The sequence below is a fragment of the Erithacus rubecula genome (genome assembly GCF_903797595.1).
Source record: "Erithacus rubecula genome assembly, chromosome: 3".
NCBI lineage: Eukaryota > Metazoa > Chordata > Aves > Passeriformes > Muscicapidae > Erithacus > Erithacus rubecula.
This window is the reverse complement of record NC_136689.1, coordinates 24543641-24615729: the sequence shown is the minus strand read 5'-3', so window position 1 is coordinate 24615729 and position 72089 is coordinate 24543641. Positions and strand designations below refer to the sequence as shown.

Below are 72089 nucleotides of genomic sequence, written 5' to 3'. Positions count from 1 at the left end.
ATCATCTTAGTAGAATTGAAATTTCACTTTTTCAAATGCTGCTTCAAATAAAATTGTTTTTACAGGGGAACATACTTTCTCCACTAGAACTGGACCAGGTTCAGCATAGACTGCTATAATTATGCAAGCATCACCACTAAGCCCATTACAAGTATTTCAATCTTCCTTAATTCTTATATCACAATAAGAAAACTTCATTCCAAAATAGGTTCCATCTGTAAAACTGTTTAAAGCATGAAATCTAAAATGTCCTGAACAAATGTAGGGCATTTTGCATTGGTGAAAACTGTAGTTACAAGTGACTAGAGTTTAAAATGATGTGCTACTTTGCCTTTGCTGAATGAGTTAGAAATATCTGGAGATAGTGTGTTGTAGCCACGTTTACCCAAATACATGATGTCAGCCATTATGGGTTCTTCAAGAACAGTTTTAGAAGCCAAGGAAAAAGTGTTTCATCCATGGAGAGGAAATACTGACTTGCACAAGACTAATAGGAAATGTCACTGCATCTTTTGGCCATAAATTCAGATTCCATTGGACCATGTTCCTCTGCATGTTATTGTACAGTTAACATTGAGAAGACTTAGGGAAGTGTATAGTAGTATTATTTTCTTTATATGTGTCATAGAAGACATATCAGGAGATTTAAAAAGTGGTGTTTGACTTCTTCTTTTGCTAGTTTTTATCTTCCCTGAATACCCTGAACAAGCAGAAGTACTGTCTTCTATTATGCAAGCATTTGAACAAGTTGGTTAAGTCATCACTGCCGTTTCAGAAGAGTAATATAAAAGTGCTTGCTTAGTCTGTGTTGTAGAGCAGAAATTACATGGCATCTTGACAGCAAAATAGACTAATAACCATAACAAATTTAATTTATCTCCGCTATGCTTTGAGCTGGACTAAAGTTTCTCTGCAAGACAAGAAAATAACTCATAAATGTATCGTTCTGGAGGAATTAGAGACAAAATCAATACCCTTTGTTCATGATGCACATCAGTGAGTTGTCATAATGCTTATTAGAAATTCTCCATCGGTAGGGAGGATGGAATGCTCAAGCTGCTCCAATAGCTTTTATTGCTTGACAAAACAAGCAAGAGTTGGTACTGGCTGATGCCAGCTAGATTCTTAGTTGAGTAGCTGACAGTCCACGCTATAGATTTTGCTGCTCATTTACCACTGACAAAAGTTATGGTGCTTTATTAATGGATTTCTTCAGTAAATGTCCAGAGTTTAAATGGCCTCTATCACAGCTCCATCTTCTTTGGTCATGACTTTCCATTTGCTCATTTCAGCAGAGAAAGAAGCTCAGAAAACTACACACCATCAGAGATTTGGAGGCATTGTGGAGATGGGGAGCTAATGTGTTTTGGGAGCTCAGGCTTCTACTATAAGTGAGCTCTTGTCGACACAGCGGGGGCAGCTCTGCTGCTTTCTGAGTGGACTGGGTGGAGGGGAGTAATTGTAGCATATGAGGATCCATAATAGACCAGAATTCACTGATTCCACTGCTTGTTGAATGACAAAGTACCAAATTGCTCAGAAGCAGTCCGTAATGGCGAGACAGGTCTGAGGCCAAGCCGCAAATTCGAATCAGAAAGCAACCTCGGGATCAGCAAAGAAAACAGGCAGGCACAGCCATATCTATAGTGCAAAACAGGCAGGGACTGATAGCAGGGGCCTGAGCTCAAATGCAGCCCCTGAGCCAAGGGCAGAGGTCCCAGATAACATATCTTACAGCTCTTTCTCACACCATACTTTTGGAAGCAGTCTGATTCAAAGTCACACAACTCCACTGTATCGAGGCTGACATCCAAGAGTAGTAGACAAACTCCTGTGTGGGAAATGAATGGGAAAGAGATTGTAGGAGATTGTGGTGTGCATGTGCACCTGGCATTACACAGTGGAGTAGCTTTAAAGACACAGGGTTGTTGGTTTGGGATTTTTTTTTTTTTTTTTTTTTTAACATTGGACTTGCACTCCAAATCTGATGTTTCGAAAAGATTTACAAAAGGCTGAAATCTCTTATTCAAGCAATGAGTGATCCGGCTGTGGTTTCTCACATGCAGATAAAGCTGGCTCATATCCTAGTAAGACTTTTCAGGATGTTTAGCAATCACCTGCCATATGTAGCTTTGCCTCAGCTGTTGGCCCGCTGTTTGCAAGACAAAGACCATCTGTTTATCAGACAATCAAGCTAATGCCACACCAGAAAAACAGAATGGGTTGCCTTCACCAAAAGCAAGCTATAGTGGGGCAGCCTGAAGGAGCTTTTTGAAGTAGATGTGGTACTTGCTGCAGATGCTTGGACAGAAGCAGGGGTGTATGAGTGCCCTTGAGCAGACAAGCTGCGAGTTATGTATCCATAGAAGTGCTCAACATTGAACATTCCTGGAGAGAAAGGTCATTATGTAGAAAACTGAGTTTTAACACGTGTAGGCTTCAAGCATTTTAATTAGAAAGAGAACTAGTTTACTACCTATTTTTTTCCCCTGAGCTTTATGCTTTGATCCTGCAGCGCTGTAGAGAAGTAATATCTTGGCAATAGGGGACAGCTTGTTGCATTCCATTCTTGAAAAGAGGCTATTACTGCTCAAGTAAGGGCTAGAAGACACATAAGAAGGTGTCACACGATTTAAATTATTCTGGAAACGAATTAGATATTTGAAAGATACTACAAATTTTTTGTCTTTTCTGACTTTTACTAACCCAACCTAATTGAAAAATTGTTTATAGGTTGGAAAAAATACTATTAAAAAAAACCAACAAACCAAACAAAAAACCAAAAAACCAAAAAAAAATTATCTGCAACTTTACATCAGTTCTGTAACACATTTTAATTATTCTGAATATATTCAAGCTGCTGGAAGAAGTTAGGAAAGTGCTAGATAGTTATGTTAACGTCAATAGGGATCTTCAGTTTCATTGTGTGAAAAATAAAGTTCACGCTTTAGAATTTTTAGAAGTTTTGTAAGAGACAAATATCCAGCGTTGGGATGTTTTTGGCGATTAGCCAAAAAACACACCGTCTACTTGAAACATCGTCCTCTGCTAACAATACGTACTGTTACATTGTTGGGGGTACATGCATATTCATGAGTTTATACAAACATGAGTTATTCAAACACTCCTTTGAGTTTTTTGATGTTCCAGGAACTCTATTGTTTGGTTTTAACCTCTGACTTGTCTGCACGACATTCTGTAGACTAGGTCGATATATTTTATATCTTCCTGTGTTTCCATCCTGGTGTTTCACACTCCCCGATAGCGAGGAGCCGATAAAATCCTTCCCGGATGCTTATACTCTGGTTTCTGTCACTGTTATCACCTGGTGAGGCCAGTTCAAAACTGTAAGAAAAATAATTGCTTTACAACATTCGCTGAGTTGCTTACATAGAGGATTTTAGCCTCTATTTTAACATTTTGCTAAAGCCTACGATATATTTATCACACTACTATTCTTATAAACTATGCAGTGCATAGACTGACAGATTATACCACACAGGAGCAGTTAAAAGTAAGTATAAATTGTACCATATCAAAATACTTGTGACGCAGAAAGCTAATCTATGAGTGCGAAAGCCAATATTATATTGTCATCTGTAACAATTGTCATTGTGATTTAAACTCTCAGTAAAATGGAGCAGTTATATTGACTGTGAAGTGAGGTTTATGAGAATGCATGTCTGTGCCTTGTGTTTTACTCCCTTGTTCATGCTTCTCTCACTGTATTAGGCTATTCCACCCTCTCACCTCTCATGTATCAGATAATAATAATATGATTAGCATATCGGCAGAGGGAATTTTCAAGGAAAAACAGCATGTCCTTGTTTTGAACAGTGATAGATTAGAAATTTTCTCAGACTGTGGAGGCATTCTTAGCTTATTTAGTGTCATACATAGCTAATGATATTTTATAGAAGTCAGATGCAAACCTACGTAGCTAGGTAATTGGTTTCCAGAACTGCTTCAGTAGTGGGTGTTTATCTTCATTCTGTCACAAACTGTTATCCTGTGCCCATCACTCCACATCACTCTTAGAAGGAGCTCAATAGTGTCAAACCAGATACAGCTACAATTAATATATAATTTTGCATGAGTAATTAATTCTGCCTTTACAATGCTTATCTTGCTTTGGTTCGAATTTTTCCAGCTACATTTTTCATGGGATGATACCAAATTTGTCCCCTCACTGTGGATTTGTGGGGGGCTACAGTAGGGTGTATCTGCTGTAGTTTTCCACTTCATTCCTGGGTCTGTGTCTGCTGTGCACACTGCTCACACTTTGCTTCATACCCATCTTCTCTTTTGGATCAAAGCATTTGGTTTCCTATGGGAGAAAACTTGGGTGTGCCTGGAGGCTCCACCTCAGTGACTGATCTAGATGGCAGTAGTGACTGCATTAAATTTGGCTCCTTGCTCTCTCCTCAGCCCTCCATTGCTGTCCCATCTCAACCCCCCCACCCCGTGCCCTCATGGTGCACAGCACCTGCCCTCAGCATCATGTTACAATAACACTGCCCTCACTTTTTTTTTTTTTTGTCACCTGTAATGGAAAAAGACAGGGGTTAAAAAATGTTTTAGGATGGCAAGGGCAACAGGGGAAGCCTGAAATGGGATCTGTGTGCATGAGCACAGCCACCTCTGTTTATTGGAGCCTGTATGTGAGTGGCTGGGAGGCTGCCTGGGCACCACTCGCTTAGAAGAATGGGTATTTGAGACAAATTCCCTTCTGTGACAACCAAACATTTCTACTGATGAGAATGGTCTGCTTTAAATGGATTTGGAGATTGATGTGGCCACAATGTAGTCAGTTGAGGAAAGGGATTTTTGCAGTTTCATGCTGTCACAGTGAGCTGGGATACACACAGGGCAATGAGGGCTGTGCAGGTGAAATAGATCTTGCCCTGACCTTCTCTCTGGCTGCCTTTTTATAATGCTGTTTGGATCAGCAAAAATGAAGTTTTACACTCCATCTTTCATTTAGTTGTGGTTAGCAGTGAACAAAGGGTTCTTTTAAAAAAGGTAATTGCATTTTCCTGTCTATCACTTCTCCCAGCTGAGTGAACAGAATTGTGACAGAGACATACCTTGAGTGACAAACATTGATCTCTGGAGGCAGGATGGGCATTTCTCTGTTTCTAATGAATGACATTCTTCTTCTTACGAGTTTTGAAAAGTAAGCCTTTGGCAAGCTGATTTTTTAAAATTATGTTTGAATTTGTGGATAATATCTCCACTACTGAAAAATTATGGCTGTGCTTATCATCTGTAAGGCTGTTTAACCAGAAAAGCACGCTACATAAGGTGGAGATGTATACCATTACTAATTTTATAAGATAATAGAGCCCTGAGTTTTTCTAGCTCTGTGCATTAGCCTGAAATGAACTTTCTCGCTCAGTGGTTTAATTTGTATCATCATTTTCAGTCACTAAACCATAAAAAATACACACTGCAATTCCCCATTCAGTTTTGAGCCCTTCCTGAATTAGTAAAACACTTCATCTTTAGTTTCTCAGCTATTATCTGCCTTCATTTAAAGTATTTGCTTATTTTATATATACATATAGCTATATATATAGCTATTAAGATTTAAGTCAGTTTAGATTCTTTTTCATATATTTTCAGTCTTTTTCCCCAGGACTGTTCTGCCTTTCTCTGAGATCTGCAGAGGCACTCTTAGCCCTGGCAAATTGCTGTCCCTGTTAAGGCTTGATCAACATGTAGTCATATCAACATGAGAAGAAGGTGAGGTGGTTGGGTTGCAATTTCTTTTCCAGTGGAGCTACATTGTGGAGTTCCTCACTGCACCCTTTATGGACAGGCTGAGTGCTACAGCTTATTCTGCTCTTCTGTGTGGGAATAAACTCTTAGAGGGTGAGCACCAGAGATGGCTCAAGCTACTCGTACTTTCCTGACTTCTGTAGAGTGAAATTGTGTAGTTTTCATGTGTAAACACGCTGTCCTGAGTCAGAAGCTTAAAAGCTGATCCTGTGTCACTGTGTTTCTCCACTGCTTTCCTCTACCCCTCTGTCAGGGCACACATACAAAGTGCGTAGATCATGGCACGGCGCGTATCGGGTGACACTGACAGCTGGGGACACTCCTGCAATGCTGCAGAGCACCAATGTTTTCAAGTGCAAGAGGGAGCCCAAAGACTTCAAAGGTCTCTTAAGGTTTGCTCATAAATTCTGTTTTACTCCAGGTGGTGTTTCCATGTGTTTAAAAGTCTGAAAAAAATTCAAAGTGAATAGATGATCAACCCTAAAAAGCAGACATTGCTCAGACCACATACCAATGCTTTTTGGAGTCCTTTTTCATCCCCCCAACATATATAATATAGTTTCTCTTTTAATTTTATATAGAATTTGTTATGTATTTATGATTTTTTTTTTTTTTTAAATTAGAAAATCTCTGTGAGAAGAATTAACTGGAACAAAAGCAAGTAAACCTGGCATGATACATTCTGGAAACCATATACTTCCCATTTGTCTTTTTACTGAAAAATGCCTTTTTAATTGAAAACAATACCTGTCCTTCCTTGTATTTCACTATTGTATGTGAAATGTGTATATGTGTTGTGTTTCTTCATATTGGAAGCTATGTTTCAGTATTTTGGCTTATTGTTCTATGTATCTTTAAAAAATAACACTATTTCAGCTATTTTTTGGATGATTTCTCTGATGGCAGTAAATGGAAGTCCCAGCTGAGTTTCTGACAAAGTAAAATCAGATGGTTTTATCTTGCAGTGTACTGTCTACTTTAACTATTTCATATGCTCCCTCTAGAATTGTTTACAACTTACTGAACAAATTGTACCTTGATCTTGGGGCAGTTGTTGCAACATACAAATAACATATATTCTTTTTCCTAGGTATTCAATATTTAGTATTTCCTATATTTCCTATATTCCTATATTATCCTAGACTTTTTTTTTTTTTCCAAAGTCCCATCCTTAAACTGTAGCTATCTGAAGTTCAAACTGTTGATAAATAAAATTTAAATTAAGTGAGATAGAAGGTTTTGGATAATAATGAGGTGTTTACTTTTGTTATTCAATCAGGGCATGACAACCATATGCATTTATTGATGTAATACTGCTGACTAGAAGAGTCAATGCATACAGAAAGACCACTGGAAGCAGCAGTTGCACTGACAACAGATTAAAATCAAGGAATAATTTTGAGTATGTTTCTATTAATTGACTAAGTAATCATTTTGCTTAGAAGGATTTTAATTATGGACTTAGTGTCCTTATTATGCACTTACACAGACTAAATGTTCATGATCCGGCAGCAAAATATGGTTAGAGAAAAAGAAAATGGGAGAATGGCATAAATGGCATTCAAAAAGACTGGTAAATTACCTAAAGATATAATGCTTTTGTGATTCTCACAGTAAAATTTTGAATGTTATATATGACTAATTAGATTTTCACTGCAGAATTTCTGGGAGATTCTTTGAGGTTTTTTGTACAAAATAATATCAGCTAATATATACACAGAGGTTATCTTGATTTTAGTCAAGTATGCTGCACCCAAAAGATCAAGCTAAGGTTGTGTGTCCAAAATCAGCTCTATAGAACATCTTCTGCACTGAACAAGAAAGTGTTTGACTAGGCCTAGGTTACACAGTCAATTGTCAGGCTGTCAAGCCTTGCATCTTGGTGCTTGTCTTTTACTGAAAGTAAAAGTATTTCTTTTTTCCTGAAGTATTTCTGTAGATCATGCTTCTTGAAAGAGTCATTTTAATAATTTGTTCCAGAAAAAAGGCAAAAATCAATTTAAAAAACCACACACTGAGTGAAATATATTTCTATTTATTCCATGGTTCTAATTGAACTCTGGGACAGAAGAAAGACATATTAAGAAATTATACTAATGTATAAATATAAATCAGTGTGAGAGAGAGCGATTCTTGTGGCTGATCTAAGGCAGAAGATCCATTTTGCAATTAGGGATGGGGGACAGAGATCCTATTTAAAAAGCCCAGATTGTGACTGGGATGCCACAGGGGGAGACATTTCTGTCAGATAAGAAAATGAATCTTGTAGGCAGTTCCAAACCATGCATAGCCTGGATGATACAGCAGAGAATAACCCTTCCCAGATCTCTCAGAGAGCAGGGCAGCATAACCTGAGCAGACTGTTATTCTGAGTTGAAGCAGGAGCTTAATTTGGATGAATTTAGCTTCTCTGACTTCTCTTGTGGAAGAGCTTATCTGTCTATTTGTTTTGACTAAGTAAAGAGCTTGGCCAGTGTGAATAACAGCAACTCCTTCAGCCCTCTGCCCACAAAACATAGTCTATTCAGTGTTGAAAAATTAATTAATGGAATTAAAAAAATCATTATGAATACCTGTTGAGATTTTTGCTTATGCCTATTATCAGGCTTGATCAGTGATATGACTAGTTTAGCCTATTTTTAAACAGGGAATTAGAGCAGTGGTGTCCTGCTCATGGCTCACAAATAATACACTGTGCTCCCATGATTTGATTGCATTCGTGGAAGATTAAAAGAATTTAAACAGTGACTGACAGGACAAGTTAACTGTGTAGTTTCCCAGCCTTTGCTGGTCCATGGATGGTATTGCCATCAACCCTTGTATTATTTGCACTAACTTATATAAAATTCACCAATTGTCAATCTCAAATTAAGTTGGAACATATCATATTAGTACATGGATTCTAAATTATTTATCTTTTCACGCAAATAGGAGACTGTGTTCAACATTTAGAATTGTAAATATAAGCAGACTAGCAGGTAGATTTTGGGGGAGGAAAGGCATAAAATAATTAATGTGTAATATACATGGAGAAGAGGAAATTGTAAAAATGTGATAAAAATCAGCAAGGTATATGTATTGAAGAATGTTTTAAAATAGGGCTGGAAGAGACCTCAAGAGGTCAGTCTACTCTGCTCCAATGCTCTGCTACAGCATCAACTGTTAATAAATTTCAGTATGATGCTTTTGTCTTTTAATCACCTTTTGTTTGTGAGCCTTCTATGCAGGTTGCTGCCTGATTGTTCTTTGTAATGGGCAAAAGCAATCATCTGCAAAAAGCTTGTACTTGTCCTACTAACTGCATTCTAATTATTTCAGATTATATCTTCAATTTGTTAGGTCCTTTCTGATTTTAACTTACCTTCTAATATACATGCAGATCTTCCACCTTCAGCTAAACATCCTGTTTTAACTATGATCTCATTTTATCATACGTGGTATGTGATTTTTTTTGTAAAGCGATTGTAGATTTGGTACAAGATCAAATTGTATATTCCATCGCTAAAATAAAAATTGGCTATTTGTATTCTTCACCACCTGTAAATAAAGACATATGGTGTTGCAGAATCTGGTTCAAAAATACAATTTATTAGAAAATATTGTTCCATCTAAATATATTGCAATAATAATTGGTAAGTACAAATTGATATTATTATTATTGCTGGATTGCAGCATTGACACAAAAAGAGCCCTTTGGAAGGGGCTGGTTTGTTTGTCTTTAAGGAGAGTAAGTAGCAAGTGGCCTCTTTCCCTGTTTTGCAGCTGTGTTTATGAAGACTGTTGTTACTGTTTTACAGTCCATCTTCACATATGGCGTGCTTTTTAAACACAGGGCAGTGCCACCACTGCACTTACTTTTCCCTGTGGTAGAAGACTCTGCATGAAGCAGTCCTTTGAAAGGATTGTTGCCCATCCTCTCGACTGCAGTACATCTTTCAGTATCTACTTAAATAACTTCCAGAGCTGTCTGTACAGACTCCTCTGCCCCTCGTTTGTGAAGAGGAACATCCCTGAGTTCACTCACCTGTTCCCTCCTAGACTGTGACCTCACAAAGCACGAATGTTCAAAACAGTGAAGTGCACTACAGTGAGTGGCTGTAAATGGGCACTACCGAGGCTCACAGCATTAACTGCTGCAGCCTTGGGAAAGTAAAATAGCTCTGTTTCATTTCTGCCTCTCTTGGGATTCCTTTTAATGCATTTGGCCTTTTGGAATAAGTAATAAAATACCCCTGAGTACTTCAGATTGTATACTGTGCTCTAGGATGTTTTCACATACCGAATATTCACATTCTGGAAATAAGTGCAGGCAGACAGGAAGTATCTTTAAGCAAACAGACCAAGTCCTTTTCAGAGTAGCAGCTGACAGTTTTATAAAATGAACAATAAAAATCAGCAAGATATTAAGATGGATTTCAAAAGTAATTGTAAAAAACTTTAAACAAAATAAACCTATGAGGTGTTTTATTTTGGTATAAGAAATGGGCACCTTACAAGTATATAGCAGATAATTGATATTATGCCTATTAGTGTAAAGAGTGTCCTAATTCCTTTGCTAGAATTGATTAAAATAGGTCAATATTTCCTTTAAATTATGATATAATCAGTATTGCAGGAGAAAAAGAACTGCTGCTTTTTTAGTAAACAACGCACCCACAGAATTTTCAAGATTTTTGATGGTTGAGTTTCTGTAATTATAACTTTTCCCCCTATTTTCTTATTTTTTTTCTTCTTACCAGCATTATTATTTTGCTTACACTAAAAAAGGCAGAGCATTATACAGTTCTGTGTGTGCTTTGATGTTTTAGTATCTGTGAACATACCCCTATCCTTTACTGCCCTTGTTATTGTAGGATAGGAGAGGAAGAATGATTGTGAAATTCTGTAGCAACAGAATGGTCTGCATGGGTCTTGTTTTGTGAAGCACCTCTTATGATGAAAAATCCAGGATGCTTTATATATTTCATTACCTATTTCCCTATAATAAAAGTGTTTGACATTGTCCACTGTTTGCACTAGCTGCATTCCTTAAAATAAAATGTAAATGACTGCTTATTTAAAAAATATAATTTCATTTCTTTGTAATACTGAAGTATAGTTTGGAGTAAAAGTACAATAATTTAGCTTGTATTTAAGCTTTTGTTTAGAATGTTTTCTTTACTATTGTTGGGGGTTTTAGGATAAGCAGTTATTTAACGATTTTAAGTGAACAGTACAGGGACACAAAAAAAAGGCAAGACAGCGACTTTTTATACTCTATCATGTTTTTTTGTTTAGTAAATTTAAAGCAGAATGAATCTCATGTAGGTATTGCAGCACATGTTAGTTTCTGAGTTACATCATTGCAATATTCACATGTTTACAGTGTAAATACATACAATTTTGCTACATAAGGGAGGAAAAACTCAGCAATAGTTGGAAATAAATCACTTCAGGAAATGGCTCGAATCGACTGAAATGTATTTTGTTGTTTACAGAGAATGGTCCCTAAATATATATATATATATTTTTTTTTGAGATGTTGATAGCAGTGTGTTAGAAAAAGCCAGTGTAAATTCTAGAGTTCAAGACTAAATATTTATGTGAAATGAGAATATATGTATAGTCATGGCACATTACTACCGCATAGTGGAGAAATCTAGATCAGACATGAGTAGTTTGAGTCCCTGTAGTATTAGGTTTCCTTGCTTTTGGAGAACCCCACAAGAGCTTTACACAGCTTATTAGATTCCCTTTATTTGTTAAACTCAAGTGTCCTCTAATTTCTCGTTGTTCTTCCCAGTTGCAGTAGTTGCAGAGGTGTTTCACAAGCATTGTTTGAGGTTAACACTTTCCACATGTTGGATGACGAGTTCCACATTCCTCGTGCTTGGTCCTTCAGTGAGTGGCCAGCCTGGCTGGAATCTGCTCTGAGAGTGCTGGTCTAGTGTGAAGGCACTGAATGCTTTCAGTTGTGAGAATTATCCCGTGGTATTTTGTAGATTTGAAAGGATGCTGTGTGTTGGGGGTTGAGTGTTTTCTGTTACTGTGTCAATTGTAAGAATTTTTCCCATTATCATGCCAATGGAGCTGGCCGGGCTACACCCAGGGTCCCTGATGGGTCCAGACAAAGGGGTGGGTGGGGACGGCCCCGGAGGGGCCTCTGAGGCTTCCGGGAGGGCACTCGCGTTTCCAGCGAGCCGGGAGGAGGACGCCTGGGATCGTTCAGCCACGCGGCCGAGCACAGCAGAGCCAGACCCTCTGCGATCACCTGCCCTGCATCTGCCCCGTTCCAGCCTCCTGCCTCTGCGGACACAGCTGATCCCCCGGACACACACGGTGAGCGAGGAGCCGCCGCTGCAGCCCGTTCCCAACCGGGACCGGCGTGGCCGCTGCTGCCCCTCCCCCCCCTCCATCCTGCCTCCGTTCCCGCCTGCCTTTTTGGCAGATCCGGGCTCTGGACTAAGCACAGAGACAGCGTGCTTGCACCTAAAGGGACTGACAACGAGTTACCTATTTTGTTCTGTTAGCAATTTTAACTGTTATTGTTTTCTGTTTGTATAGTTAGATATATTAGTAAAAGAGCTGTTATTCCCACCCCTCTTATCTCTGCCTCAGAGTCCTTGATTCAAACAATCATAATACTTGGGGGAGGGGAGTGGAACCAAAGTCTCTATTCCAAAGGGAAACTTCTGCCCTTACTGGCAGACACCTGTCCTTTCAAACCAGGACAAACCACACACTGGCATCCTTGCCAAGACTGTACTCAGGCACTCCACTCCCCCATTACAGGCACTGCACACACACACGCGCCTCTGTGGCTCACAGCCCACTCCAGATGCTGGCACAGCAGATACAGGTACACCTACAACTTACTGTGCATCTCCAGCTGCTGGCACTTAGAGCTCAGTATGCACACAAGAACAGTGCACAGAGTCCTCTTGCCCAGCCAAACATTAAGAAAGGCACCTTAATTAGAAAAGAGGACAGGCTGTGGCAATCTGGCTCAGGACAGTCAAACAGACTGACCAGCCACTTCTAACTGATCAAGCCCTTTATCTCATCCTTTTATTTTCCCATACTTGTTCCTCCTCAAACCACCTTCCTTTAGTCCCTCCCAGGAGGGACCCATAATTTTGTACAATCACGAGATGCTTTTCTCCTGCATCCCATACAACCCATATTTTCTAGGCAGGTAGCCCCCTTGATTTTGTGAGCTGTTCCAGACAGCTCTCCTGGGGACTCCTCTTGCTGCATGTCACAGCTGGGCAATGGGGCTGGTGGCTCCCCAGTGACAGAACCAGGGGCTGACTCCTCTGATGAGACTGTGCCTCTGTGCATCCTGCTGGTGAGCCTTTGAACATGTTAATCTAAATTATTGCTCTCACACTGCTGTTCCAATAAGGGCATTAAGGTCACTTCCACAAGCCAATGGAAATTTAGAAAAAAACCATGCAATATGAATATATGGCAAAAGTTTGGCCCCACTGCCAAAAGAAAACAAACCCACCACTTCTAAAATTAATAATTTTACACAAACTCTGACGAACTTGGACCATGTACAGAAACACATTAAACAAAATACCAAACAATACCCCGACCCTGAAATAACATAATGACAAAAAAACCCAAAAAACCCCAAATCCAGCAAATCTGGGAATTTGAAATTTATAGAATGCAGAATATAACTCTAATGTTAAACACCTTTATCCCACTATCATTCCATAATCACTGTAAGATTCTATTAAATTAAACCTACATACAGAGCTGATTCTTTCATGCATCCCTTAGGAATCAAGCAGGAAGCTCTGAGGCCCCATGATGAAACAATGTAAATATCCTTTGAAAGCTGCATAATTAGCAATGAAATTGATCTCTACCACCATATCTTTAACAGTCAAGCAACACACCAGAACAATTCATAAATAAAATAAAATGTAGAAAAAACGTTGTTAGCAAACAGGCCTTCTGCTCCTTAAGTCATATTTATTGCTAGTTGCTCTGTATATTTATATGCTTCTGAAATGCAGCTATATCTATTTCATTGCTAATGTTGTCTGCATCTAGGATTCCTGTGAGCTTCTGCAGTTTCCTATCGACTAAGCACAGATCGTATTTTTCCACTTCAAACATCTAATGCTGTAAGCATTTCTTTCAAAATAATTCCTGCTTGTTCTACCAGAAAATACAAACCATCAAATCAAGGTATTTCGGCATAGGAGGCCAACAACTGCACTGAAACGAGACGTGTGACAATCCAGAGTACCGGTGAGCTGGAAGGAAGATCTGGCTCCTCCTTCCTCATTCCAAAAGCTGACGCCGTCCTTCGGCAACAAGTGCCCGTGCCCGAAGCGCGGCTTCCCGGCGCTCTCCCAGCCCAGCCCGGCTACGGGCGCCCGCCCAGGAAGTCCCCGCAGCGGGGGCGGGAGCGGCGCCTGGCGGCTGCCCGGGCGCCTTGCTCCCTCCGCCGGGCTCCGGGGGCCTCGCTCTTCCCAGAGAGACCCCAGCGCTGCCGCCTCTCCCTCCCAGGCGTGCGGCCGGCCGCCTGCTGTCCCTGCACAGCCTTCTCGCCGCGGGTGACACGCAGCGCCCCGGCCGCCTCCCCCCGCCCCGTCCCCGCAGACAGGAGGCACCCCGGCGCCTTCTTCCACGTCGCCCCCGCGGGCGGGACGCTGCCCCCCGCCGCCCCCGGCCCGGCGCGGCGCGGCCCGGCCCCCCTCACCTCTCGGGCCGGCGGGGCCCCGGTGCGCCCTCAGCCAGCCGCAGGCGGCGCGCAGGGCAGGGGCAGGGGCAGGGGCAGGGGCAGGGGCAGGGGCAGGGGCAGGGGCAGGGGCAGGGGCAGGGGCAGGGTCTGGGCCCCGCCGCCCCGCGCCGCCGCCGGCCCCATCGCGCGGCCGCCCCGCGCCGCGCCGCGCTGCGCACACCCCGGGGCGGGCGCGAGAGCGGCGCCGCCCCGCCCCAGCGCGCGCTCATTGGCCGGCGAGCGGCCCGGGGGCGGGGCTGCGCCGCGCGCGCGGCCTTAACCCCGTTCCCGCGGCGGCGCCGCTCCGCCGCGTGGCAGCGCGCACAGGAGAAGCGCGGGGCTCCCGCCCGGCGCGGGCGCGGCAGCCCGCCCCTTCCTCCCGTCCGCCGGGAGCGCGGCCACGTCGCCGGCCCGGGCCGCGAGCAGCACCGCGCCTCCCGGTGTGCGGCGGTGGGCGAGGGCGGGCGCCCCGGGCCGCGGCCGCATCGCGGGAGCGGTGGCCGGGGGCCGGCCTGTCTGCCGTGCGCGGTGGCTCGGCCTCACTGCGAGGGGGAAAAATATCGCTGGGGGGAAGGGGAGGGCGCGGGAGGGACTGAGGAGCGCAAAGCGGCGGCTCCCGGGGCTGCCTGCGGTCGGTAAGCGGCGCGGTGCCCCCGCGGCACGGGCGGGGGACTGCCCGGGCAGCGCTGCCCGCCCGCCGCCGCCTTACCTCGCTCTCGCCCCTGGTCCTGCCGGGAAGCGGCAGCGCCGGGCGCTCAGGCCGGGCTGCGGAGCTCCGCTGCGCTCCAGCCCCTCATTCCCATCACTTCAGCCGCTCTGGAGCCGCTGCTCTTCCAAAATACCATTAGGCAACTGCAAGGGATGTTGCTAGGATACCGAGCCCTCTGCAATCGCCTCTCATCTCCCTGTGCTAACGCTACTCACCTTTCCAACAGCTCTTGACGTCTGTCTGTCGGTGCTTTCCTTAAGAAAAAAACATTAAATAAGAGGAATTGTCGATTTGGAAAGTGTTTTTCGTTACAGTGTAACTGAAAAATAGCATTTTGCAAGAACATCTTGCAAGGTAGATACTGGAGTTCTGCAGTTAATAAATAGAGGGTCTGGGTTGGATTTTTTTGGGGGGGGAGTGTGTGTGGTTTTTAAAGATTGGGTGCAGGTATGTGCAGGGAAGAACTGGTCCATGCTGAGAGCTATTAGTGTTTCTGTAAATGAAGGTCACTGCACACACTGTTTTTCATTTTCCCTCTTTTTCCATCCTTCCTCGAGCATGTCCATGGGTTCAGTCCAAACTATAGGTTTCCTCATCATAGCTATATATCTGTGCATTTTTCTTCTGTCTCCCCTCTCCCCAAAACAATTACCTCAAGGGGTATGCCCTTTCATGTCCATTTTCATGTCTATTTTTACTGCTTTTTCTCTCAATGAGGGGTCGCATGGAATCACAGAACCATTTAGAACCATTGGAAAAGACCTCCAAGATCACCGAGTCCGACCTATGACCAAACACCAAACTAAGTGCCACATCCAGTCATTTCCTGAACACCTCCAGGGACAGTGACTCCACACCTCCCTGGGGAGTCCATCCCACTGTTTAACAGCCCTTTCCACGAAGGACTTCTTCCTGATGTCTAATCTGGACCTCTCCATGTGCAGCTTGAGGCCACTTCCTCTTGTCCTATTGCTGGTTGCCTGGGAGAAGAGCATGGCCTTCCCCTGGCCTCAAAGTCCTTTCAGGCAGAGTGATAAGGCTCCCTTGAGCCTTTTTTTTTTCTCCAGGCTAGACACCCCCACCTCTCTCTGCTGCTCCTCATATGACTTACACTCCAGACTGTTCATCAGCTCCATTGCTCTTTTCTGGACATGCTCCAGCACCTCAGTGTCTTTCCTGAAGTGAGGGATCCACAGCTGGACCCAGCACTAGAAGTGTAGCCTGGAGTCATTCAGGAGATCCTGAATATACCAATTTAGGAAGTTCCCATGTCCCACACTACTCAGGGTAATAGTTTCTCAGTCCTGCCCCATTCCACTCTGCTACCCCTGTTAAATAAAAATTACAAGCAACTTGGTGAATAGTATCTTCCTGAACTAGTTCTATCAGAAGAAAGGGCAGGCTTCTTGTAGGGCAGAAGTTTGATTGACATTAAGAAAATCAACAATAAATAATAACAAAGACAATGGAAATTGCAAAGGCTATTAAAAAAAAATAGTACGTTTCTATTTTCTTGTTTCCCCTTTTTTTACCCCCACCAAATTTGGACAGGGTTACTGTCCATCCCATGTCCAGTGCATGCTTTAAATTTCAAAAATAGGTTAAGTGATGTTTTCAAACTGTTTTATATTACAGATATACTCAGCATGTCTGAGTTGAATACAAACCTTCCACGTTGCCTGGTGAACTTTAAAGCCTGGTCTTGCATCATAGGAGTTTTTCTGTCAAGGACTGGGGCCCATGTATATTACACACCCATAAATGTATGCATGCAGTGCTTCACTTTTTTCATACTGACATGTTCATTGAGCTGTTTCACTGTTAGGGTAGTTTGAAAAGGAAATTTCAGAGAGAAGGTAGAATGTGCTGTAACTTAACAAAAGCCACATCTTGCCTATTAATATTGGTACAAAAAGTTTGCTTTAACAAATGTGACTGGTTTGGCCATGTTGTAAGGGCTGTTTAATATCTTATGGAGATATTTACATGCCACACAAACAAGCAGGGTTTTTTTTTTTTGTTTTGTTTGGATTTTTTTTTCCACTCAGGGGGAGACGAGCAGTCTCTCTCACAGCTCTCTAGCAGCAATCTCTTACAGTTCAGGGTAAGGCAACAGGCCCCTCCAAGGGACTGTCTTGCATGTGTAATGGTAGCAAACACTTCCACAGCTTCTGTGCAGCACTGCTTTGCTCAATGCACTGCCCCTGGGTGGATGGTAGGGGAAAAAGCCATTCTCTTGTTCTGAGACAGAAGGGGGAGCAGCCTGGTGCTCTGTCTTGCTTCCACAATGTGCAGATCTACTTGATCACAGTCCCTTTCTATATAAATTTACTACTGCTATGGGAAATTTTCAGCTGCTGAGAAAGCCCAACAGTTTTGGGGGACACGGTTGTATCACTGTAATATAGCAAGGAGATTCACCACTTACCTTCTGGCACACATGGTTGGGAACAAATGAAAGGGAAACTCAACTTCTAGTATTCTAATTTAAAAAGGAATCAATCACTTTGGTCTTCTTATCAGTAAATACAAAGAATGAGACCTTTCCTTGTCTAGGAGGGCCAGCCACATTCAACATAAAAACTGTTTTGAGCAAGGCAAAGCAGAGCAGCAGGCCCTTAATCCCTCTGCTCATCACTAGGGAGGTCTCTGTGAGATAATTGTCTGGGCATTTCAATGCTTGCACCCTCTGGAGAGCACTCTGGAGTACGAACCTTCCATAAAAGCCCACTCAGAGATCAGCTACTGCTCCCAACTCCCCCCATTTCCATGCACAGGAGTCTGGAAACACAGGTTTCCAGATAGGAAAGCTCACACAAAGTTAAGGCAGAAGGCAAAATGCAGCAGCTGCTGTGAGTCTCTGTAATTTGGCAAGTCACTGACTATAGACATATGATTTAAATATCTAATTGGTATCTAATAAACATCTGTGGTGAAACTGACTGCCTTCTGTATATAGCTTTCTACAAGCTAATGGCTGTTAAGGAATGATGTTTTCTTAACATTTTGTTTAATTTCAAATGGTCTTGTATTGAGTCCATTTATGCCATTGTTTTATAGGTCATTAGCAAGACCACAAAAATACATATTATATAAGTAATTTCCATGTATTTTGACTGAAAGCTACTTTTGTGTTTTCTTTTCACTTCATTTGATCATACAGCCAAATTAAATTGAATGCCTTACTTGTTTAATATTATTTATAAAAGATCTCACTAACTTGACCATTCAGAATTAGGGGGCCATTATTCTCTAAAAAACCTATTATCCATTCTGTGCCCATTTATGAACCTACAAATTGTAGCTGCAGGCACACTGGACAGATCAAGTTTGAGAATTACACATACCAACTCTAATTCCTGGAAGAGAACAAAGGCCTTGAGAAAATCAATGGAGTTTCAATTTACCACCACACCTTTGCCCACTTGACTCGGGGCAAGACGCACTAAATTTGGTGTTGGAGTGTCCTGGAACAATCAGAACTGTATATGGAGCTGTAAAACTAAATTATTCACTATGGTAAGATTACTGTGTGAGATAAAGTGTATTTTAATATAATAGAGAAGTATGAGTGTACCACCCCACCTTCCTTTTTCCAGTAAGAACAGCAGCTAGCTGAAAGTCTGACATCCTGTTATGATACGGAACTTTACGCACTGCATTTCTTGCACAAACAATAGTGGAACTGCCAGGAGTGGAATAATACACATTAGTGATCAGTGAAGTTAAAAGTACTGTCTTCATTGAAACATTAGTACAGTCTCTACTCTGCTGTTCCTGCTGACCAAATCTCCTTGCAACAAGTAATGGACTTAAAACAAGCCATTGTGACCTTCCAGATTAGTGTTCAGTGTAGATTAGTATTCAGCGTGTGCCAAAAACTCAGATTGTACATTTCAAGTGGCAGAATAAGGAATTAATCACTGGATCTTTATAAAAATGTAACATTCAAAAGAACAGTCCTATAAAGTTTGAAGTAAAGGGAATTTTTCATTATCAAAATAAAAAATATTAATTATCTTTGTATTTTCATTGGCAATACCAGACAAAATGTAATGGGGTTTCATTCTGGACACTGCAAGAAAAGCACTTGCCACAATGTTTCTATCCTGCTTACTGACCTGCACCAAAGCCCACTTCACAATGCTCTAGGCTACAGCTGTTTCTCTAGGAGAAACAGGGCCAGAGACCATTCTTTGACAGAGATAGTTCACAATTTTTCAGTTCAAAGTAAATTGAAAACTGTGTTGTAGCCCATCAGAATGAGATTTTCATATCATGAAACTGAAAAAACAACACTCATTTTCAGTGCTATGGAACACGATGGGCAGGCATAAAGGAGCACTGACTGGTTAGGAAGCCTGCTGGGATTCCCCTGGATGGACCCAAACCTCAGCCTTGTCAATATTGCTCTTTAAAAATAACTCTTGGCAAGCATTACTTCATTACCTTGCCCAGAGATTTTCTCAAGGAAATACTACTTGGCAGGCACATAAGTCATGTCAATGAGTGAGTTAATAATTAGCCTCCCATACTTTATTTCCTGGCCCTGATTTATTTGTACAAATAGCCTCATAAACCTTTAAGCACTTAAGAGAAACGTGTGTCTCTCTGAATTCTTGCTGCTGATATATTTCTGTATAGATAAGTATTTTCCCATTTGTTTTACATATGCACACAAAAGTTAGCCAGGACAAGGGCAGATATTTTATCTGTCAAATCCTACAATAGAAACAAAAGAATACATTCTCTCAAAATACAAACTCTAATAAGAGATAAATTTCAGAACAGACTGAGGAGTAGCCAGCTCTTGCAGATAGATCCTTTCATTTGCCCATCTGGTACCTGGCAAAAGCAAAGAGATTCTGAGGGTTGCTGTCAACTAAAACAAGATTCAAAGTAATGCTGCTATAAAGTGTAATTCTTATATAATTGTATTTCTATGAGAATTGACAGAATTTTAGTTGGCTCAGGGTTTTTTTTTGTTTTTTGGTTTTTTGGGAAAAAAAGCTTAATAAAAATGTTGGCATTAATACTAGAAAACATATTCTTATCAGATATCCACAGTAAGAGACGAGATATTGTTCAGTAAGAATTAGAATGCAGAATTAACTCTTTTTTGCAGTCACTCATTATTTAATTATTTTAATCCTTTTAAATGGATACTGTGTTTGAGTTCCTTTAGAATTGGTTTTCTTTGGTTTTGAACTGGAAAGACTTCTCTTTCTTCTCTTTATATGTAAAAATCAAAGCTATTTTTATGAAGTCTGTTGTTAGTTTCTAGCTAGGGAAGAACTGGGAGGAGAGACACTAGATTTTACTGTTTACATAATAGCAGTAATAATAACAGAAGTTTGCTTCTGTACAGAATTCAAAATCAATTCCTAGTAAAAAGTGACAGCAAGTAACTTTGAAGAGTTCAGTGCTGATGATTTAATACAATTAGTAAGACATACTGTAAAGTGAAGTCTATTTTAGTGTGTTCTGTGAGAAAGTGCGGGAAAATTGCTTTCATTATTAATTTTTATTTTCTTTTACAGAAATAATTTACTTGTGTGTGTGGTGGTGCAGCTGTTTATTTTCCACACTTCAAAGGTTACATTAGCCAGTCTAATTCTTTCACTTCAGACCTTTGTTGTATTTTTTCTACACCTCTATTACTGGTAACAACAGTACTAGCAGGGTGATGGCTTCTAATTCTGAGGTAATAGCTCGACCTAGTGATGGGAAAGAGCTCCTACAGTCTTAGCTTTTAGAATAGTTTCTCAATCTTTTATAATCCAAAGACCATCTAACTTTCTTAAAAAAAATTCTCTGTCAATAGCTGTTTTCATTCTTACTCTATTGTTCTTAACTGTACTTAGGAGAATGTAACTGTGCCTTTTTAGCACATTTTACTGAACCCTATTTTTTTGTCTTCCAGAAACAAATCACAACATTAAATACACTTTAAAAGACTAAAGCAGCACAATGGAGGGTGTCAAAATAACTTTTTATTAAAATTATACCCATTTATTCCAGCTGAAAAAATATATATCAGTGTATTTTAAAACAATCATATGTGTTCAAGTATTAATTTAGCTGTTACAGTTTTATAACAGCTAACCATCTCTCTTATAGCTGAATTTAGCCATATTCTAGGTGAAAAGACATCTTGTTTGTACTAAACAAAACATCTATTGAACAGGACAAAATTTCACAATGGGCAAATTACAATGAAAAAGTGAACTGAAGCTTGTAATTTGCAGTTAATCCTGCTGTATTGACTACAAGAGTTAGTTCAAATGCTAATTCAGCTGACACCTAATCTTTGCTACTATATGAAAAAGAACCAGAATTTAAATTAGTTCTACCATTATGGTTCTAAGAACTCTAGAGAATTATGCTGGTTTATGTTGCAGAGTCAATATCAGACAGCTAATTTTTCTGTCTTGTTCTGTAAGTGGTTAAAAAGTATATATATATATATATATATATATATATATATATATATATATATATATATATATATATATATATATATATATATATATAAAGAGAGAGAGAGAAAGAGAGAGAGAGAGAAAGAAAGAGTTTTAGTTTTATGGTTTGTTCCTGTCTCCCCCTCCCCAGGAAGAGAATAAATTAAACGGGATTCCTTCTCATTAGCCAAGACCACTATTGAGTTAAAGTCAGCAATGTTTCATTCCTCTGTGGTCCTGGCCTGGACAATGGTGCCATTGGAGTGCCATATGCCATGCCTGCCATGTGCACTGTATGGCCAACAGCTCCTTCAACAACCCTTTCTTGTCTGTGCTCAGAAACACAGGGTATGATGGAAGGGTTGGGATGTTGAAAAAAGGATGCAGCAGTGGTGAAAAATGCTTAGTCTTTTGTGCAGGCAATAACAAATCACCTTACTTTGTGTTCTCCCTTGCTGCTGCACTAGCCATGCCTTCCTAGTACTTTACCAAAGTCCTGAATGCCCAGGCTCTAGACAAGATTTTCTTTCAACACTCAGCAGTGCTGTGACCTCTAAGTCCGAGGTCAGAGCAAGTCTTATTTGTTTGGAAGCTTAACATAATTAAGCAGGAAGAAAAGAAAAAGGATTAAATAAGAGAGACTATAGCAATAGGAACTCCCGGTGGGAGAGACAGCTACTTTTTATACTATGAGAAAAAAGATTGTGTCTGAAAGAGAGACAAGTAGAATCTATGTCTTTTAAATGTCTTTGAAAGGAAAGGAACAGACAAGAAAAAATGGAAAAATAAATAAACTCAAAATTATAGGAACAAAGAGCTCTGTTAGGTCGATAAGTTATTTAAAAGCTGCAAGCTTCCTGGCATGTGATACAGTCCCTCCGGGTAAAAGCCAGACTAAATAATACAAATGGGAGATTACCTTGCTTCAAGCTATGGATCTTCAAACAGCTTTTGAATTTGACAGTTTCTCTTTTCCTTTTTTTTTCCATACTTAGGAATTAAAGTATGTTTCTGCCTGAGCTCTTGAGTGCAAGCATTCAGACTTCTCTTGGGGAAGGAAAACCAATACAGGCAAAGGCCTTTGCTCTCTGCATGTGCATATCCCTGACATAAAAACATGCATTTCAGATGTCACATGTGTTAGCAGAACACCTGTCATTACAATTTCTGGGTGAATGTACAGTATCCAAAAAGCCTCTATATTTAAAAGAGCCAGGTATGAGATACATTGGTTATGTATCCCATGTGACTGGGGAGGAGGAACTAATTTCCATCTGAGCCCTGCCCACCACTGGTCTCTCTCAGTTTAATGGGCTGCCAATGCCACCATGGAATACAGATCTTTCTATGCAGCTCCATTAGGAGGAACAACCTTCTGCTTTCAAGATAAGTCCCTGCCCTAGAAAACATTCAGTCTGAGAAATGCTGAGAAAAGAATAGTTTGAGGCATTTCAAAACTTGGAATTGCCTATTCCCACACCTCCTTTACATTATTACACAAGCTAGGAGAAAGAGAAGACAACTCTTGCTATCACAATTCAGGATGTGTTCAAGGCCAGATCCTTCAAATTGTTGGTGATTAAGCATTTTAAACAGTCCAGGTAGCCTGGTAGGGTGCAGAATGCCTCTTCTCTAGTAATTTCTGTGGAAAGGGCTGATGTGAGGCTGTGCTGAGACACACAAATAGAATTTCTGGTGTTTTACAGTCCTGCCCATCTTAATGACCTGGTCCATGAATCCACTTGTGGCAACTTTCACCATCAGCAGAGGGTATTGAATTCCTCCTGAGAAACTCCAGAGAATGTGCATTGGATGCTGGAAGAAAAGGGAAATCTCCAATATTGGAGTCTTGCCATTGCTTTCCACTTCAGGTCTTGTTTTCTTGCAAAGAATTTTCTCCCAAGCAGAGCAAAGGGAGTAGAGAGCTGGGAGAGCCACTATCAAAAACACAGCTGAAATGTGTTCTCTCATGCAAAAAGCCCTCTCATAAGGGCTATCTTCAGGAGACAATGTCCTGTAAAACTCCCTGTATCACAGGTTGATAATTTGTTAGTCATTGCTGTGAAAGCATAAGACCACCATCTGCCTTTGTTAATCACAGCCTCCACTCTCCCCCTCAGTTGTCTCTCCTGTCTCTGCTGATTGATTTCATCAATCTCAAAGAACTTGGATATTTCCATTCTTCCAAGCATGCCAGTGGCACCACATTCAACAGATACACCAAAGGTATTCATCTTTGGCGGGACAAAATGAGGAGCACAGACTTAATTTATGAGCAATGCTCAACTGAGAGCTGAGCTGACAGTGAGCAGTTCAGTGAGAGTCATGAAGCTGCACCAGTTCATTCCACATTGTATTCACTTACCTATTAACTTTGGGTTAACTGTTAACTTGGACCTTTTATTTACTCATTTACCTCTTGCCTTCAGAGAAACCTCTTAGCCTTTCATCTCAGCTGATTAGAAGCAAAACTAATGCAAGCACTTCCTAATTAATTAATCAGGGACTTTCTAACAGGGTTTTTCAGCCATTATTAAATGGTTTTAATCATTGATTACCAAGCGGTAATTCTCAGGTACATATCACATACAGAAAGTCTCCTAGCTACTAATGGCACTCAATATTTACATGCAAACCTGTTCTCTTAACCCAGATAGAAGCAATGCAAACTTCTTTCAACAAAAATGCAAGGAAAAATCAACTTTAGAAGATTAGAATGGAGAAGGCAATGTTTTGGAAAAACTATTATACATTATGTCTGCAAGAATGAGAAAACTGAGAGGGAAGATGTGACTTGAGAGGAACACAGGACTGAGGCGTAATTGTATCTAGTGCTGTCTGCAGATATGACGAAAGAAAAGACTGGATATTGAAGAATAAGACATAATATAAATAGACTATCATGGGCTACTTGACAATTGTAGAGAAGGGGCCAGGGATGTATCAGTTATTTCTTGTGCTATTTTAACTACCAAACACTAACATTGCTGATATTAAAAGTAGTGTTTCTGCCAATAGTCCCATATATAACAGCATTAGCTTCATTTAAATTGGGCATCAATCATGCAAGACACAGTTAAATGCATTAGTTATCCCAAGTTTTTAGAAGTGATAGTCAACGGTAGGATAAATAACCCAGTGCACCCTAAGGGTGCAGGCTTTAATGAGGACTTGGGAAGTTTTGCTCTATCCTGGCTGTGCCTATCCAGCCTTACCAAGCTGCTTTCTGCAAGTCACTTCTCAGTCTCCCTGCTTCAGTTTCTCCATGAAAAGATTTTTATTGTACCAAATGGTTTGTGGCTGTCATAAAGCACTATATGAGATCCAGTTACGAACCAGGAATTCAGTAGTTAGGAACCATCAATGAAAGTGCCCAGACAACAATTTGAGCCTAAGCAGATCAAAAAATCTCTTCTGCATGGAGAAAAGAAGTAAAGATGTAATGAAAGGCTGCTTACAAAAGCTTCTGACAAACAAACAATCCCCCAAAACAACCTAAGTTAGTACAAGGTTATTCCTTGTAGCTTTCCAAAATGCAGAGTGACATTTAGATCTCTGGAAAAAATCTCAAGAGATAGGTGTTCCTCACCACAACCATTTCTCTTCTGTGAGCAGTGACTCCATGTGCCATTGCACACACTTATACTCTGCTCCTCCAGGCAGTGCACAACTCTGGGAACTGCACACAAGGCATATGGAGGATGCCTGCATTCAGGTGAAGCTGTGCTGAACAGAAACATCCTACATCTATTCCTGATCAGTACTGGAGTCTACTTCTCATGCACAGGATGCTTCAACACATTTTTCTTTCTGAAGCCTAAAAATATCCTTTTAATGGCTTCTTAAAGGTCCTTTTAAAATTCTACACACAGACCACACTTACTGCTGACAAACTGCATGACCTGCAGAACTTTATGCACAGCACTGCAATTATACAGTAACTCCACTAAAGCTGGCTATGAAAGCACACTGCATGCAAATTACTAATTGCTCTCTTGAAGTATCCATGAAGAATTAGGCTTTATATTTAGGACTTCACATCCTAATATTCAGAGTTGAATTTTATTTGCTTTAGCACTCTCAAAGTCAAATAAATAAAATTGTCCTATAATGAAGTTCAGGTAAGCACCAAAAATCCTGTTTCACCAGTCATGTCTATGATTCAGAACTTAGTTTTGCACAGAAAAATCATACATCTTTGGCAAATACTTCCAAAGGTGTGAACTTTGCATGCGCTCGCCTCTCCTAAACCAAATAGAGCAGCTTCAGGGCAATGCCAGATCTATGGGACTAGATGAGATCCATCCCAGGGTGATGAAGGAGCTGCAGATGAGCTTGCAAAGCCACTCTCCATCATATACCAACAATCCTGGCTCAGTGGGGAGGTTCCAGATGACTGGAAGCTGGCCAATGTGACCCTCATTTGCAAAATGGGTGGGAAGGAGGCTCGTAGCAACTATAGACCAGTTATCCTGACCTCAGTACCTGCTAAGGTAATGGAACAGTTTATACTGAGTGCCATCACACAGCACTTAGAGGATGGCCAGAGTATCAGACCCAGACAGTAGGGGTTTAGGAGGGTAGGTTGTGTTTGACCAACTTGATCTCCTTTTATGGCTAGGTGACCTGCCTGGTGGATGCAGGAAAGGCATCAGCAAGGCCTTTGACACTGTCTCTCACAGCACACTCCTAGAAAAGCTGGCAGCCCGTGGCTTGGACAGGAGCACTTTGTGCTGGGTTAAGAACTGGCTGGATGGCCAGGCCTAGAGAGTGGTGGTGAATGTGCTGCATCCAGCTGGGGATCAGTCACCAGTGGTGTCCCACAGGGGTCTGTGCTGGGGCCAGTTCTGTTCAATACTTTCATTGATGACAGGGATGAGGATATTGAGTCTTTCATTACAAAACTTGCAACCAACACTAAGCTGGGAGGGTGTGTTGATCTGTTGGAAGGTAGTAGGGCTTTGCAGAGACATGGAATGGTTGGATAGATGGGCAGAGTCCAATAAGATGAAGTTTAACGAGTCCAGGTGCTGAGTCCTGCATTTTGGCCACAATAACCCCCTGCAGTGCTATAGGTTGGGGATGGTGTGGCTGGACAGTGCCCAGGAAGGAAGGGACCTGGGGGTGCTGGTCAGCAGCTGACTGAACATGAGCCAGCAGTGTGCCCTGGTGGCCAAGAAGGCAAATGGCCCCTGGCCTGTGTCAGGAACAGTGTGGCAGCAGGAACAGGGAGCTCATTCTTCCCCTCTATTCAGCACTGGTGAGGCCACACCTTGAGTGCTGTGTGCAGGTCTGTCCCCTCAGTTTAGGAAGGACATTGAGACACTTGAGCACATCCAGAGGAGGCAACAAGGCTGGTGAGGGGCTTGGAACACAAACCCTGTGAGGAGCTGAGGGAGCTGGGGGTGTTTATCCTGGAGAAAAGGAGACTCAGGGTAACCTCATCACTCTCTACAGCTCCCTGAAAGGTGGCTGTGGTCAGGTGGGGATCGGCCTCTTTCTCCAGGCAGCACTGACAGAATGAGAGGGCATGGTCTCAAGCTGCATCAAGGGAAAATTAGGTTGGATACTAGAAAAAAGGTTTTAATTGAAAGAGTGATAAAGTACCCCACCCCAGAGAGGTGGTGGAGTCACCATCCCTGGATGTGTTTAAAAAAAAAGGACTGGATACGGCTCTCGGTGGCATGGTTTAGTTGAGGTGTTAGGGCATGAGATGGACTCGATGATCCTGAAGGTCTCTTCCAACCTGGTGATTCTGTGAATTCTGTGAATTCTGCCAGCTCCAAATCGTCCGCCTGAGCCCACGCTGCCCAGGGCGCCCAGCGGTGTTGCCGGTGCCCTTTTCCGCTCAGCGGCCGGGGCGGTGCGGGACCCGGCGCCGCTCGGCCTGCGAGCCCCGGCCCTGCCGCGGGGCAGCCGGGCCGCTGGGAGAGACACGGCTGCGGGCGCAGGCCCCGGCTCCGGCCGCCGGGCAGGCCAGCACGGGAAGCACATGATGAAACTTCGCGGCGTGTTTCAACAGCAGCTGGCGGCGGGGGCGGAGCCGCGGCCGGCGGGGCCGCCTCCTCCATCCCCTGGCACGGCACGGCACGGACGGCGGCACTCCGTGCGCCGGCGGCCAGCTCCGGGTAAGGCAGCGGGGCTGTGCCGGGCAGGGCCGGCCGGAGGGATGCCGCCGTGCTCGGCCTCCTGGCCCGGCTGGCGGGGGAGCGGCGGGCCCGGCGTGCGCGGCAGCCGCCGGAGGAAGGGGAAGGGCCGAGGGGAGCGGGTGGCGCGGAGGAGCTGCCCCGGGGGCCGCGGGCCGGCAGGAGCACGCTCCAGAGGGTGGGAAAGCCCGGTCCGTGTGCTGCGGCTGAGGTCTGCGGGTGCAGATGGGACAGATGTTGGAGGGGCAGCGGTGCTGTTGCAGTGCCGTGCTCCTTTGGCACGCCTTTCGCATCCCCGCTGTCCCCGCAGCTGTAGGCTTTGTGGCTCTCCAAACCTTCACCCTAATGGCCGCGTTGGGCTGATGTCTCCAGCGACATCGCTTGAAGGGAAGGTGCCCAGGGCCCACCTGCCCTGTTAGGGTCGCAAGGGCGGTGTGCCTCTCCAGGGGCGCCGGGGCTGCAGCAGCGTGCCGGGCAGCATGGCACTGCCACAGCATCGCTCCCTCCGCTCCTCTGCCGCCCGGGCCTGCCACGCCTCTGATGGGAACTCCAGTCTCAACTATGCTCCTTGGGCTCCAAACAGTTCCCCCGTCCTGTCACTACTTGCTAAAGAGCCTCCCTCTTTGTATAAACCCCATTTGAGTGTAAAGTTGACAAGCTGAAAGGATGTTTCATGTTTCTACTCAGATGGTGTTACTCCAACATATCATACTCTATGGCCAGTAATGATTTAATCCATTTGTGCTCTATTAAAAAAAAAAACAAAACCAAAAAAAGACAGACAGCCTTGCTATATCTAAAGGTAAAACTTAAACTTAATTTCTTACTGGCTGAAATTTCCTTATCATGCTTTGAACAAGCCAGGTTTTGTTTCATGTTAGTAAAGTCTGCAGTGCTTCTTATCAGGCCTCTTGGCAGTTAAGCGGTTGATAACCTACATCTGTTATCTGAGGCTTTTAGGAGTGTGGTGGGTTGGCCTTGGCTGGATGTCAGGTGCTCCCCAAGGCACTCTATCACTCCCCTCTTCAGGAGGATAGAGTGAGGGGAAAGAAAATGTGATGAAAAATAGAAAACCTTATGGGTTGAGATAAAGGCAGTTTAATTTTAAGTGAGATCATGCACAAGCAAAAGGAAAAAACCAAAGATTTTATTCTCTTATTTCTGTCAGCAAGCAACATCCAGCCACTTCCTGGGAAACAGGGCACATGTAGTAGTTGCTCTGCCTTTATCCTCCTTTCCATTATTTTTTTTTATCTGGACAGACATCAGATATGGAATATCTCTTTGAGTAGTTTAGGTCAGCTGTCCTGGCTACGTTGCCTTCCAAGATGTTGCCTGCTCCCAGCCTTCTGGTGAGGGGGAAATGTTGGCTTGCATTGGTGCTGTGTGAGCAGTGGCCAAAACAGTGCTGTGATGCCAACACAAACCCCAGCACTGTGAGGGCTGCTGAGGGGAAAATGAGCTGCCTCTCAGCCAGACCCTACACCAAGTGTCAGCTCTTGCTTACAGTGTTCATGTCTGTATTGAACAGGTTCTCCACGTGCAGGTAGAACAAGAGGCTCACAATGTGTGGTATCTGGGCCCTGTTTGGGAGTGATGAATGCCTTTCTGTGCAGTGCCTAAGTGCCATGAAGATAGCACACAGAGGTCCTGATGCATTTCGCTTTGAGAACGTCAATGGTTTCACCAACTGCTGCTTTGGTTTCCACCGCCTGGCAGTTGTGGATCAGTTATATGGTATGCAGCCAATCCGGGTGAAGAAATTCCCATACCTCTGGCTGTGTTACAATGGAGAAATCTACAATTTCAAACAGGTAAATGTTGGATATGTGAAAAGGCAATTAAAAAAAAGTGTTCTATTTCAAGACATTATTGGATGTTCAGAACATCTTTAGAATGCGTTGGACTAGAATATTAGAAAAAAAAGTGAAAGTTAGCAAAGAGCTAGTATTTAAAAGGAAGTAAATTATCTCAATGAGCTCTGAACCCAGTAGCTTATTTAGCAACGTGCTTAATCTTTAATACTGAAAAATAAATCACTTTTTAATTGACAAGAATGGCAGTAAATATGTACGTCTTCAGGTTTGTTCAGTTGGAAGTTAAGACACATTCTTCATTATCTCTTGGGGAGAAGAATTCCAAGCCTCTTTCTCCCCTTCTTCTCTCTTCATAATACAAATGCTTTTAGATTGTCTTGCTCTTCAATTGTTTTGGGTCATCGTTCTCCCATTGTTGGGTATTGCATTTTATTACCCTATCTCAATCTAGATGGGATATGTCACTTAAGATATAGTGATGCATAGTATGCATGCTTACGTATTTACATAAAAGCAATAAGCTTTAGGGAGATTCCAGTATGCCACTGAAGCCCTTAGGTGTCTGCATCAGAAGTCAGATTTTTTGTGGGGTTTTTGAGAGCCACTTAAGTCTCTTAGGCCCAAAACAAACAGCAACTCTTATATAGTTCCTAAAGTTTGAAAATGTCCCTGATGGATGCGATGTTGCTGCTAAAAATATTTGGTCTGACAGCTAATTTCTTCCTCCCCCATTTTATATGCACAGGCTGAGTGAAAGGGCTGGTTTGAGAAATGAAGGAAGATTAGGCAGAAGGAATAAAAAAAAAAAAAAACAACTGAGGAATTGCAGTGACTGCATAAGTAAACCAAAGATTATTTTCAAAGTACTTTACTCTGCAGAGATGTTGCACATGTCTATGTATTTTGTTTGGTGGGGTTTTTTTACACAGTGGCTGACTAGTGGTTTTGAAAACTGGGGTCATGGGTTTGCAGTTTGACATCCTCAGACAGAAGTGTCTCCCTGAAAATTTGCCTTAACTTGAATTGCTTAAGACTGCATTGTCAGTCTCATTGTCTAAGAGATTATCCTGGGTAAAATTTTTTTAGTGGGTTGCCCTGACTGGATGCCAGGCACCCAACAAAACTTCCCTCCAACAAGTGGACAGGGGAGAGAAAATATAACTAAACTTTCATGAGCTGAGATAAGGTCTGGGGGAGATCACTCACCAAATACTGTCATGGATAAAACAGACTGAACTTGGGGAGATTAAATTAAATTGAATTTATTACCAACAAATCAGAACAGGATAATGAGAAGTAAAATAGGCCTTGAAAAAATAAACCTTCCCTCTACCACTTCCTCCTTCCCAAGCCTTCTCTTCTCCTCTCCAGCAGGGAAATGCAAAATGAGGGTTATGGTCAGTTTATCACATGAGTTCCTGCCACTGCTGAAGGAGATTTCTTCCTCTTCTCCAGTATGGGGTCCCTCCCACTGGAGACAGTCCTCCACAAACTTCTGCAGCATGAGTCTGTGCCACAGCAGGAGTTCTGCACAGACTGCTCCAGTGTGGGTCCCTCTTCCACAGGGTGCTTTCCTTCAGGCTGCTCCAGGATGGGTCCCCCATGGGGTCACACGTCCCACCAGGAGACCTGCTCCAGCGTGGGCTCCTCTCTGCACAGGTCTGCAGGTCCCTGCCAGAGCCTGCTCCAGGACAGACCTCCCTTGGGTTCACAGCTCCTCTCAGGCATCCACCTTCTCTGGCTTGGGGCTCCTCCCTGGGCTATGGTTGGATCTCTGCATCCCTGTGATCCTCCATGGACAGTGGGACACAGCTGTCTCACCATGGGCTGCACCACGGGCTGCAGGGGAATCTCAGCACCTGGAGCACCTCCTGCCCTCTTCCTGCACTGACCTTGGTGTCTGCAGGGCTGTTCCTCTCTGCATAGTCTCACCCCACTCTTCTCTGGCTGCAATTACATCTGCACAATAACTTTTCTTTATTATTCTTAAACATGTTACCACAGAAACATTACTATCATTCCTGATTGACTCATTGTCCAGCAATGGGTCCATCCTGGACCTGACTTTGGCTCTGCCAGATGTGGGGAAATCTTCTGGCAGCTTCTCACACAAGCCACCCCTGTAGTCCTTCTACTACCAAAGCCAGGCCACACAAATCCAGTACAACTCTGAACACAAAAGTATGATTTCCTTCTTTGACAGAAATATTTATATAACTTTTAAACTTTAATTTACATATGAGATTATTCTTATGAAACAATTACTAAACAGCCAGTGTTTACAAATGCTTATTTATGTTTTTCTTAATTTTTTTTTTCTTAGCTGCAGAAGCAGTTTGGATTTGACTATCAAACATTAGTGGATGGTGAGGTTATCCTTCATCTATACAACAGAGGAGGAATAGAACAAACAGCATCCATGCTAGATGGTGTATTTGCTTTCATCCTTCTGGACACTGCAAACAGAAAAGTGTTCCTGGCAAGAGATACCTATGGAGTCAGACCACTGTTTAAGGTGCTGACTGATGATGGATTTTTGGGTGTCTGTTCTGAGGCAAAAGGTAAAGCCAGTTGTGTTTAGTACCTTAGGTATTTCTGTTGGAGGCAAACTTCTTTGTTGGGCTTTTCTTCTTAGTGTGAACAAAAAAAATGAACTGTAAGTTCAGTAATATATGAGCTGTATTTAGTAATATAAGAACTACACATCATTAAAATAAAACTATCCAAGATGTTTAATTGTCCTTAATATCTCTAAAATAACTTGCTTATTTAACTAGCATTTTTTGTGTTCTGGAGTCATAGCAGTATTGAACTCAAGATGTTTTATGTTAGGCCAAAGTTAAATACAGTCTATTCACCTAGACTAGACTTATGCTACTTTAAATCATATTATACTTTGGTCTTGGTGTTATGTTGTGAACTAGGTAAATATACCACAATAACTGCTTATCTGTAAAAGCCAGGAGTTTTGAAACCCTACTGAAATTTACTGAAGCCTTGGGTAATTTCCCAGAATCACATATTTTATTTGATGATGATTTTTTTTCTTTGAGATGACACATCACTGCTCTCTTTTAAAGTAATTATCTCTAGTCTTGGCGCTATCATAAACAAATCCAAACAGTGTCAAAAGGGAGTTTATTGCCTAAAATACACTTTGGCTAAAATTGACTTTCATTATTGTTCCTCTCCCATTTATTGTGTATCTAATTTATTATCAGACTCCAACGTAGGTTGACTCTTCTAATAGTACTATGTAATAATACTAATAGCTGCACAATTTCTGTTGCTTGTGAAGGGGGAAGGGAAGTAGATGTTTTGGATGCTGTGTCCTATAACAATCACAGTGAATTACCAGTCCCTCTCTAACAGCAATTCATTGTCCCTTTTGAGGGTGTCCTCAAGGGGCATCCACGTGACCAGCAGGTACAAAACATCCTCTTTCACACGGGGAATAAAAATGAGGTTTGGCTACAAGTGTTATACCTGGCATTCAATATGAATGGAGTAGATCAGTCTAGAACCAATGAGTTTTAAAATCACTAAATAAATGTCAATTAAGCACTACATAACTACAAGTGATGTTTTATTGCAGACCCTTTGTTAGCTCGACTACACTTAATTTTAAACACAAAATTAATTAATAATTATAATTCAAATTCTCCAATGGTTATTATACTTTGGCCTGGCCATAATGCAGTCAGTTAGAAAAGTGGTCTTGCTTGTGCTCACAGGGATAAATTGCTACTTGCCAATTAGTAAAACTTGCTGGTTTGCTTTCTCTGCTCTCTGCCTCAGCTTGGGGTGACTCAGATCTATGTGTACATCCTGCCAGAAGCAGAATCATGCTCTGGCCAGGACTGATGGTGAATCAAAAAAAAAAATTTTAATAGTAGATTTAGGATCTGGAGAAAATATTTGTGTATAGTTTTAGTAGAGAGGCTGTTGAGTGAGGTGTAACTTAGCCATTAAGTCAAAAACTCATTTTTTTTTCCCCCTATTTTCTGTGTAGGACTTATCAACTTAAAGCATTCAACATCCTTATGTTCTAAAGTGGAACCATTTCTTCCTGGTCATTATGAAGTGTTGGACTTGAAGCCCTCTGGCAAGGTTGCATCAGTGGAATTAGTAAAATTTCACAGTTGTAAAGATGAACCACTCCATGCTGCATGTGATACAGTGGAAGCTCTGCCTTCAGGTAGTACAGCAAAGACTTTGCTACTTACTCTGATTTAAAAGTGAAAAAATCATAATCTTTGAATGTAAAATTTGCACTGATTGGTTTAAAAAAAGTACCATTTAAGGAAAAAAAAAACCCAACCTGTAAGAACCTTTAAAATATAGGGACTTTAGAATTGTTTTTGTAGGCAGTCATGTACAAAGGTGGACTTGAGTGTCCTTGTTATCAAAGGAGATTCAAACAGATATCTTTGTTTCCTAATTAGCATCATCCAGGAAAGTCTAAGTAACACTTTTTGGATGATTTTTACCCTTCTCTTTTCTTTGTTCTGTGCAGGTTTTGACCTTGAAACGGTGAAAAGCAACATCCGTATTCTCTTTGAAAATGCTGTTAGAAAACGTTTGATGGCTCACAGGAGGATTGGTTGTCTGCTGTCAGGTAAGTAGCAAGAACCACAGTGATTCTGTATCTTCTCTCTCTTTTGCCCATCCTCTACCAGTTAAAGGAAAATATATTGGCTGCTATATTGTACCTAGAGTGATCTGAATCTCTATTTGCTTTTTAGAACAGGCAACAGAGAACTTCTTAGTTTAGCATGAAGTTTTCCAGTTTACAAGTATCTTGAAAGTCTTATGCTTTTAAAGTTTACTCTGGGTTGGAATCATGGCTTATTGAGACACTGAGCATTTTAAAATAAGACAAATAAATATAGTATTCCTATTGAAAAATCACTCAGTGTATTCTCAAGTAGAATGAGATTTATGCTTAGGTTGGTCTAAAAATCAAATGTAATTATTACATTCACTTTGCCCAGAAGAAAACCTTAGCATGTTTCAGAAGCAGGAGAATTCTTGCTTGCCACCTTTGCTTTAGTCTCCATCCTAAACTTCCTTAATTACCATATTACAGGAGACCATCTGGACCAAAATTATTTGCCACTCTCTTTTTGCAGATAAGGTAAATCACTTGTGGTACAGGAAGTTGTTCACTGTCTTAGCTGATCACTGTTGTGATCTGATGGCTCAGTGTTACAGAGGCACTCTACAGAGGTAAGGCTCTGTAACCATGGGTCTGACCACACAACACATGGTCCTGTGTTTGTGTGGCACTTGGTACTTGTGGTAAGAGTTCTGGAATGGTTTTCATGCATTCACTGAGCAACAGTAATTACATTTATTGTCATGAACCCTATTAAATGTGCATCTGAATGAGAGAGAACTGACCAGGAAATACTGCTGGACCATTTCTTTACTATGTTGTCATAAAAAGTAGAAAGAAGGTAAATTAAACAAGAAGATACATAGAGTTGGAAGATCTCAGTTTCAGTAAAAAGCTTGTTTAAACCCCAAATTTCAAATATCAGATTAGAAGGCAGTCAGTAGCTCCTCAGATGCACATTCAGGAAGCAGCAGAACTAAGTATCCGTGCTGGTATGAGTAATACCAGAGTATCCTGGTGCTTCACAATTTTGGGTGTGCTTGGAGCATCACAGTTGGAGAATTGCTTTTGTTTCCAATCACAGAGGAAATTCTTCAGTGTCACAATGGAAACCTGAGTTTTTATTTTCCTGATTTCTGTATCCTGAGCACTGTTTTCTGTGCTCTCCTTTTCTCGGAATTTGCATGTCATTTTTACAGGAAATATATTTTTTTTTTTTTCAAGATAGCATGTCCACAAGGGGGATCAGGGTGGGAATTGATGCTAATGCACTTAGCTGAAAAAACACATGCAGGCTGTAGGAAACAAAGAGAAGAGGGTTTTGCCTCATGCTTGTCAGAACTGCAGGCAGATGTGGGCAGACAGGGGCTGTGTTTTGCTCAGTACTTCTAGGAGAGCAGCAAGTAGAACTAGCCAAGAATGAGCAGAACTAGCTCATGACAATAAGAAGGTGGATCCTCAGAGTACATTTAGGCAGCTGGTGCATCTCTTGGTTTTACTTTCTGCTTGTTCTCTAAACTCTTCAAATCCTTTCACTCTCCTCTAGAAAAAAAGAGGAAGAAAAAAAAGAATGACTGAGGAAGAGTGAAACCCTTACACTAAGCATTCTGTTCTTTTACTTACAGCAAACAAAAAAAATCCATAGTCTTATCAGTTGTCAAATGTGCAGGTAAAAGGAAGATAGGGAGTAGTTTTAAAATGGAGAATAAATCCCATTTCAGCAGAGTTGAGAAGGGGAATATTCTCTAATAGTACAATATGTTCAGTATACCTTCTGGTTATCTTAAATAAGGCATTCCACTGGTGCTTCTGACACCAAAAGTACTTGTAACTGTTACTGAAGGTGTTCCACTGAAGTTGCCTGATTCTTTTATTAAGCAGAGGTAAATGTGCACTTATATGAGAAGTACCTTGTATTCACACAGCTTAAAAATGAAGCCCACTCATGGAATTCCAATATCTAGATTCCTTAAGAGGGAAGCAAAACATCATTCAAACACCTAATCAGATAATTTGTTTTGTTGGCAGGGGGCTTAGATTCCAGCTTGGTTGCAGCTGTTCTTCTGAAACTGATGAAAGAAATCAACATCAATTATCCATTACAAACCTTTGCAATTGGAATGGAAAACAGTCCTGACTTACTTGCTGCCAGAAAGGTATCTTAAGCATTGCTTTCAGTTTGTTCTGAGCTACTGAATGCTAAACAGTGTATATTAATGGTGCTAACTTCATGGTATGATATTAATAATAACACTGAAAATTCATTAATTGCTATGATGTAAAATTTTGCAATACATTTTTAGTACAACACTTGCTGCTTAATCTTACAAAAGAGGCAGCTGGAACCTTAACTGTTTTCTCTTGCATTTGGAAAACTTTCATGACAGAGTCCCATTGTTGTCAAAAGGATAGTACTTTGGACTTGTGTCAGTTCTGCCTCAGAGTTTTAGGGTAGGTCTCCATGTTATAGTTCCTATACTAAGGCATTTGTATATATGTTAAATATTGTAAGTTAATTGCCAATTTGCTGAATTAACAGTTTTGTACAAACTATTTGGCATCTGGGGTACTATGCAAGCTTTCATTACTTTTGTGCTGCTTTTTCTCTTAAGGGCAGATGTCTGGAATTTTTAGAGCCTCTACAGATTCTGTTAACATTTTTAGGCAAGCAGCTGGATGGTCTGTTGCAATCAGGATTGAACACTGTAATTAAGGAGACTATGTTTTCTCTGGTGAACATACCACTGCAAGTCAAAGGTCTGCTAAACAATGTCTTTTCTTGGCCTAATGTCATAATTGTCGTTTTAGTAGAAGAGAGCTGAGTGCATTTGCATTAAACACATTGGATGTTTATAAAATGTTCTAGTTGAAAAGTGATACATTATTTTGACCTTTTGCAAACAGGTGGCAGCACATTTAGGCAGTGAACATCATGAAGTAATACTTAATACTGAAGAGGGGATTCAGGCAATAGAGGAGGTTATCTTCTCGTTGGAAACCTACGATATAACAACAATAAGAGCTTCTATTGGTAAGATTTTTTTAATGGCCATCTTTGGTTTATATCACACAGATAAAATTTTATGCAAACTTGTATGGTGGTCTGCTAGATCCCTTAGCTGTCACAGAATCTGGGGACTGGGACTCCAAAGTTCTGCTACCCAGACTTATCTGTGATACCACACTGATGCCAAAGCAGTTATTTACAAATCCCTGCCTGCACAAAGCAACTGTCAAGAACTGTTCTTGAAGGTTTGAGATGAAAAGCAATAGTTATATGAAGAAGAAAGGTTAGATCTGCAGATCTGAGTTTTCTGCTCTGGTAAGTGTGAACCTTGGAGGCAGGGGGATATTCACAGGTTTTCTGAGGTACTGAATATTTTGACAGCAAATCACAGTTACCCTTTCCTTGCATAATTGTGATACTAATGTGAAGTATTTATTATTGCCCTTTAGTAACATAGGTTTAGTAACACAGGTTTATATAATGTACACTTGATTCTGAGAAGTGAAGGGAGTCAGCAACAGCTTCTAACAAAGAAGGGAAATATCTAACAAAGAGGGGAAAACCCCTAATCCAATGGGACCTTTTGTCTATTGCAAGCTACAGCATTTTACCCAGTTAATATTGTGTCATTGTACAAGAGTTATGAAGCCAAATAGACAAAACGGTTTTCAAAACTGAACTCTCTGGATGGAATTTCCTCCATGAAGATGGGATTTAGCAATGTGAAATAATGAATGCATTTCTTTAAAAATTTAAGCATTTTACTAAAACTTTTTTCTGTAATTTTTTCTTTGGGATTTGCTCTTAGTATTATAATGAACTAGATCCTTTTCTTTAGATTTGTAGTATTTTTGTTATCAAAGCATCCCATTCAGAAAGATGCATTGAGTGGAAGGCATAATTTTGTTTTATAAATAATTATTTACAAAAAAAATTGAAATAAAGGGTTTCATCCAGTTGTACTCAGAGTGGTGGAGAGTTAAGCAGCAATTTTTGCTTTTCCCCAAGGCTAGAAGGTTTCTTTATCACTGTGCTGGAATTAATAATGCCCTTAATTTCAAATTGAGTCAGGACAACTAACTCCTCTGTGTGTTCCCATGGGAATCCTCCAGTGTTCCCAGGGTCAAAAGTGGACATATCTTTCTGATATTTTGAGGGCCAAGTGTAAGTACACATTTTAGATATATTTGCAGCACCAGCTTAGTGTGGCTGTTGCTGGCTTTGAGTAACAATGAGATGCTACTTTACATCAGTTTTTTGCTAAAGAAGAAATTAGTGTGGGAGACAACAAATTTCTAAAATACTGAATTTTAAACTACTAGCTGTATGTAGATGTACTTTAATAACTTGAACAACTTTTTATGTTTTTTTTTAAGGTATGTATCTTGTCTCCAAATATATTCGGAAGAAAACAGACAGTGTGGTCATTTTTTCAGGAGAAGGCTCAGATGAGCTGACACAAGGATATATATATTTCCATAAGGTAAATATGTTAACTATAGAGAATGCCCTTGAGCTACTTGTTCTGCCTTTCAACAGAACATCTGTTGAAATATCTGTGATATTTCAAGGTGTGATGTTTGAGAGTTGTCATAACTTTTTGATGTTTGAGAGTTGTCACTTGTTGAGTTTTTCTTCTGAAGTGGCATGAAATCCAAGAGATTTAATCACCTAAGAAATAGCTTTCTTAATCTTCAGCAGTTCCTGAGACTGTTATTTCTTGTATGTAGTTTTTGCTGGTTTTGAGGTTGCTTGGTGATCACTACAATTTAAATGCAGGACAGCCAGCAATGGTTTCCTCAATGCAGCTGTGTTCCCCCTGTGTACTCCATGCTTGTTTTGTTTTCAGGCACCATCTCCTGAGGAAGCTGCAGAAGAGAGTGAGAGGCTTCTGAAGGAGCTCTACCTGTTTGATGTACTTCGTGCAGACAGAACTACTGCAGCACATGGGTAAAATGTATTCCCTTGGATGCTGAGCACTCATAATTTAAAAGCAAAAGAAGATTAGGCAGGAAAAGACTGCTGAGGATTTGTATGCCAACTTGAAGTTGTTGGCTTGAGGAATTTGAGCAACAGTGAAGCACACTGCCAAATCTAATCTTATCCCTGACTATAGGGCCCACTGTGTTGCCAGCTTAAATATTTTTGTCTAGGATTGTACTGGTCTTTACAAAAGCAGTGAATTGGAAATAAAAATATTCAGAGTTAAGGAGGGAAGGCAAACTTGTATTTGACTGGGGTCTTTGGAGGTTTAGACAAAGAGAAGTCTTGAATCTGATAATCATCAGGACTAAAACAATATGCTGAAAAGGTTATATGCATGATGTAGCTGACTGTAATAAAGAGATAATAGGATACAATCTGTGTAACTGATACCTTAAAGAATCTCCAGATTGAGTGCTGTAGAAAACAGTATTGTTTTACTAAACAGAAGCATTTTACTAAAAGAAATACATTAATTAAACCAAGAAAACTGTCTTTAGGTAAGAAAATATGGTACCTTTGGCAAACAAAAAAGAACAGAATTTAAGGAGACATTTATGGAGAAAAGGGAGAAGAACTAAGAGTAGAGAGGAAAGCTACCATTATCACTTAGGAACAAGAATAACCAGTGCAAATCTTGTTAGCATATGGAGAAACTGAGCCTTCAGTATTTGATTACTGAATACTCAGTATTGGGTTTATTTGTGTTTTTTTTTTTTTTTTTCATAAGGTAGGTATTACCTGAAGTAACTGAAGCTTTTTATCAGATTAGAAGCTAAAGAGACAATAAAATTACTAGGATGCAGTGTAACATCTTTCACTTGTGAAGCTGGACATCATAATGTCTCTTGAGCAGACACACTGAGAGGGGTTCTTTCTGCTGAAGTTGCAGTTATTGTCATTTTATTTGTTGCCTTCTGTGTCCTTAGAAACTGTGGTATACAAAAGCAGAAAGGCTTTATATGTGTGTTTTTATCACTGGTATAGGAGAGAACTTGTGTGAATGCTGTAGGGCTCCTTTTTGTTGTTTCTTGAAAATACAAACAAATACAGATTTCAGAAATGACAGCAGAAGTCCTTGCTTGGTTCTGTGATATGTTTACAAATGCTGATGGAAATCCTAGTGAGCAGCTTGGTAGTTCTCTGAGAGGAAGATGTTTTTAAATGTGCTTTTGCATACATGTTGCAGTGGTTGTTGCATATCCTATAGGACTGTAGTCTGTAAATTCAGGGCACTATAAACTGCCCAGAATATGGCATTATAAAACATAATTGTCTTTAATCTATGTCGACCATACACCTAACCTTGCATATTTACAACTACCTGAATTTAATTCACCAATTTGTAAGTGAAATTTCTTCCAAGTAAAAGCAGGAAACCTGGTGTTTATGTGAAAGATGGGGAAGGTTTAGCTTCTGTGGAATTTGTAAGTAGATGACTTGTTGGATTAATTCAATATCTTTTCTGTTTATTCCCCTTGCTTAGCCTTGAACTGAGAGTCCCATTTTTGGATCATCGGTTTACTTCTTATTATTTATCTCTGCCAGCAGAACTGCGAATCCCAAAGGTACATAAAAGTGGGTTGGATCCAATTGCAAGTTTACAAATTCACTGATACATGTTCTAAGCATGACCAGATTGCTGAATTTGATGGTTAAGTCCTCCAAACAAAGTCAAGCACGCTCTTAAATATTTTGATGAATTGTTGGGCTACTGGGAACCCTTTCGTGATCAAAACTTCTGAAAGGAAACTATTTCATAAGTGTTTAAATCCAGACCTTTGCACTGCAGTTCCTGAGACTCATGACATTGTTCTTTGTTCTGCAAACAGAATGGAATTGAAAAGTACCTTTTAAGATTGTCCTTTGAAGATTCCAATTTACTTCCCAAAGAAATTCTCTGGAGACCCAAAGAAGCTTTCAGTGATGGTATAGCCTCAGTAAAGAAATCCTGGTTTTCCATTCTTCAGGACTATATTGATCAACAGGTAGAATATCACTTTTTCCTTTTTCACTTAGGTATATTAGTTACGGTTGCCAGTGAGAGGCAGCTCACATGCTTAGTTGAGAGAATAAATCTGGATACAACAGTTAATTTGAGCTTCCTTGTGGAGAAGTAAAATAAATGTTAATCAATGCTCTTCTATATATCTGAGTTGGTTAAAGGCATTTGTGATCCTAGTTACAAAGAAATGCTAGACCCTGCCAGAAATGACTCTATAAGGAAATGAACATCATTTAAGTGTCTGGATTGCAAATTAGATTGTGTATCAACAAACACAATTTCTGTGTTACAGGCAAAGCAGCTGCTTCAGCTGAAGGCACTTGCTTGAACTTACTCTGCAGCTGAGTAACAACATAATGACTTTATAATGTACTTTCTTGTTTGCGTCATTCGTTTCTCAAAGCCATCCCTAGCTAAGCCTTTCTGCTTTTCAAAGCCTCTGCTTGCATTGTTCACCAGTGAAGACTTACAGCATTTTGACTCTGTACAAAGGATAATCCTCTCTGGAGTGCAGATATAGTTTAATCATGGAGAGGAAGGAATAACACCCTATTTACACCAGAGCCGTGTTACATGGAAATTCATGTAGTTAAGCCTGTGGATGGGAACTTGCCTGTCCTACACCAACTCTTTCTTCCCCATTTTCTTTCTCTGTTGGGTCAGGCAACAGTGTTCTTCTACCTGTTCTGAGCCTGTACTGCTGTAGGAGCAGCAAATTCATTTCACAGACACAAAAAGTTACACAGCATGATGGCAGCAGAAGCTGCTCATTGAAATTGCCTCAACTGGTGCAACTATTTTTCCTTCCTTTCTCAGCCAGCTTAGCAACTGCAGGTGTCTTTGCATCCTTGGTCTTCTGTTGTTAGGAGCATGGTGTTAATGGTAACAGCCAACTCTTCCCCAAGCTACAAAAGCAACTTGGAAACCACTTACATGGCAAAATGACTTGCTTTAAATTTTTGTACCTGTTTCACAGCAAAAGAAGGGTAGGAAAGAAGTGTCTGACCTTACTAACAAAGCTGATTGCGACCCAGAGAAATGGGCTTCACATGTAATGCAGAGAAATACCAGCAGCACTGGAATACATTTACATATTCATAAAGATCAAATGAGCCTTTGACAAAAGTTTGACCTGTTAAATCTGTGCCTCTAGAATAGATTTGGTTTCTTTTCAAAACTGTGGACATTTCATGGTTGGTGAATCCTTGCGTGTCTTAAAAAGTTGAAGATATTTACAGCTTAACTTGAATTTTGCTTTTGTCTGTAGGTTGATGACCTTTTACTGGAGAAGGCAGCGGAGAAATATCCTTTCAATCCTCCTAAAACAAAAGAAAGTTATTACTACCGGCAGATCTTTGAAAAGCACTACCCAGGGCGGAGCAGCTGGCTGCCCCACTACTGGATGCCCAGATGGGTTAAAGCTACTGATCCTTCTGCACGCACATTGAAACATTACAAGTCAGCTAGCCAAGAATAGACTGTTCAAATAATCCCCATTTAAAGTGCTGCAAGTGTTTCGTGTGCACTCTGCTTTAAGAAAACCAAACAAATTATGCAAACCTAAAGCTTAAATCATCTTTAAGGTGTACTTTGACAATGCTATTGGAAATAAAAGCTTTCTGTTGTTGGTGTACTGTTAAGAACATATGCTGCTGTACCAAAACTTTGTAATTCATGGGAAAATACTTTCTGGACAAGGGACTGCTTTGTTTGACAGCTGTGTTCCTTATATAATCTTGATTATATTAATTTTCCTTGAAGTCCTTTAATATATTTTAATGTGAGCTCTGTTTTGAGGACTTCAATCAGGCTGAGGGATGCAAACTCCCCTCTGAGCAATGGGGAATAATCTGGTGATTTCTGTTCCTGGCTGAGGAGCTTGAATAGTATCTATATTATTCTATTCTGAATGTTCTTCTACACACTCCTGAAAACCTTGGTCTAGTTTTCAAAAAGTATTTAGATATTCATAGCTATGCAGAGATGCTTTCTAGGGTTTATTGAGATGGTGCTGGGTGTTAATTAAATGAATGGCAATCTTATTTGTTACTGTGAAGCCACCAGTTGACTGTTCTGTAAATTGATGGTAATCAATTGAAAGATATTGTGACTGTTATCAAAGAGCAGAATGGATAAGAGAAGCCAAGTTAAATCTTTGTTTCTAACTCGAGGACTTCAGTTTTTATAAATGTATTTATTATTCTTGAAAAAATAGTGTTAACTGGGTGATGTGTATCAGTCTGATGGAAATTGCATGAGTAAGTGTTTGAAGAAATTTTTCATTTATTGTGAGAGTTTTCCACCTGTATGATGCAAAGGCTGACTGTGCTGCTGCTGAACTGCAGGTGGCCAACTGTGTGGGTGAACCAAACCTGTTAACCATAGGTTGTGGTTAAACAAAGCATCACTGACATCAATGGGATCAGATGCCTTGTTTGGAAAAATAGGGGGAAAACTGTTTCAGAAATCACAAGAGCTTCTAATACTCTACTGAAAAAACACCTGAATTTTTACCCAAGATAACTTTTTATTAACTAAGTCATGGAGGTTACTTTTATGAAGGTAACTTAAGTATAAGAGTGGTCAAGAAATACATGTTTGCTGCAGATTGAGTTGATTAGCATTATGCTCTTTATGAAAACAAATCATCCTTATTGTCCCTCTTGACTAGGAAACCAAAGCCATTTTTTTATTTAAAAGATAAAATATAAACTGTTCTGATTTAAAACTTTCACAAAATGACTGGTTGTCTGTTTGTTGATCCACCCTAATCCTGCATTTGAATCTATCCCTGAAACTTTACTGAAGCCTTTTGGAGGCACCACAGCACTTGTGAGCTCTCTGTAATATGTTTCTGCACCCTTCTTTACTTAAGGTCTATGTGCTTCTCTTTTTTGATTTCTTTGAAACAGTTAAGAATATTTTTATTTGAAAGAGGGGTGTAGATTATGTGGTTAGGTACTGATGTGTACAGGTAAGATTTACTACTCACTGTAAACTTCCAAATCAGTGATAAGAAAATAGTATTTGCCTGAAGTGAAAATAGGCTAAACATATTTTGGGATCACTGCTCAAATGCACTTTCTGTTGCAACATTGCAGCATTCAAGGAAATCCAGCTAATTTTTAAAAAATTCCTAGTACATTGAAGTTTTATATATCAAGGCAATATTCTGGTTTGATGATTCAGTTACTTTAGCTTTTTAATAATGTGTACAAGAAGAATACAATGCTTCCTGCCTTGTCAAAGCCCTTGTAAGTGTAAAACCTATTCATTTCTTCTCCATGTATGGAATTCTACAGCCTTTTTGGTTTCTGTAATGCCATGTTTTCTCTTCCCCCCCCCCCCCTTTAAAATAAAAATTGGGGCAAAAAAAGACAAAACAAAAAAGATAACGTAAGACAAAAACATCCAGCCACTATCATTTGCTACCTGAATGTAATTTATCACAGGAGGGAACGGGATGCAGACCCAGGGTGCAATGCTGTCTTGTCTAGTTTTAGTCTAGCTTTCCTCCTGCTGCAGTGGCCTCTTTTTCTCCCTCTGTTTCTCTTGGATAAAATTAACCTGGATGGTTCTGAGAGCTTGAGTGTATTGGTTTGAGTATTCTGTCAGGTGGGGATGGGCAGTTGAAGTTGGTGGTCCACATAGAGAAGGCAGAGATGAATGAGTATTTGCTTGGCTTGCAGGACTGATGTGTAATGGTTTGAAGTTATGTAAAATTTTTGAAACTCTTTAAAATAACAGTAAAACATAAAATCAGACAATTTTAGTCTTTGAAAGGGTAGACTTTTTTTTTATTTTTTTTATTTTTTTTTTCTGATAAGAGACCTAATTTTTGGTTCCCATTAACAGAAGTTATGGAAGGAGGATTTGGCACAAGGTAAGTTTGTGTTTGAGCTGGCTATTGAACAGTATCTCCAAAGGAGAGAGCAGCTAAACTGTGGGAGAGGCTGCTTATTTCTGTTTTAAGTTACACTGTGTGTTCCTCAGTGCTTTTCCATGGGATAGCCAAGCACGTGCATCACCTGGACCATGCCTGTCACAGTTCCTCATTTTGGAACTTTGGGGGCCTATTGCTTTATGTTTATGTATGTACATAGACATTGTGGTTGACAGAGAGATTGTAGTTAGGAAAGTCTCAGTTCTGTGTAAGCATGTCTCTGGATGCAGGTAATGCACAGAATTGTAATTGTAATTTTATTTTAATGATTTCAATTTATTTTCATTTAGAAGAGGAATATTATTTTTTTATTTACAAAGCTTGTTCCCAGAAAAAGGTCAAGGAAGAATGAAGCAGAGGTGATCTTTGCTGCTGTGTTTCTCTGCAAGTTGGTGGGGGTAGTAGCTGGGGGAGGTGGTTCATTAACAGCTGCTTTCTAAGGCCTGTTTGTGGTATTTTCACCCCTCTCTGTAGTGCCACTTCCCATTCTTTTTGTTGCCTGAGAACACTTTCAACAAGAGAAAACAGTTTTTTCCAGCAGTATGCTCAGGTTTGGATCTTTCAACGATCCTATGAGCTACAACAGAAGATGTTGACTGCCCTGGAGTCCACCCCACTTTGTGTATTTCCCACTCAAGCGACTCAGGGCTGACTCTGCCCATTTTTCTGTGTCCCAGGAAGCCACTGGGCAGCCACGTTTCCCCAGTGTGACACAAAGAATCTGTCAAAATTTGAATTTGGATGGGGAAGGTGCTTCTGAAATGATTTCCTAATTTTTAAATTTTTTTTTTCCTAGCCAGCAGATGGCAGCCGCTGGTTAGAGCGTTAGCAAATGTGCTCCTATCCCTGGGGAAGATGCTCTCCTTCCTGCTCTCTTTCTGCTTTTAATATCTTCCTTCAAGAACGATTGTCACTGGGATTTGTGCCTGAGCCTCGTGGAATTTGATAAGTACTTGATTAGAATAAGGATAAAGCCAAGCACAGAATAAAATGCTTTCAAATTATCTTGCTCCAAAGATGTTGTGCAGAGCTTTTCATGCTGCTGCTGCTGCAGGTAAGGCAGCAGCTAAGAGATGAATTGTATTAGTATTGAAGGCATTCAATATTCACATTGGGTGTATAACTAGTCAAAACTAGTTATATTAAAAATCAGTAATGTGAGGAGTAGGTATGTAATGTCAGTTCTAGGGAAGAGAGAAGAGAATACCAGACTAGGGAATAAGCAATGTTAATTTTACCTCTGAAGTAGTTGTGGTTTTTCATTTTTCTTTTTTGCTTCATGATTAGTACAAGGATCACAGGATTTCAAATAGTCATACAAAGAGAACATTTAGATAGAATAATAGAAAAATTTGGGTTTGAAGGGACCTTAGAGATCATCTAGTTCTGACTTCCCTTCCATTAACAGGGAGACCTTCCAGTAGACCAGGTTGCTCAAAGCCCCATCCTACCTGGCCTTGAACACTTCCAGGGATGGGACTTCCACAACATCTCTGGATAACCTGTTTCAGTGTCATCCTCACAACAAAGAATTTCTTCCTTATATCTAATCTAAATCTATTGTCCTTTAGTTTAAAGGCATTCCCCTTTTTCTATCATTAAATCATCCCTCTCCAGTTCTCTTGTAGGCTACCTTTGGGTACCAGAATGTGCTGTAAACTCTTTTCCAGGCTGAACAGCCCCAACACTGTCTGTCTCCAGGGAGAGGTGCTCCCACCTCTGATGATCTTCATGACATCCTCCAGACTTTCTCCAGCTGCTCCAGGTCCTTCCTAATCTGGGGTCCCAGAGCTGGATGCAGCATTCCAGGTGGGGTTATGCCAGAGTGGAGCAGAGGGGCAGAATCCCCTCCACTATCTGCTGGCCACATCTCTTCTGGTGCAGCCCAGGAAACCATCACCTTTCTGGGCTCTGAGCACACACTGCCAGCTCTTACTTGTCCATCCCCAAGTCCTGCCCTTCCCTCAGTGCCCATCCTCCATCCAGCTTGTTTTTATGCTTGGGATTGCTCCCACCCAGCTGTGAGCCTTGCCCTTAGCCTAGCTGAACTTCATGAATCCACCTCTCAAAGCTACCAGGAAGTTTTACACGTGCACATCAGAAAGGTTTAGGTGCTTGTTTTCTCAAAAGTAGTATTTTAAAAATAGAAATGCATTGTGTACACTTGAGCCCTGTCAGGAAGAAACATCACCCAGTGACCATTAATAATGACAATGTGAAACACACACAGCCTTTTGCCTGCCCCAGGCATGCTCTGAAAGAGATCTTCTACTTTGTTTTTTTTTTTTTTATTTTTTTCTTTGGGTTTTTTTTTAACTTTTAATTTATTTTTTTTTTCTGTTACAGGGTGCTTAATTGATGAATTTTCATCAAGGAGAAGATAGAGTAATTGAATCCAAAATAATAATCCTTTAGAAAATTAGAATACCAAGTACTTAAAATTATTTGAACTGACCTCAATTCCTAAACCATAATCATTTTACAGAGGCCAAGAGGAAAGTCAGATTATTCTGGTTGCAAAAACTGCCTCCATTTTTTGCTACTATCAAGGATAGGAGTAATTGTCTATATTAATAAACTCTATTACTTAACATCTCTCACCACTGCTCTTGAAGACTGCCTTTAACACCTGGGGCAAAATGTATATTAATACAAATTACTTTTGATTAAAACCATTATTATTATAGCACAAAAAGGAAGGGGGTGGTAGAAAGGAATGTTCTCTTTTTAAATATTTAAATACTCATTATACCGAAATGATACAAATTACTGGCTGACTGACAACTTGCTAATAATAGCTTAAAAATGCAAATAGAGCTATTATGCCAATTGATACTAATTGGAACTCCTTTGGCAACCTGGGAGGGCAGGGCAGGAAGGTTTGATTGTTTCCTCAAGCTGGAATTGGGCTGGTAAGGAAGTGTGGGGAAGATGTGCTGTGGATAAACACATTCCATCTGCAGACATCAGAACTGATTATGCTGTATTTCAGTAAACTGCTCTGAAGTGTTGTCTTGTGCCTATGCACAGTTTTGGGGAGGTTTGTGGTGCTCTGGGTGGGTCTCACTCACACCCACACAGTGCAGGCTTTGCCCAGGCTGAGTTAGCCCTGTGGGAAGCCAAGCTGTAAATGCTCAAGTCTCACAAAATAGCTATGATGTCTTCTGGGTATTAGGAAAATTCACTAAATGGCATATTTTTTAAATGCAGTCTTAGAATTATTACACCACATGTATATATATATTCAATTTTTGTGTATCTTCTCCAAGCAAGGGTTGCTTCTAGAGCATGTTGCTTGAATTGTAATGCTTTGGTACACAGAAACACAGCATGGCTATTGTTGTCTGAGTGTTATAACAGTGAAATTTAAAGCATTTCCATGTGCCAATATTTAATATCTGTGATTAGAGATGTTCTGTTACTCAGCTATATATTTCCAATGGTAACTAGTTCATGAAAATAAGATATTGGAGGTGTATTAACATGTATTGGTGCTGAGAATATAAGACAGAATTTATGCAGCTCTTTACCTGCTTTACACAGTTCCAGTCTCTCTTCCCTTCAGGTGGTGTCTCCATTGTTACATTTGTTTGGCTCAATGATCTAAAGGGTCTTTTTCAAACTAAATACTTCTGTGATTTGTTGGTGCAGGTGTATCTTTGCAGGTGTATTTCAACTTTGCTGCTGAAATAAAAATGTAGGAAATTGTTTAGATAGGAAAAAAAAACAAACAGAAAAAGTACAGTTTACCCCCCTCAAGTATTTTCTTAGCATTTAACATTATTTTTTATAAATTGTGAAGTATCTTTGCACTGAAGTGGCTGGTTAGATACATGATGTGCATTGCATTTCTAGCTCTGCCACTGTTGTTACTTCTGGCCAAGCCATCTCACCTTGCTGGGCTTCCTCCTTCCAGGCTCCTGGGAGAGCATGAAGCACCATGGCAGATGAAGTGTTTTGTTGTCTGTTCACATTTCATTTCTTCCATCTGCAGTAAGTGGTAACAATGTTTAATTTGGAGATGGATGCAGAAAACAAATGGTGATGTTTTTTGCACAAGTTCTGTATAGCTCTCTTTAAAAGGAGTTTCTGAGCTGGTTTATTCTAATAGAAATCAGATATCTGTAGGGAATGGAGCAGTGATAATTTTTAATAAATATCATAATGATTTTCACACAACCTGTCCAGCTGACAAATGTTTCAGTCTCTATCAAAACTATTAAAATAATAATGTGCAGTGTGTCTTTTTTTTCTTCCCTGAAAGAATATTTGTTCACTTGTTAATACAAAACACAAAAATTAAAAAATCACTACTCTTTCTGTAACAGGTATTTTCTGTAAAGGGAAGTGAGCTCTTTTGCAGATAACATGGGCACATGCAGCACTGCATTGGCTGCATGCTGACACAGACCAGCTCCAGGGAAGGAGCCACTGTGTGCTCCTGTCCTGTCACTCTGAGATGTCAATGCAGTGTGTAACATTATGGCTAAGGGAGCTGCTTGGGCTCATCAGAAGAGCATTTGGTCATTACTAGAGTTTTCACTGGGTATCTCTTATGGTAAAGCAGTCAGCCATAATTTAGGAGACATAGTTTAAGGGACAAAGTTTGCATTTAAATAATGGCTCTTGGTACCTCTGAGAGAGCTGTTACTGCATACTCTAAATAAACAACATTTTAAAGACTTGTTTTAATAATTTTCAAAAAACTTCTTGATGTTTTTCTGCTCTAGCTCATGAAGGCTCAGGGCTGGGTTCCTGCAAGATCCTCGTGCTCAGACATTTCCATATCCTTCCTTTTCTTATGGTTAGGACCATGCTGAAAAATACCAGTCTGCTGGCATGAGCAGAGCAAGGACTTGCTTGTGGCATCAGAATCAGGCAAGCACTGCAGAGCCTGAGTTCCCCAGGTGAAGTGAGGGGGGCCAGACCTCCCTCCCAGCTCCCCATTCCATGGGCAGGGTTTGTGAGCAATGGCTCTGGCTTTGGCTTGGCAGGTTGAGTTTGGCTGCATCTCCACCAAGTCTCCATGCAACAGCAGAGGGATGGAGATGATGGATAGAGCTGCTGGCCCTCTGTGTCACTCTTGGGCAAGACAGGCTTCTGAGAGCTTAACTTCAACATCCCTGTCTGGGTGAAGAGGAGTGCTGTGTGTAAGGGAGACAGTGCCTACCAGAAGAGCAGCTACGTGTCACATGCAGGTGATTGATGTATTTCTGGGGGAAAAAATAATCTGAAAAGGAGCTAAGCATGTTGGAGGTGGGCTGTGATGTCAAACTGCTGATAGCATCCCTAGTGGGGACAATTATCAGCATAAGGTTTACTCTCTGTGCTGATTTCCTAGAAAGACTTTTATGGCTTTATTTAAATCTTGCTTGCAGTTTGCTGCCAGATGCCCTTGCTGCAGTGTTATTGATTAGCTTATGTAACATGATGGATGTCAGACTGCTGCCACCAAAAAGAGCTCAGTCTGTGTCACATTTGTGGCTGGCTGTTGTGGAGACAGTGAGGGATTTAGTGAAAGCCTCTCCAAGGCCTGCAGTGGAGCTGAAGAGTGGGCACTGCCCAGAGATCCAAGGCACAAATAAACATAATAAAGTGTTTAAAAGCTGATGGAGCCCAAAAAGGGAGACTAAAGATCACAGAAATTATTTTAAACTCCCTTTGAAGTACTCAGTAGTCTATATTGCTTAAGAGTAAAGGCAGATAAAAGACATAATTCCTGTTTGTGTCTCTAGGATCCCAGGGTGCCTGTAAGAGCAAATATTGTTGTGGAGAGATGCTGGGAGTCTGTGCACTGGATGCCTGCAGATGTGTGCAGTTCATGCAGCTCCACACCTGCCCAGGACCTGATGGGCAGGCACAGCCCCACAGCCCTGATGTGACATGGCCTGGCTGAGCCATCCCTGCCAGCACTGAAATGTGAGGAGGGTTCTCTTTTCCTGCCAGTGCTGAAATATGATGAAGAGTTTTTAACGTTTTGTTGGTAGAGTCAGTTGGAACATTTCAGGCTATGCCATTTGGTATGTTTGCTTTATTTCTAGCTTGGAATATATGTCTACACAAACATATAAATCAATGCCAATAATTTGAAACTTATTGTTCAAAACCAAAATTAGCACAAATCTGACAGTATTTTGCCACCAGAAATTAAAATTAGTTGTTTCAAATGCCAGATTGAAACCACTCAACAGACTGATATGTAAAAGAAGCCTATTTTGGTGACAGAGGCTGTCTTTCCTTCTAGAGTAAATTGTGGTAGTGCCACTGACATTCTTGAGGGGATGCCACCCAGAAGGACTTTGACAAGTATGAGGAGTGAGCCTATGTGAGTTTCATGAGGTCCAGCAAGGCCAGGTGTAAGGTCCCACACCTCTGACAGGGCAATCCCAAGAACAAATGCAGGCTGGGCAGGGAATGGGTTGAGAGCAGCTCTGAGAAAAAGGACTTTGGGCATTTTGTGGATGAGTAATTCAGCATGACCCAGCTTGCAGCCCAGAAAGAAAACCACATCCTGGACTGCACCCAAAGCAGTGCAGGCTGCAGGCACAGGAAGGTGATCCTGTCCTTCTGCTCTGCTTTGGTGAGACCCCACCTGCAGTTCTGTGTCCAGCTCTGGGTTTCACAGGAGGAACATGGATCTGTTGCAGCAAGAATGGAGGATGGGCATTAAGATGATTAGATATTTAAATTTAAAAAGAGTAGTCTTACATTAGTTTTAAGGAAGGAATTCTCTACAATGAGGGTGCTGAGCCTCTGCAACAGAAGAATTGTGGGTACCCCATTCCTGGAAGTGTTCAGTGACATTTGGGTTGGAGCTCTGAGCAAACTGGTCTAGTGAAAGGTGTCCCTGCCCATGGCAGGGGGTTGGAGCAGATGGTTTCTAAAAGTGTCTGCCAACCCAAACCATTCTATGCTTTTTGTAGAAAATTCAGTCCTATCTGTTTACTGAATGCTGGTTTTTAGTACCTGTGCTATCTTTCAAACACTTAGAGCCCTTGTGGGCTTTGCAATGGTTTCTTCTGCAGGGAGGATTTTGAGATGTGCAGGCTCCAGGGAGTGAATGGTGGGGCTTTTTCTTTCCTCTCTGTGTCCCACAATTCAGCACACATGGACTGTGAGCTCTGTGAGCACTGGGGTCATCCAGGCAAGGGTAACAACATTTAAAAGTTTTTCTTTCTTTCTACCCTTCACTGAGCATTATTCAACATGATTTCCAGTCCTTTTGCTGTGCTGCTACCCCAGCTGTCATCTTTTCCTCCTCACTGAGCTCAGTGGGAGTTTATATAGAAGTTTATTAGTCTGAAAATTAGCTCTAAAAAGACAAAGAGCTGTAAGATGCCAGTACAGCCACTGTGTCTCACATCAGTGTGGCCCCTGCCACAAGTCACCTCAGTTTTCCCACCATGTAGCCCCCCACCTTGCTAGATCTGGCTTCTGCACTGCTGAAAGTGGGATCTGTTCTAAGTATGGGCAGCTTAGGCACTGCTTCTGACCTAGCAGGAGTGAGATCCAGCACCTCCATGCTCCTAATGGGGGTAATTGTGATGGTGCTTCAGACAACCTTGAAAATGGAGCTGTAGGGATTAATTTCCAAAATGGAAAACAACGAGCAGTGAATCCCTTTGTATTCTTTATTTTTAAATTTAGTTTGTATACACTACTGTTTTTATTGGTGATTCATCTGCTGTGAAAATTTGCATCATAGCATCAGAGAAGTGTAGTTGTAGCAGGGGGAAAGAAGATAGAACTCCAGATGTCTTGGCATCAGGTAAGATGGATGTAGCATTTCAGCACTATCCTGGATATATAGTAATCAGATATTTTAATCAAAAAGATAATTACAGTCACTTTATTTTTTCTTTTATATTGCATGGATTCATGCCCACAGGTGCTTTTATTGTGGATCTGAGGGATAGAATTTATTAAGAGCTTGGCTTTCAAATAATAAACCTACAATATTGGATTAATTCCACAGCAAATTATTCCCCTTGGAGATGGGGAATACATCATGCTCTTTCCATGATTTCCATCAGGTTTAGAAGGGATGCCACCTTGTGTGACCTGGAGCAGTCCCAGGAACTCTGTCTCCACTAAGAAATCCCTCAAACATTCACCAAACACACATGAGGAGGCTCACAGCCTCTCTGAAAAAAAGAAAATAATTTTATATTTCTTTCCAATCTCAGACCACTGTTGCTTGGATCCAAATCTCATTCCAGACCAACAAGGGAAATAACTCCATCACTATCACCAAAGGAAGTATGTTGCAAAAGCCCCAGAGTAGTTTTTATTTAAAATGTTACTATCAGAAAATTCCAGACTATGAAATGAAGACCTTGGATTCCCATTCAAACATTATCCATCCCCCTTTTTAAAATATATTGATACATAATCACAGAACATAAAACATGCTGCAATGATACAAATATATTTTTGATACAGAAATTACAGTACATTATAAACCATGAAAACAAATTGAGGCACTAGACTGAACATCAGTTCTGTTCTGCACTAGCTGTGAAGCTGATAGGCTTGCTTTCAATGAACAAAAGAACACTTGCTTGTTTAGTAAACATAACTTTACAGGTCATATCAAACAATGTGCTTTGTTGTGAGACATCACCAGGGTTGCTGGTCCTTTCAGAACCACAACACACCTACACAACACGTGTCACTGCCACAATATGAAAAATAATAATTTTATTGAATGTACAACTAAAAAAAGAAAACCCAGAACCTTTTCAGTTATTAAATAAATAATTCTTTCATACAGTGGTTAGTTTATATTACACTGCATTGGCCATTAGGACAAATGAAGTTTAATAAATAATACACGGGAATATCTCATTTACGCCTCCGTTCGTAATTCTGTGCTACGCTCCCTTCAGAGGACCCTGCAAAAAATGAAGCAGATTGAAGCACAAGATACAGCCTTGCATGAACACCAGAGACCTGCAGCCAGCTGGCAGCTTTGATTTGGTTTTCCCTCTCAGACTACACTGCTCTCTTTCTGAAGGTCTGAGCAGTGTTTTCCACCTCTCGTCTGCTGAGCTGCTTGAAGCACCATTAACTCAGAGCCCCCTCACCTTCCAGTAATTCATCTAACTGATGGGATCTAAGCATTCAGGTCAATTTGTGGAAGAGGGTTTCTGAACAGACACATCCACCTTCATTCCTGTGCAATCATTCCTGTGCAGCCAGCTCTTGCCAGCTCTTTGGGACTCTCCCTGTCCTCAAGCCCTGCACACAGGGATAATTTTACTGTAGGCTGCAGCAGAGCTCCTCAGAGGTTCTCAGACTGCCATGCTGACAAGCTGCAGGCTAAAACAGTCCTAACTAGCATATTTTATATTTAGTAGTGGTAGATCTCTCCTTCTTGCTTATTTAAAATGAGAGGGAAATCCAGAGAGCCCTTCTTGAGCAAGGCTGTCCCCAAACTAGGGACTGAGGCATCAGCATCCCCTTACCCTGTTTGTCACCTGGGGGTGTAAATCAGCAACATGCTCACACCCAGAGGGACAGCATCGACTCCTGTCCATGGCCAGGGAGCTCAGGGCCTTTTTGCAGAAGAAAACCACAGCACAGGGTAATGGTCCTGCCCAGTTAAATATCTTCCAAAAGGGAGAAGCGAGGGTCGTGCTAACACCTACTAACCCTGATCTTGCTTTGATTACACAATCCTTAGGACTTATCTTTTCCTCCAGTGGAGTAGAAAAAAAACTTCTTACCATTTCCCCCTCAAGGAATCTGTGAATTCTAGTTTAACCTGTCAGATAGCTGTTACACAGCCCAACAGAGTAAAACATCATTATTTCCTTTTGTTAGAAATACCACATAGGAATATCCTGACTATACCAGCAATTTTGAAATTAGGACAATAAAATCTTTGCATTTTCTTAAAACATTTCCTGTATTTTACATTCTCACATTAATATAAATGTAATCCCAGTGGAAACCAAACCAAATTTATTACTTACAGGCTATTTACTTTTGTGATAGCAGATATATTTACAGGTATTATGCATTTAATAGCTATTGCCACTGCAGAAAATTGTACAAAATTATTCATGATACGTAGCAATTTGCAAAATAATTCAGAGAGCAATATTACCAGTCTTGAAGGGGGTTTAATTGAAAATAAAAGTTACTGACAACCATAATTGCAGAATATAGATCACAGCGTGTATCCACATAATATGAAGGTGTCAGCTAGTAATTTAACTTTTATCATCCATTTAACAAAACAGTGAGAACAATTTCAGAGACATGAAATGCATACTTGTTTTTTTAATTTTTTAAAAATTATATTTCTGGAGAATCAACTGATGCTTTATGGTTCACAGTGAGGGATTTCCTCAGTACAGCCCTATAGCCCAGGGAAGGAAGGTAGAGCTATGGGAAGTCTCCCAGTTTTCCACAGGGATTCTGCATGTAAGGGGAGAGAAGAATTCTGCCCTGTATGGATGCTATGGGGAAAATAAATTCATGGTATCCTTCCAGAGTTTAAAATGGTTTAGGTGAAGTCAAAAGCTGAAAGAGACTGTGAATGTTTAGCAGCTTGATCTGCAGAATGAGGTGGTGTTAATGGTGATGGTGTTAAATGGTAATTCTTTCACCTTCTACTCACAGCATTAGGAATAAGGACCTCCAGATATCAGATATCCCTTTACCTGATGAATAAATCTGGATTTAGACCACAAGTTAAACAACCCTTGCATTTTCAGCTTCCAAATTTTTTTTGATATGTCAGTAAAATTTAGGCTTTTTTTTTTTTTTTTTTTTTTTTTTTTTTTTTTTTTTTTTAATCAGCACTTTGGGGACTAGCAGAACATGTAAGGACAGGACAGTAATGAAAATGTTCTGGGAATTCTACCTGGGCTTGCCTGCAGCTTTCCAGCCTGGTCATTTCAAGCATTGAAGTGTAGTGAAAAATCTTGGATAACAAAGAAAATCCTGTTTCTTTTTCAAAGAACTCTGGATCTACACTACATGAAAACTGCTTCTTCCATCCGCTGTGAAAGAGCAAAGATGCAACGGAATGAAGAGGCTGTATATCACCAAGTATCAGATTTAGTCAAATACATACCAGAATTTAAAGATCTTTTGCCCATAAGTCCAACAAAGGAGTCTGTTTTATGCCCTGAAAAAATACATTTAGTGGTGTTTTAATACATTTTAACTAGGCAGGCTTCTAAAATAACAGGTTCTTGCAAGGAAAGAAGACAGGGTCTGAAACTGTTTATATCACAGACCAGTTGTTTACAGACACCAAAAAAGGAGCAGCAGTCTGACTAATCAGAATAAACAGGATAGACCAAGGCACAGGCCACTTAGTGGACATCTTCTCATTAGCATTGGTTTTGGGGTTTTTTTTTTGAGTATAGTGGAAAACAATGGCCACTAACAATACAAATCTTATTTCTCTCCCAGTACAATTCCTACTGATCTGAGCAAATGCACAAGAAGGCAGTGTCTTGGTATAGCCTGCATCTATGTGATGCATCTCTTCTACCTGTTGTTGTCTTATTTCTGCAACATGGAAGAAAATCCTCCCTCACAGGTCGGGTGGAGCCCTTACTGATGAGGGAGCCGAGGGGACTCGATGTCTGGACACGTCCGAGCTAGACAGTCTGGCTCTATTTTTGGAATATTTATAAGTTCAGGTATTACCTTCCTGTCCCATTAGTAATTCTCAAGACACTGGAAGTGTAGAGGATAAATTAGTCCAAGTTTAGGCCTGCAGTACATATCAAGTTATAGTAGTAGCTAGTCTCAGATAAGGAACAAAAATGAACTGTTCTTCTTTATCTAAACTGGCTTTTGAGACAGAAGTCTCTCTTTTGAAAGAATTTTGCTTGGTGAATTCATAGACAAAGCAAGACACTCAGAGCTCACATGTATTAATTCAAGCTGAAGTAGTTTCAGAGAACTATAATTATTTTACTTTAGTCAGCAGGTAATTTGGCATGAGCTTTATATGACTCTTTATTTGGTCTTCCAATACATAACCCTAGAGAAAGCATCTTGTGGATAATAGAACACTGGGACAGTTGCTGGCCTCTGTGGACAGAGGAGGTTTCACAGATCCTGTGATATAAAAGACCATGCTTACTTAATAAAAATCTTCCAGGTTCTCTTTAAGCATCACGAGATAATTTCAGAAAATAAAACTACCACTGTGCAGAGCAAGGTTAACACCCCAGTGCTGATACCATTGCTTGTGTTACACAGAAACAGAGCAAAGCACTCTTATTAGTAGGGCAAGATATGGCTCTTCATAAGGCAGCACATCATCAATCAGCTCCTTCTGTGAGCAGGAGTCTGATTCTCAGACAATGCTGAGAGCAGAAATACAATATCTCACATGTGAGGACACGGGCCCTCCCATGAAAGCATTCTTGGGGACTTGGGAATTCATTATTCTAATTTTTCAGATTTTGCCACCTTAATTGCTCCTCTCAGAGTCTGGCAGTAAGCCTGCCTTGCCAACGAGAAAGGCTTACAAAATCCCCCCCTGGGAAATAAGAGAGAGCTGCAACATCCGCACATTAATATGGATTGAAATCTCAAAGCTCGCAGCAGCTCGGATGAGATACAGGCTCACAGAGGCACTGAAGGGCAGGTTTCAATTCTTTAACAGATCATTTATCCACCACTGGTGCTGCCAGTCCCTAGCTGAAATCAGTCACCTTCTAAATAATCCCGTCAAATACACTATTCTCTATTTGAATGTCTTCTAATGATTACTTAAAATATTTGTATTTTTTTAAACTTACTTTTGTGAGAGATCTGGCCATATCCTGATTGGGAAAGAAAAGGAAAGAGAAAAAAGACAAAAAGAGTTGTTAGAAAAGGATTGGCATATGCATATGATGCTACTGCAGTGCTTTGAAAAACCAAATACAAAAACTAATGTACACATATTCCACTTAAGGAAATTAAGGTGATGGCTTACAACTGGATTTCTCTTTGAAGAGACTAAAAAAATTGTTTCAGCTTAACCCTCACAATTTAGATTAGTGTAGCTCCAATTTCTTAGATCAATTTTTGGTTCAGTAAACATGTAGAAAACGTGACATAATTGTACACTGAACCAATTCCCACACTTTGGTGATTCAGTGGCATGTATGCTGACCTGTGAATTGTCATGCTATCCCTCACTGCGATTTACATGCTGTAACAGGTACATACTTCATATTTTAAAGCACTCTCTTTTCCTATCAGTGAGTTTATCTCATAGAAAACTTAAGAGAAACAACCAAACAAAAAAAGCCTAAACCCAAAGTACGCTCACGGCAGCCTATGAGGCAGATGTAACATAAATCCCGAGCGATAACCGTGCGAGGTTTGGGCAGGCACTGGGAGAAGAGGCGCCCCGCTCACCGGCATCCCGCTTGCCCATGAGGCCGAAGAACTGCTGGGGCCGGGGTCTGCGGGCCATCCTCTGCAGGAAATGCTCCAGGGGCAGCGGCAGCTCCTCCTGCGGGGCGACAGCGGGCGGCGCTCAGCGCGGACCCCGGTGCAGTCCGCCCGGGCAGCGCCCGCACAGAGCCCCGGCTCCCGACCCCGCTCCCCATCCCGCGGGGCCGCCGTGCTCACCTTGGCCTGGTCACTGTCCGACCAGTCGGACCAGTAGCTGAGGTCGTCGGTGGTTCCCATCTCCTCGCCCAACGCCTGCGACGAGGCCAGCAGGAGCACGGCCAAAGCCAGCGGGAGCCTCATCGCCGCCTCGACGTCCTGCGGGGGCAGAGGTTGGAGCCCTGGCAGCCGGGGGGGGGATGAACACACCGGCACAACCCCGCACACACCGGCACAGCCCCGCACACACCGGCACAGCCCCGCACACACCGGCACAGCCGCCCGGCACTGCTGGGGACACACTGCCCCTCACGCACAGCGAGTTACACCGGCACCGCCCCGACTGCCGCACACCCCTCTGGACAGACACACACCCCGCACACCCCTCTGGACAGACACCCCACACCCGCACACAGCTCGGTGTGCTCCCCGCACACACAGCCAGAGGTGCCCCTTCACACACGCACATACGGTGAGGACATAAACACACCCGCACACGTCCATGCACATCTAGGATTCGCACCTTCCCAAATATACATCACATCCAGGTACACATGTATGCGCTTACGAACTCGTACAAAGAGCTACACACCTTAAAAGCTCGCACTCACGTAGGGATGCAGCTGTCCACACACACAAACACAGAGATACATGTATCCAGAGGTGCACACCCATTCCTTTGCACATCCAGACAGACACGTAAGGACAGGCACAAAAACATGCTGGTACATCCAGAGGCACTCACGTGCGGACCACAAACACCCTCCCAGAGAGGCACACACATACAGACCGGGACAAAAAAAGTTCACACGCACACGCCCTCAACCGCGGGACAGGCGGACCCCTCGCACCCGGGCACGGCGGGCCGGGCTGGCAGCGCACGCACCGTCTGCAGCGGGGAGGGCGGGCGCTGCTCTCCGAGCGCATTGACCGGCCGCGGGAGCGCTCCCCACTTTATATACCTGGAGACGGGGAGGGCCGAGGCAGCCTCATTTGCCTAAGTGCAATTACCCCCGGTTTTATCGTCCCAGCCCCGTGATAGCGCCCGCCCCGGCGAGCAGCGCCCGCCCCCCGCTCCGGCGGCGCCTCTGGGCTGTGCCCGGGGCCAGGCGGTGCGGACCAGCCGGGCGGCTCCCCCCCCTGCCCCCGCTGCCCCCGCTGCTCCGCCGCTCCTCCCGCCTCAGCTCCGCACCCTCGGGCCGCCCCGAACCGTCCGCGGGCAAGGCGCGTCCCGGCGGCGGGCGCGGGTGTGGATGTGGATGCAGGATGCAGGATGCGGGTGCGGATGTAAAGGTGCAGATGCCGCTTTTCTCCTCTGCCACCCCGCCCCGCTCCCCCAGGGCACGGGGAGCTGCTCTCCGCTGCGAGCGGCACCGCCGGGCGGGAGAGGAGCAGAGAACGGGAAGGGAGCCCCGGCAGCCCTTCAGAGGGACAGCCCTCCGTGCCCGGGCCAGCTCCTTCTTTCCCCCGGGTCTGTCTCCCCCGTGCCGCTGCTCAGGTAGCCCCAGCTCGCCAGGACTAAAAGTGAAGGGGTGCAGGAAGCCGAGGAGGGCGTTGAGCGGGTGGGCGCCGGGCACCCCTGGTCTGGTGTGTGTGTGTGTGTGTGTGTGTGTGTGTGTGTGTGTGTGTGTGTGTGTGACTGCAGAGGGGCTGCCGCCGCCGGGCAGCAGCCAGCACCGCTGGGCTGGCTGCTGGAAAAGGAGAACTGAGCCGGTCTCTCCAGCAGCTCATCCCTGCCGGCGTCCTTCCCCTGTGGCAGCTTTGCGCTGCTGCTGGCATTCGGCTCAGGTAATTGTTTAGGTTATTAGCTCTTTCATGGTTACCCCATCTTAGTTCTTTGAGGTCAGCTGTGCGTGAGGCTTCTCAGTTAACCTCGGTGGTCCCTCAGCCCTCGTGTTATAAGCCTGAAATAGGGAGTCTGGAGAGAGTTTAGCGAGAATTAACAATGTTTCTTTGATAAAGAATAGGATGCTCCGGAGCTCCTTGGTACCTCCCCTCTGCTTGCTCCAGGATTCTACCATGAAGGCTACAGTGGTAAACCTCCTCTCTAAGGATTGTTCATTGGCACATAATTGTGGATCCAAGAAAGACTCAGAAACTTCTCTAAATACAGACATAGTTAATATCAGGCCTCACTGTTAACTAGAAATGCCCTTCAGATCTCAAAGGACTCCCCAAAACACAAACAGGCATGAGACTCTTCCAGGTTCTGAGGGTGTCTACACTTTGTCTATAGGATTATACTTAAATAAGAAAGATGGTGATCCAATGAGCTGAGGGTCACTCTGGTCAATATGGGCTGCTTGAGAGTGTGGTTGAGAAAGAGTGGTTTGGAGAAGGGACTCCATGCAGCCCAAGAAGCTGCAGTGGGACCTCTGTTGGGACCTCGAGCATGGGTGGTGAGAATGCTCCTTATTCTGACTATCAAGAAGCAGGCAGAAACTACAATGTTTATCAGCCCTGGAAACCCAAACCATCAGATTTTCATGCTGCACCACTGCAGCATTCCCTTTGATGTGTGAACTTTGAAGTATCTTGAACAAAAGTTGTTTTCTTGTGGTTTTGTTTATTATGCTGTTTCTGTTTACTATAGTGACAATAGGGCACTGTTCAGATATATCAAGCCAGGCTTGTCAATCCTGCAAATGTTCCTGAAGCTCATGTCTCTCAGAAATCCTGAGAATTCCCAACTTCCTATGAAGTCAATTTCTACCACTTGGGAGTCCATGGAAAATACAAATTTGAACTGAAATATCCTATCTGTTCTAATTCTCTAATTCAACATTTTACCAAAATGGATGTAACCATAACTTGACCTATGAAATTACAGAGATTTTAATTTTTGAGAGACCAAGAGAAGAAAAATTAAAAAGGAGTCCTTTCCAGTCTTCAGTGACTTTAATGAATTCAAATACTTTATCTCAGACTTATCTAATAGCTTGTGTGGAAGTGAAAAACTGATTAATAGATCAAGCTCACTTTTATCTTTCTCAATTTTAAAATAAATTGGCTGTTTAATCTTTCTTTGACCTGAAATAGCCAGACACTGCCCTATGAACTTTCCAGAAAGTGAGCAGATTTCATGGCTAATGAGCAAATCTGATTCCTAGGAAGATTTTCTGAGTTCATTGTTTTCATGTGTAAAGGGCAGAGAAGACTCAAATAAGGAAGGAAACTGAAGCTCCTGCCTTTGTGCTGCCCAGTCACTATCCCAGGGATATACTAGAGCAGGGCAAAGTGTCTTTTGTACACAAACAAAATCCCCTGTTTCCCATATTTATTCATAAAGATCTCATAGTTATAAAGCTGCCTCTTCCTCAGACATATTAGCAGCTTTATATCTATATGAATATGTGAGCTCAAAAGCAAGTACAAGGTGTCTGTGGTGAATATTCCTTCTCTACCCATGCTCAGGGCACAGTCCATGTGATTTCTAACAACCAGAGTGAAGATTTTTGGTCATGAGTCAAGAGATCATTAGATCCAAATGACCCAAATAAAGGTTGACAAATGACAAATAAGTTTCCTGTGGAAGTGACACAGAAAGCTTCCTTCAGAGTCCTTATCCAGATATTTACTTAATAAGGATTAGGAACTGGACTAAAGGCACTTCTTGTGGCTTGAATCTCAACACTAATGGAAAACTATTTGGGAAGCAATTGCCCATGAAACACACCTCAGAGAATTGGTTTTTCAGTAGGCTTAATGTGATACCTCCTGTGTGATGATCCTTGTGAAATGTTTTTTTGAATTATCTGATGATGTTTTTGTTTCCAGTAAAAAAGTCTAATCATTAAATGATAAGTTACATTGGCTGCTATACCATTACCTAGTGATTCTTATACCATTAACAAACAGCTAATGTCTGATGGGAAAATAGCAGATTACATGTACCCATGTAAGATTTTGTGCAGAATGCAGATTTGGATTTCTTGAGCATGCACAATTTCAGAGCACTTGACATGAAATGACTGAATCTATCATTGTTCTTCAGTGGTTTTGTGCTATACAATTGAATACTGTATATTTAAACCTAGACCTTAATTCTTGTGTACATTGAGATTGCTTTTCATCACTTTACCAGGGACATTCAAATAACAGACACAGCCCCAGAAGAGTTATTTTATGTAACTTTAAAAATTAGGGATGAGATGCAAACATCCTGAGCATCTCTGTACATATACCAGACCTCAGCTCTGATTTCGATCGCTACAAGAAGACTGGAAATGTTCTTATCCAAAGATACAACTTTACAAACATTGGAAAGAGACACTGTGATTGATGACCTCCTAAATTTTTCATAGGTATGTGTCTCCAGGGTAAATAGAATGATTTCAATTGCAGATGAGGGCTCTTTGTCACACAGTGATTTATTTTGCCACCATAAGATTATTTATTTGCAACGCATCCAAGTGGCATTGGAAAAATTAGCAGAACTCACCATTGCATCCTATTTTCTAATTAAGTGTGGACAGACTATTGAATTAATCTTTCACCTTTCTTGTATTTTAAATCTTACATTACAAATTTGTCATCTTCAATTTTTCCTTTAATGAAGATTTACATTTTCAGAGCATATGCTTGTACATGTAAATGCATATGAGGCATATGTGGTAATTAGGCATATCTCTCTCTCTCTCTCTTTTCCACCCTCTCCATCTATAAAGAATGAGTTCTTATTCTTCTGTCTGTGAAATAAAACATTCTAGGTTCAATGATATTGTGCTCATGGGCAGGCAAGGAGGGGAGCAGTGAGATTTTTATGCCACAGGAATGCCCTTTCCTGGGCAGGCACAGGCAGAAACAAGGCTGATTTCATTTACTGAATCATCTGCTAAGAACTGAAAATGCAATGTTGCTCTTTAATTCTCACTTTGAAAAGTTAACAGGTTTCCCCACTCTTCTTGTGCCTGTCATCTTTTATACTCCCATCACTGCTCTCCATCCTCCCCACCCACTAGTATCACCACATCTTACCTAGAGTGAGCTTCCTTTACCCTGATCTAGGCTCACTTTTGTCCAAATTAAGCTGGACATGAAGTTGGGATGTGGGACCAAATGGAAATAAATGTCAAGGTATGAAAATTCTGTACGTAGACCTACAACATGAATATGGCAGAGAAGGTTATCCTCTCAACCTAATATCTCCAGAGTCAATTATCTGCAATTATCTTGCAGTACTGTTGAGCTTTATGGGCTTGAGAGAGAGCATGTCCTTGGAGAGGAAAAAACACTTATTTTCATCTGTTTGGAGATCTCTGAGAAACAAAGCTGTGCAAAGCCATCTCTACATCTGCAGGAGCTCTGGGGGGTTGGTAAGGAGAAGGGTCTCTAGAGGCATTTCTAGATGTGCATTATTTCAAAACAACTGCAAGAAGGACTTGCTACCTGGAGATGCCTTGCCATAAATCTCCAAATGGTTTTCATAAGAAAAATGGGAGATACAATATTTCCAAAACATTTCAATAGCAAATACCGGACAGTATCTGTTGCTTTTAACCATGAAACCAGGGCTTTTTTTTCACATTTTGCCATTACCAACAAGATGGCCAGAGACAACCATGAAATACAGTACAAAATATTTCCAAAGCTGAGGTAGACTGTGAACATCACTGATCTGAGCTTGACCTGGGAAAACCTGCAATTTGAACTCTCCTCACAGTGCAAAGGGCCCAGAGCAGCCAACGAGCAGATGCTTGAGGGGAATTAAGTTTGTCACTCTTGGAAGAAAACTGCTGACATAATTTTGTTCTGATGCAGACACCCTGTTTTTTTCCTGAATACTTACTGGTTTACAAATACATTTATAAATCAGTTAATTTGTTTCAAACCAAACATTTGGATCTAAAGCCCACTCTTTAAGGCTTTTTCCTTCAGCTGTCCAAGCTCATTTGTAAACTACTTCACAGTGATATGTGAGGGTAAGGGAGGATTTAGACTTCATTAACAGGTGAAAGCAAAACCCTGGTTTATAATCTGGGCTGAGCACACCTTCTGTAAAGCTTGTCTGTAGGAAGGACATTCTTTCCTCAGCCTTAGTGAATTTTGCAGATGGATCATCAAAGTTTTCAACACTATCTGATGCTGCCACCAGAACCCATCCTCACTGCACTGACCTCTGTGGGCAGCAGGGGTGGAGGACAAGGGTCAGGTTGGAGGGACAGCCCAGGGAGTGGAAGAGCCCTGGTCTCCTGCCATGGGAACACACAACAGCACTGTATGGTTACATGGGAAAGCCATGGACACACCTCTGTCCCATCCACTCTGTTTACATCCCTGTGCAATAACAGCCCTCAGGAGCTGGGCACAGGCCAGGGCAGCCTTTCCTCCACCCCACTTCCAGACCTTCTCCTGCAGGGATGATGAGGCATGTTTCACCCTGGCTCCTTCTGCCAATTCCCCACAGCACCTCAGTGCTCAGTGCAACAGCAAAAAAGGAATAGTTGCTCATGGCTGCTATAATTTCTGATTAATTGAAACACTTTCTTAACTTGAGATCAAACACTGATGAATCATCCTCTTTTCTAAGCTGTATTAGAAACTGGATAATTTATATGACTATACCTTCATTGAATATTAATCGTTTTCTCAGTAACTCAGTACATTTGAATAACAGATTCAGAAATTAGCAGGATAAAAGGGCACAGTTTTGGCAAAATTTAAATTAATTCTAATATTACTACAACTACCAGGTATGTAAAACAACTTTTACAAATGCATAACACTATCTTCATTATTTGCACTTGTTGCATCTCAGTGTTTTTCTCTTCTTCCTCAAATATCTTCAACAGAAGTTTACAATATCACCAGAAGTCTTTGAAATCCTCAAAAATCTCACCCATGAATTTTCTATTTTGTGTTTACTTCACAGTTTTTAGGAGACTCCATTCTAAATTCTTACGAGCTCCTGTGCAACAACTTGTAAAGCACATTGGCATTTTTGGAACAAACACCCAAAATAGAAATTTTGTGTTGGATGTAGCACTGTGTATGGTGAGATAAAAGTAAAGAAAAATAAATTGCTTGAGCACAAATCAGTGGAAGATGTAAGAAGTTTGGATACTCAAATAAAACAGAAAAAAAAAGGCAGAGAAATGGAGAAAATTGCAAGGCAATTTTGCTGCTTTGATAATCACTTGAAGTAAAATATCTAAAATATCAATTAAAAATGGGCTGGCTGTATTGTCTTCCAATATTGAATCTTAAGATTTATCCATATTTTAAAAAACTGTCAAGTTCTAAACTCATGTCTGTGACAAGTTCATTTTAAAGTAGGTTACTTCCTGGCAAATCCTTCAGCTTCAAATAACTAAAAGTGTGAAATGAATTTATAGGGATTATTTATTACACAGAGGTTTAACAGAAGCAGCTGCCTTACCAAAGAAGGGCTATTCATACTGGAATTCAAATGTGTGTCCTGAGGAGGAAGGTGACAGTATTGCTGGTGGATGCTATGGAAACTCAAGACTTTTTCATCAGATCACAAGTGAGGATATTTTACCTGCTTGCTGCTGTCATCCTTTCCCACTCACCCCACGCTGGTTCTGAGCAATTTGGGAACCTTGCCACGTCTGACGCAGATGCTTTAACAAGGGCTGAGCCCCACCATTGTCAGCAGGTGAGAGGGAGGAGAACTCTCACAGCAGGGCTTGGGGGACCACATCCATGCCCAGGGAAATTAGAGAAGCTTTCTCTCACCCCACAGCCCCCACTGCTTGATGCAAAGTTCTTGATAGGGTGGGATTCACACTTAGATAATTTGCATCTGTTTCTTCTAGTATTCCTTTTGATGTGCATGATTAAAGGCTTGAGGGCTCTTTATGAAGGGCTAGAGGACAGAGCATGAGCATCACAAAACCTTGGGTTGGTCTAAGGAAAGAGGACTCCCTGTTGAGTGTTTGGACCTTGCCTGCTGTGCTCTGTGACACCCTGAAAGTCAGAGCTCCTTGAGCGTCCTCTTTCTCCCTCCCCTTTTCATTTATTCACATCTCACTCACCATTATGATTTTGCTCCCAGGTTCTTCCTCTTGTTAGTGAATGATGTGTTAACCTAGAAGCATCCACACCTTTGGGAGAGTCCTGACTTCTACTGGTGTTGCAGTCATCTGAAATGAGATACTGGTCTGCCTGAGACACTTGCTGATTTTTGTCCAATTAGCAATTCAGCCAGCCTTAAAATATTAATTATTTGTAAGTTTGAGGTATAAAATAAGTAGTCTAATTAAGAACACGAGAAAATCAAGTCTTTTAGGAATGCCTACAAGAAAGCATCACTGGGTCATTGCTTGGCTGGGATAAAAACCTTTCATCCCTTCAAGAAGTGATGCAGCACACTCAGTAATTCCCAAATATAAAGCCTGTTTGTGCATACGACTCAACCCTGCTCAAAAAAGGGCTGAATTCCTGCATTCTGCTGAATTCCTTGTCTTTCTGCTCACTTGCAGCAATAAGAGATGGTTCTCATCTAGATTCATACCATTCTCCATTTAAGGAAAAACTACTATATTTTAATTAATCAAGAGATGCATGAGGACTTATCTCAGAGTGACCATTAAGACCCATGCTCTGCCTCCATGCCATTGCCCTCACAGATGCATTGTACTGTGTGCACACAAATAGTTTTGGTAGTTTGTATAGATTATAAAAGTGTACCCTGAACAGTTTCCTAGACAGTTGAACTACCCATGACTTCCAGAACAATGAATTCAGACAGAAATGACGAGCAAATCTGCAGCTGTGCTGGCTCCCATATAACATGACAACATGCAAGTTCACTTGGCTCTCTGTATCCACAGCTGCACACAGAGCTGGGGGCATTGGCTGGGCTGTGCACAGGCAACACTGCCTGTCTGTGGCCATGAATGGGAAGGAGGAATGGCTGTTTAGTAAAATGTACTTCAGCTGGCACAGTGTTTGTCCGAATAGTGGAAGCGTATCACATGCCTTGCATGTGTTCCAAACTGGGGAAATCTTCCTGTATTTTCATATGATGATGATGATAATAATAATAATAATAATAATAATAATAATGATAATATAGGGTTTAGATACATAAAACCATAAGGACTACAGTTTTTAAGTTTTAGCTGCTTACTAGAGTACTTCAAGGAATGAAATTCAGGTTCCTACTTCTACAATTCTCCTACTACTATACCAGGAACAAGCAGATGCTTGAAAACAAAGTGCATGCAATGCACAGTCAGACCATCTGGGGTTAGTCAGTAGAAAGTGTGGAACACTCCTGTCCTGCCCATCTTCAAGTTAGCTGTCTCATCAGCTGTTTGTTCTTTCTTGAAAGTGAAGATCTAAACCACTCCTCCAAAGAGCTCAGTGGAATTACTGTGGTCTTTTAAAACAACGGGAAAGATGCCATTCATTTTAACTAATTTGGGAAGTGGATTACATATGGATCTATCATAATTGGTGTACACTCACTGCACAATGCATTAAAGGCAATGCACATTGCTCAGTGATTTATTCTTAGCTTTGGAAAAGAGGGATGAAGGCATTGGCATCAACCTTCACATAAAGCTCTGGAGAGAGAAAATAGACTGGAAGTTGATACCGTGCTTAGCACAGCTGATAAACACACTGGTACTTCCATTGCAGCAGGGAAAATACTTTGCTGATAATATTAGAATGATATAAGATTTATGCTAGAAAAAAAGATGTCTACTCTGAGGCAGCACGTTGAATAAATATGCTCCAAGTGAAAGCATAAGTGAAAGTGGAGTGGTGGACATTTTCCTCCCCATCTTAGAATGTAGATAGATTGTGCTTATAAAATGTTCACATCTTTCTTGAGTAGCTTATCCCAAGTTTTGTGCAGCAAATAACAAGAAACGTGTTAAATATGTTTGGACTCATCAGAGTTAAAAATATTATCCAAAGATCTGAGGTCTATTGCCTCAGAACAAATTATGTATTCCGTTTTTCATATGTTCTCAAGTATTTCATTAAACATTAGTGGTTTTCTACACTTTTAATACTTTTCCCTTGATATTTTCCTTAAGAAAAATGGAAGATCATGGCATTTGCTTTTTGAATAAAACTGTATTTTTATACTAACATTTGAAAGTAAAGGTTTGTCTCTGGCAGATTGGTTTGATTACAATTCCTTTATTAGCTACAATTATTTTATTAACATACAGCCAAAGTCTACACACATGGTCAAGAGTACAACATAGAAAACAAACAACAGGGTGACAAAAATCCTTTTCTCTTAAAAACATCAATAAACACACTTGCCACGGGCTAGACTAATTTCACCATCATTATTACCTCTACATTAAAGGCACTTTCTCTCTTTTGTACCTTTTTAGACCATATTTTTAGACCATTATTTAGGTGTGACTTTCCAGAGAGGTAAAGCAGAGATTAGGAGAGTGCATACATCAACACCACTTTAATCTATAGATTAAAGTGCATGCACAGATTTATCTGGAGGTGAGTCTGTGATTTTTTTCTGTAGCTGTACATCATGAACAGAAGCTCTGGTACTGGAAGCAATTCTGGATCCTTTGTGCTTCATGGGTCTTCACAAATGCCACAGTTCCCACATGCTCCCAAGATCTGTGGAAAAGGATGTGGGTTCTGTGGAAAACAGAACTAAAGTGTGGAGGGTTTCATGAAGCAGCTACATGCAGCCCTGTGTACACACAGTGTCTTGTGTGTCCTAGGAGAAGAGACTTACAGAAGTTTTACTGGTTTCTTGAGACAGGAAGATACTGATAAGGGGTCACCAAAATGTCAAGAATCGCCTATAAATGAAACCCCTTCTTCAGTTTTGTGGCCAGTCCTGAGGACCAGTACTTGCACTAGATTGAAGAGTTTTGGACTTGCAGAAAGTTTTGAGAGATGCTTCAACTTACACTGATTCCACAATCAGAAACTAGTCTCCCAGTCAGCCTGTTGGATGAAATCTTTGCTGTGGAAATTTGTCCCCTTCCATGTAGTGGACAAATAAAAATACAAATAACTGATTGAGAATCACAAGAGTGTGTGCTCTATGTCTAAGAAAGGAAGAGCAGGCTTGGTACAATTTTGAATTTATCCTAGAGCTGAGAAGGGGTGGTCTGGATCACATCCAGAGATACATTTCAACCTAAGCTCTTCTCTGGTGGAGAGAGTGATGATCAGCACAGTGACAGGGTGAACTGCTTTGGGAAACATGACTTTAAATCCCTTTTTTCTTTCTATTCATCTGCAACCATTGTCCCCATTTGCATGGTAACTGTTGAGTGAAGAATGTGCTGTTTTCACCTTGGATGAAGGATCTACACAGAAGGATCTGCTATTGTTTGGTGCTGGGGTTCCTAAAGTAGTAAGGATCTGCTTCTTGATTTTGGCTCAACACTTTAGTACATCAACAGGGAAGCAGTCAAAAAATAACAACAACAACAAAAAATGAACTCCTTTAAAATTAAGCTATTTTTGTTTGGGATAAACAGGAAGATGATGCATGAACAGTGAATCTGGAGAGATCAAGAAAGATAAAATGCTGTATTTCCTGAGCAAAGGGAGAGGTGGTGGGAAGTGTCTGTTTTTGCACTTTAGGTTCATGACTTAAGCCACAAAATGTGCCACCAGAGATCAGGGCTGCTGTAGTATATGTACTCAGGGGAGAGGAACTATTGCCTGTCCAGGGCTTCTAGTACAATCAAGAGAGGCAAATGGTTATGGGGACACAAGGGGGAAACAGATTATTTGAGTCATTTATCACTGCCTATTATATAGCAATTTTACTGAAGCTATATATGGTCTGAATATAACATAATGTAGCAATAGGGTAATATAAAGTTACAGATATATGATTTTTTCCTCCTTCCTTTCCAAAAAGGAGCTATTATATTTATAATTGCATATAGCAATGGTACATTTCAGGCTTTTTCAAGATTCATTATACAAATTCCATGCTCTATTCTCATGCTTTTCTGACTGGCTGTATTTCACAGCTGAGCATTTAGAACCATTTTTGCTTAAGAAACACTCCAGGGTGGGATTTGTCTTATGACAGTGGGGATGAGCTGCTTTTCCACAGGAGCCCTGAGCTTGTGTCTTGAGTCACCTTGTGATGCACACTGATGTGCCATAGGACTGCCAGCAGTTACCCACAACAGGCACCTATTTACATCTTCTATGACTCCTCTCCCACATCCTGCTGATGAGCACTCAGATTCTGCTGTCAGACAGAGTTGGTGTATGGCTAAGTTATGTTCCTGGACACAGGAGCATGTCTACATCCCAAACCAATATAGACATTGCCTATGTGATGTATTTTACCACAATTAAACATTATATGGATACATTTATACAGCTTTACTCCTATCTCAGGGGTGCTTCAGGCATCCTAGAGATCTTAATCAAGACCACATTACCTATGGCATTCAAACACTGGAGAGTGGTTACATCTTTCATTTTCAAAATAGGAGAATTAAAAATTCCTATATTCACTGAATGCTCCAATGCCTGGACAATTTGGTCTCAGGGATATACAATAAAATTTTCAGGTTTCTAGAAGTAGAAGCAAGCCACAAATTATATTAAAATCAGAGTAAATAAGAATAGTGAGGATTTGATCCTGTTAGTAGTAAAATGTTTATCCTTCAGATACTCTATTTTGTTTTGGTAGAAAGCAGTGTTTTACTGAACATTCATATATTAAATTGTTCTGTCAGAAACCACAGTTTTGATCTAGAAGACTGTGTCAGGTAAAACAACCTTACCTGTGACATCCTTACTAGAGATGATTTTTTACATTATTCTGTCAAGTGCTGACAAAATCATCTTCCTGATAGTTCATGCAAACAGAACCTGGTGGTTGTTTACACCAGAAAGATTTTATTTTAATAGAGTACATAAAAATGGAGGAAAATAAGGAAAACTCATGAAATCATAAGCAGCTTGCCATGTTAGGTAAGCTAACAGCTTACTGTGCTGTGGTAGGACATTATAAAATTATACAATGCAAGCACAAAATATGTTAAAGGATTTTTTCACTCAAACAATCAGTCCTGGTGAAGAAAGTCTACTTATCTTCAAAGCTGCATTAGATCTTCCTAAAGCATGCTGCAGTTTCTTCCTCTCAGTGATGAGCAGTGCAGTGTTTAAGCTGTCAGTGCCATCCAAGTGTCTCAACTGACTGCCATCACTGCTCAACATTTTAGAGCAAAGAGGGGAAAACATCACTCTCAAATAAATTTTTCAAGACCATATATCACAGTCAAGATCAGGAGTTGCTCAAGGAGAAATTATGCCATGAGAAAAGAAATGGACAAGAAGCACAGCAAGAAAAAGGGCCAGCTTCCATACTGGTCCAA

The 72089-nt window shown here is 41.3% G+C and overlaps 2 protein-coding genes across 3 annotated transcripts; one reads left to right on the top strand and one right to left on the bottom strand.

The window, feature by feature from the left end:
• The first annotated feature begins 27682 nt into the window (after positions 1–27682).
• Positions 27683–43988, top strand: ASNS (asparagine synthetase (glutamine-hydrolyzing)). The gene is made up of 12 exons (XM_079301332.1): positions 27683–27801; positions 29351–29633; positions 31960–32197; positions 33649–33834; positions 34153–34254; positions 36283–36410; positions 37159–37285; positions 38638–38744; positions 39111–39211; positions 40731–40812; positions 41077–41232; positions 42517–43988. The coding sequence occupies exons 2-12, from the start codon at positions 29385–29387 to the stop codon at positions 42724–42726; spliced, it is 1686 nt and encodes a 561-aa protein (XP_079157458.1). The 5' UTR covers positions 27683–27801; positions 29351–29384; the 3' UTR covers positions 42727–43988.
• A 9616-nt stretch (positions 43989–53604) lies between these two features.
• Positions 53605–59793, bottom strand: TAC1 (tachykinin precursor 1). 2 transcript variants are annotated; one of them, XM_079299612.1, is made up of 6 exons: positions 59657–59793; positions 58792–58929; positions 58576–58672; positions 57969–57992; positions 56279–56332; positions 53605–54086 (listed from the first exon to the last, which is right to left on the bottom strand). In XM_079299612.1, the coding sequence occupies exons 2-6, from the start codon at positions 58912–58914 to the stop codon at positions 54037–54039; spliced, it is 348 nt and encodes a 115-aa protein (XP_079155738.1). In that variant the 5' UTR covers positions 58915–58929; positions 59657–59793; the 3' UTR covers positions 53605–54036. The 2 variants fall into 2 exon arrangements, with proteins under 2 accessions (XP_079155738.1, XP_079155739.1); XM_079299613.1 differs by lacking the exon at positions 56279–56332.
• Between the last annotated feature and the right edge of the window lie 12296 nt (positions 59794–72089).

Excerpts from the sequence above, each read along its gene's own strand:
- ASNS (XM_079301332.1), top strand. The coding sequence starts at position 29,385 with ATGTGTGGTATCTGGGCCCTGTTTGGGAGTGATGAATGCCTTTCTGTG. Across the intron at positions 32,198-33,648 it reads TGTCTGTTCTGAGGCAAAAG|GACTTATCAACTTAAAGCAT; the intron begins GTAAAGCCAGTT and ends TTTTCTGTGTAG. Across the intron at positions 37,286-38,637 it reads AACAATAAGAGCTTCTATTG|GTATGTATCTTGTCTCCAAA; the intron begins GTAAGATTTTTT and ends TTTTTTTTTAAG.
- TAC1 (XM_079299612.1), bottom strand. The coding sequence starts at position 58,914 with ATGAGGCTCCCGCTGGCTTTGGCCGTGCTCCTGCTGGCCTCGTCGCAG. Across the intron at positions 56,333-57,968 it reads TGGCCAGATCTCTCACAAAA|GGCATAAAACAGACTCCTTT; the intron begins GTAAGTTTAAAA and ends GTATTTTTTCAG. Across the intron at positions 54,087-56,278 it reads CAAAAGATCTTTAAATTCTG|GGTCCTCTGAAGGGAGCGTA; the intron begins GTATGTATTTGA and ends CATTTTTTGCAG.